The 72,089-nt window shown below is 36.0% G+C and overlaps 1 protein-coding gene across 1 annotated transcript; it reads left to right on the top strand.

Moving 5' to 3' along the window:
- Window positions 1–41,005: 41,005 nt before the first annotated feature.
- On the top strand, window positions 41,006–66,523 carry LOC109436822 (UDP-glucuronosyltransferase 2B31-like). Its single transcript, XM_019715657.3, has 6 exons — window positions 41,006–41,763; window positions 43,377–43,525; window positions 54,533–54,664; window positions 56,605–56,692; window positions 57,569–57,788; window positions 66,016–66,523. Exons 1-6 carry the CDS (start codon window positions 41,040–41,042, stop codon window positions 66,293–66,295), a joined length of 1,593 nt encoding a protein of 530 aa, XP_019571216.3. The 5' UTR covers window positions 41,006–41,039; the 3' UTR covers window positions 66,296–66,523.
- The last annotated feature ends 5,566 nt before the right edge of the window (window positions 66,524–72,089 follow it).

Below are 72,089 nucleotides of genomic sequence, written 5' to 3'. Positions count from 1 at the left end.
CATTCTGTTTCCACATTCACCAGGCCCTATTTGGTTAATCTTATCTAGCCCAACCATGTTATCTATTGGCCAGAAGATAAATGAGATTATTTAATGTTTCTTTCTCAGAAACAGCTTTCTGTGATAAAGTAGAAGTAAGGAGCCTATATTATGAATGTCTTGCTCCCTACTTCCCTTTCATATTCCATTGTAGGTTTTTTATCCATCTCTAACAATCTTATTCATAAGTGGCCAACTTCTCTTTAAAATCTATTTCAGTTTCCAAATTTCTGCTTTCTGCAAAATAATATTGCTGTTTCAACTTTATTGTTTCTTTTTCTATTTTATTATCAACAAACATGCTACTAACACTATGTTAGCGATTTAATAATTTCTATCATTCTTGTACCCAATGCAATTTAACAGCAACCATGTTACATGATTTTCACACACTAAGTTGTAATTCTTAGTGATTCCATGTGGTTGATATTATCATTGCACTTTATAGATGACATTAACAGCCTTACATGTCCTTAGCAACATGCTATTCTGGGCCTTCAATCAGCATATTAGCATATTAATCATGAAAGGTATTACACAGGAAGGACTTAGGTCATATACCTGGACATCAAAGGCAGGTCTTCTACATTGCTTTACTTTGGCATCAATTCCAAATATAACCTTCTCTAAAAATAATTTAAGGTGTATTATTTAATGATTGTGTTTAAGCATTAATTTAAATCTGCAGCTACAGTCTTTTCCACAGTCAGTATTTACATGTTGAAATTTTGGTATCTTACCACTTAGTCAAATATTTATATGACAAGTTGTTTTCTATGAGAAAGAGAGAGTCTAAATTCCCGATTACTAAGTAAACCTTTAGACCATATCCACATTGCACCACTAGCTAAAAAACAGAAAATGGCAAGTGTTGACAAATAAGAGGATATAAATGAATCCTAGTGCAATATTGGTGGAATGTAAATGGTGTACCCTCTACAGAAAACTGAATGGAGGTTCCCCCAAAATATAAAAATGGAATTGACATATGATCTGGCAATCCCACTTATGAGTGTGTGCGTGTGTGTGTGTGTGTGTGTTTGTGTGTGTATACATATATGTATATAAGAAATTTACAATAGCCAGGAAGATAAAGTAAGCCAAATGGCCTTGAAAACATGAATAAAGAAATGGGTATGTACATACAAAAGAATGTCACTCTGCCTTAAGAAAGAAGGAAATTCTGTCACTTGCCATAACATAGAAGAAATGTCAGGACATTATACTAAATGAAATAAACCAGGGACAAAAAAATCGGTAGTAAATTAGAGTATGACTCCTCAAAGTACACACCTAACATCACCCCAATATTAAGAAAATACCACAGTGACAGAAAATATTCTGTTTGAATAAACATTCAAATGAATCTCAAGAAAGGAACCCAAGCAATCATATTTGAGCAGGCAAGGAACAATGGTGGACTTTTTTATAGACCCAATTAGATATTACTTTGATTTGTGTTTAATTCCAACCACTTAAATTCCTAGCCTCTAAATGTAGCTGTTAGGAAGCTTTTGGTAGTTTGAGCTATGTTTCTCAACTTGATTGACCTTTTAGATCAGAGTAGCCACACATTCAATTTCAAACACTGGTATTGGCAGGCTGTTCAAAGTTCAGCCCCAGTAACTAATCATCAGCTGAATGAGAGGTTGAAGCATGGAATACACTTATCATAACTCTGGATTATGACCTTCCTGTGCTTAAATTGAGCTCAGGTGTAGTTACAGCAAGATCTTTTCAAAAGAAAAAATTCAAGTGACTTTTGGAGCTTCCTCTAGGATGTAGTCTAGTTAGGGCATGCCATTGTTAGGGAACTACTGCTGGGTATTAATGAAAGGAATGCATGCACATACACACACACACACACACACACACACACACACACACTACATATATACGCTTTTATTCATAATGCCAGAATCTATACTTAAGTGTTTTAAAGTAATTATAGCAATATAAGTAGAATGGAACCTCGGTTTTCTAACATAATCCATTCTGGAAGACTGTTTGAGTTCTGAAATGTTGGAAAACAGCCGACAGTTAGGCCTCAGGATCTTGCACTCAGTGGAAGCCACGGGACATGATCGACTTCTGAGGCGTGTTCGAAAACCAAAGCATTAAAAGAATGAAACTGGACTGCTATTTGTCACCATGTACCAAAGTTAATTCAAAATGGATCAAAGACTTAAGCATAAGACCTGACACAATAAACTGCATAGAAGAAAACATAGGTACTAAACTTATGGACCTTGGGTTCAAAGAGCATTTTATGAACTTGACTCCAAAGGCAATGGAAGTAAAAGCTAAAATAAACAAATGGGACTATATGAAACTTAAAAGCTTCTGCACAGCAAAAGAAACCATTGACAAAATAAAGAGGCCACCAACTGAATGGGAGAAGATTTTTGCAAACAGTGCCTCTGATAAGGGGCTAGTATCCAGAATATACAAGGAACTCATGCAACTCAACAACAAAAAAACAAACAACCCAATTGAAAAATGGGCAGAGGACTTGAAGAGACATTTCTCCAAAGAGGACATACAAATGGCCAATAGACATATGAAAAAATGCTCAACATCACTAATCATCAGAGAAATGCAAATCAAAACCACAATGAAATATCACCTCACCCCAGTCAGAATGGCTATCATCAACAAGACAAATAGTAACAAGTGTTGGAGAGGCTGTGGAGAAAAAGGAACCCTCATACACTGTTGGTGGGAATGCAGACTGGTGCAGCCGTTAGGGAAGGCAGTGTGGAGGTTTCTCAAAGAATTACGAATAGAATTGCCATATGACCCAGCAATCCCTCTTCTGGGTATCTACCCAAAAAATCTGAAAACATTTAGAGATAAAGACACGTGTGCTCCAATGTTCATTGCAGCTTTGTTTACGGTGGCCAAGACATGGAAACAACCAAAATGTCCTTCGATAGATGAATGGATAAAGAAGTTGTGGTATATATACACAATGGAATACTATTCGGCTGTAAGAAAAGATGATATAGGAACATTTGTGACAACATGGATGGATCTTGAGAGAGTAATGCTGAGCAAAACAAGTCAGACAGAAAAAGCAGAGAACCATGCGATTTCACTGATATGTGGTATATAAACCAAAAACAACAAAAGAACAAGACAAACAAATGAGAAACAGAAACTCATAGACACAGACAATAGTTTAGTGGTTGCCAGAGGGTAAGGGGGGGCGGGGGGTGGGGGTGGGAGATGAGGGTAAGGGGGATCAAATATATGGTGATGGAAGGAGAACTGACTCTGGGTGGTGAACACACAATGGGATTTATAGATGATGTAATACAGAATTGTACACCTGAAATCTATGTAATTTTACTAACAATTGTCACCCCAATAAATTTAATTTAAAAAAAAAGAAAAAAAAAAAAAAAACCAAAGCATTTACTTCTGGGTTTACGGCATTCGTAAACCGAAATGTTTGCAAACGGAGACGTTCGAAAACAGGGGTACTACTGTATATTATATCACATTATATTAATATTAAACCACAGGAGGATCTGGAAACGTCAATTTGTGTAATTAGTTTTACATTGTTGGTCATTTCTGGATCCTAAATATTTCTCATTCATTAAAATGCAAAGAATGGATTTACTATATTGTGGTAATAATTTTGCTCTTCAAAAGTAAAAGAAAACAATAAAATTGCCCTGTCAGGTCTTAAAAAGAGATCTGTTTTCAACTCATTTTTTCCTACCCAGCAGCTAGTACTGCCATCATGTTCTTAAAGATTAATCTTCTTTGTTCAAACCACAAATAACTCAAAAATTGCTTGAGGAAAAAATATACAGCTGCACTGGTTGACAGCTTTTCTCTAAATGCATTCTATAACATAACTTCATGATAGATAAACTTCCTAACTCAATCACCAACACTCAATTTGCTTCATGATGAAGTCTCATACAGCTTCACCTGTATTTTTCACCTGAGATAAATTCTCACTGTAACTATTTTTTTGCTGTAATAAATTCTGCTCTGCAAAGAATTCTGTTTTTAAATATAATCCTTCATTATAGAATTTAGAATGTGAACATGATGCTTAAGATATAATTAGCTCACTACAGAATATAATGAACTATATTGTTTGCTATTAAGGAAAGATCTATTAGTATCTTATGAGACTCGGTTCAAATTCTATAGTTATCAAAATGCTCAGAGCTAGGCCAACGATGTTGACAAAATAGCGGAATAGGAGGTCCCTCACTCGTATCCACCCACAGCAATAATAATTTGGTAGCCATCTATGGACAAAAGTGTTTTTGTAGGAGATTTGGGATCCATGTATGAAGTGGTGAAACACCAATGGAGCCCAAGACTGAGGAGAGCCATTTTAAAAAGGCCAGCCTGCACCCAGACTGACCAACCAGCATACTAGCTTCAGACCCCATACCCCGGTGGATTTGACTAGAACTCTGACTTGCCTTGGTCCTGCTACTAGCATCATTGACCAAGAGCCACAACTGCCTGAACCTTGAGTAACAGGCCTGCAGAACTTGGTCCCTATTGCAGATCAAGAAGCACCTCTGTAGCTTAGCTTCGGCCCCTCTCAGCACTGGTCTAAGAGCACCCCTGCCAGCCCAGGGATCCAGTGGGAGACGTGCCCATCTGTATTCCTGGAGGCAGGTCTGATTATCTCAGTACAACTGCAGGTCCTGAAGCAACCGTTTCATTCTGATCTAACCCCTCCAAGTTATGGTCCAGGAGTTGTCCTGCTTGCCCAGGGACCCAACAGGAAGATGTCCAGCATGTCCTATAGTCCTTGGACCTGTCTGTGGACCTTTATGCAGCTGTGTGACTCAGTTCTAGCCCCACTTAACTGTAGTTCAGGGCTAATCCTGCCTGCTCAAGTGACCAGTGGGAATCTGCTCAGGGACCTGGGGGAAATCATGCCCACGTAAACACCTGGTAACCAGCCTGCCATATGAGGATCCAAATATGACATCTTAGAAAACTAATAATTAGGACAATATGGTATCAGAGCAGAGATAGGCAGATTGAGCAATAGAACCAAACACAGGACTCAGAAAAATATTTATGCTTATATAGATATTTGCTATATGACAGAGATGGTTAGAGACATCAGAAGGAGAAAGCTACACATTTCATTTTATTGCATTGGGACAACTGCTTATCTATATCTATATAGGAAAACAAAATGATTGCCCTCTTGCCTCACAACATATACAAAAATCAACTGCGAACTATTAAAGACCAAAATGTGAAATGCAAAACTATCAACTATTTTTAAAATACATTACAGAACATTTTCATCATCCCAACATAGAGAAGTGCTTTAAAAGCAAGACAGCAATAGCACTAATCATAAAAAAAAAGGAAAAAAGATAAATTTAAGCAAATTAAAATGAAGAACCTCTACTCATTAAAAACATAATGAAATGAGGGAAATAGACAAGGCACACAGTGTAAGCAGAGAAGTTTGCAATGGGTTTTATCACTCAGTACCTGCCTAACTGAAAGGTGGAATGGCTAACTGATGACTAAGTCACAACATTTTCGAGGCAAGACCCTGAAAGAATGGGATTCTGGTTTATACGTATGCTTTGATTCAGAGACCATTATATGGAACTGTCTCCCCCTGGCCAGAATACATGGGTGCAGGGATCAAGAAGTAGAAGTGAGATTACACTATTACAGGTGCAGAATTTGTGCTTCCCATTCCAGCATTTTATATTAATCCTCAGTGGGAAATGCTTCCCCCAGGGGACATTATAATGGTTCTATTGAATTAGAATGTGAGACTACCACCTAGCCATTTGGGGCTTTTTAAATCACTGAACCAAAAAAAGAAGTTAATCCACGTTAATCTACTGTATGGAGTGATTCATTCTGATTAACAGGGGAAGTGTAATTGTTGCTACACAATGGAGGTGAGCAGAACTATGTCTGGAACCAAGGGGATTCTCTGGAATGCCTCTTTTACTTTCATGCCATATTATAAATGTTAATGGAACACTAACAACAACCAGAATATGGGAGAATGATTAAAGACTCAGACCTTTCAGGAATGAAGATGTGGGTCATTGCACCAGGTGAAGAACCCAGAGAAGTTTCTGCCTGAAGAGAAACAAAGTATGAAAGTGGCACTAAGGAAGGAAGCCATAGATACCAACTGTGACATGGCTAATTTATGAAATGAGGACTATAGTAGCTTTGATGTTCTCTTTGCTTGACATATGAATGCATTATTTGTATATATAACCATTTTCTTCTTTCTCCTTCCCATTATATTTCACATATAAATTGTTAGATGTTATCTCACAATATAATCTTTGGCTAACAAAATATTTATTGGGATCATGATGGAATTTGAAGAGAGTTTTTTTAACATTGTTTTTGTGGAAATTATACATCCACAAAGACGATTATTTATACATATTTGAATGTAAAATTTAAGTGAACAGAAGCCAGTACACAGAATAAATAGAACAGGACTAAAATAAGAATATTACCATTTGCTGAATAAGTTTAATGTTATAAAACCATTACCTCTACTGATTAATAATCTTGGTTACATATCTCCATTTGGGAATCAGATGGCATGTTACTAGTTTTATGATTTTAAACAAGATACATTTTATTACTTGTAAAACATGAATGGCTTAGGGTTGTTATGAGGATAAAATAAGATAATGTACACAAAGAACTCAATTCAGTGAAATTTGTAGATATTCAATAAATGTTATTTTTGCAAGTCATCCATTAACTCATTTATTCATTCAACTAGTTTACCATGCATTTACAGTAGAATAGGCAGTGTGCTAGGTACCAATGCCTCTTTTCCTAGAAACTAAAGTCTTTTGCAGGAGGGGATGACAGATATTAAACTCCCATTTTAACAATTTTTATCTAAACTTGTCTCACTTCTCTACCTCTGTTTCCTTTATGGCATTTGTAATCATTTTTCCCTTGTTTGCTTTTTTACATCTCCTCTGTTAGACTGTAACCTCAAAGGAAGAAGGGGTCCTTCCCAACCTGTCTCTTTCTCTTGTTATCACAGTGTATATAATACTGCCAATAATTAAAATAATTAAAATCGAGATTTTAAAATAAACAAATTATCATTCTAATACAAAATTAAAGGTGTTGATAAGTACTCTAAAAGATAACAAGAGACTTGAAAAAATAATAACCAATAGAAGGAACAAGTGAGAAGAAAACAGAAACAAAATAAGATATCAAGGTTCCCAGCCCAAAGGGGAAGCCAGAAGAACCAGTTTTACAGTTCAGATCTCCCAGAGGCACTATTACTCAACCACTGGAAAAGCTAAATAGAAACGCTTTTTTTTAAAGTTCACAAATGTGCTGTGTGCAGCTTCACCACAATAAACCTCCTGCTGGTCTAAGAACACATCCTGAACACAAATCAGATGGCTCTTCTTACCAGTGCCCAAATGTGGCCTCTGCTATATGTCCTGTGTCTCTCTGTCTAGGCACCTCTTCCTTGTGTACAAGTTAAAGGAATCTCAGGCAGTGTGCAAACAGAATGGGTTTGAGAAATATAATGGACAGGAAAACAAACACAGGCACAAACATAAATCATCTGATGCTGTGATGTCAGATAGAAAATGTAAAGTGTGCACAAAAACTTCCGTCCATGAATCTGCCTTAAATAATCACGTGGACACACACTATGACCTTCATTAAATCAACGAATGAGTTCAACTGAGCCTGTCCATACTGGAAATTAAAAAAAATGTATTTTTGTTACAAAATGTTTGTAGTATAATAGAGTTAATAGTACTATCTAGACTGTTGCAATATATTCTCGTTCAGCATACTATCTTCATCTGATATAGGTCCTGGATGAGAATTAAAAGTATTTTGGTTTAAAAAAGTGCATATGTTGTACATATTTAAGTGAATAACATTTTATACCTTTCATTATATGTTTATATCAGTATTTAGTGGAAAATGTTTTGAGTTCTTTAGGGTTTTTTTTGTTTGTTTTTTTTTTACTGTTTACAACAGACTTCTTAATAACAAGGGCAGCTTCTAAATTCAAATAAACCATTTTGCATGTTACAAATATTAATGGGTTAACTAATTATAGGCTAAGATAACGCCATTTGTAGGGTTTTTAATTTTTAGGTCTGCTATATAAATTATAGTTTGTTGCAGGTCTCAAAAATGTTAGGAATTTTTAATTATCTTAGCACTGCTCTCAGTGTACCCGCTCAAAGTAAGAGTGTGTACATTTGAGACACAAATGCAGTGATAAGGTCACCAGTTTTTTTCAGGCCATTGCGGTTTTTAAAGCAGCTTTGCAAGAAGTTCCTTTCCCAATGGAAGATAAGAACTTAGGCTAAGAATCCAGTAATGAATGTGGATTTCCTTCACTTCGCCCCCAGGAATAGGGATGAATGACATTATAAAGAAAAAAATGGGGACTGGTTGTTTTCCAGGTAAATTTGCAAGGCTGGTTTAAATAGCACCAGGACAGAAAGTTACAAAAGGGCTGAACTGCTGTAAAAGCTACAAACATGTAGGTATAGCAATACTTTAATATAGTCAGGTTTCTGTAATGTATTTTATTTACTATTACGGAGAAGCAATAAGGAATATCAAGTAATTCTCTTACTCTTCACAGTAAATCACAACTGACTTAACCCAGTACTGTTGAAAGAATTGGCATTTCCCATTCTGGGTGCTATTGCAAACATTCTGGTACTTTGCGTTTGTGTGCACAACTACCAAACACTGACTTAACAATGCAGCAATCTGAGTTTTGCAACTGGCTGTTAGATTAAGCACTGAGCCACCTGGGTTTAGTTCACTAACTTCAATAAGTAAACTTCAATAAGTTTAGTTAACTAACTTCAATTTACTGCTGGTAGCTCAACTTAATTAAAGTGCTACAAAGGTACTCTTTTGTCTCTTCCATTTGTAATTATCTGGGAGAGTTATACTGTTTTTGTTAGTTTTTGTGGGTCAGTATGTGTGTTATATTTGAAATGTTATATGTGTATTTATCCCTAAAAATATTATGTATTTATGTAATAGATACCTATTATTACCTATTAATGTTATGTAATAGATACCTATTATCTATATGCATACAAATAAAAACCACAAATTTATTTGTATGCATATAGATAATAGGTATCTTTTAAAAGTGTTCCAACTCGATAAAATAGTATACCAGAGAAAAGTAGTGGTGTTTCCTTATATAATCTTAGAAAAAAGCACTATGACAGAGTGAGAAAGATAGTATAATATAAGAGAGAATCACGGTATGAACAATTGATATCATTCCACAAGATACTAAGGCACTGCTCATTTTTGAAATCTATTTTCTCTCTACTTTCAGTTTTGATATTTTCTATTGATCTATTTTCAAGGTCTTATACTTTTTATTCTGCAGTGTCCAATCTCTTCTTAAGCCACTGATGGAAATTGTCTTTTCTAGTATTTTTAATTGACACTTTATAGCTTGCATTTCTTTTCTCAGATTTCCCACCTATTCTTGCATTATGTGCATGTTTTCCTTTAAATTCTTGAACACTTCATAATCACCATTTTCAAAACTGTGTCCTAACTCCAAAATCGGAGTCATTATCAGGATCTATTTCGTGTGTGTTTTTCAATGGTTGAAGAATTTTTATTACAACAGCAGCGTTTTCTTTTTCTGTTTTTTAATTTATTGGGGTGACAATTGTTAGTGAAATTACATAGATTTCAGGTGTACAATTCTGTATTACATCATCTATAAATCCCATTGTGTGTTCACCACCCAGAGTCAGTTCTCCTTCCAGCACTATATATCTGATACCCCTTACCCTCATCTCCCAACCACCACCAACCTTACCTCTGGTAACCACTAAACTATTGTCTGTGTTGAAGAGTTTTTGTTTCTCATTTGTTTGTCTTGTTCTTTTGTTGTTTTTGGTTTATATACCACATATCAGTGAAATCATATGGTTCTCTGCTTTTTCTGTCTGACTTATTTCGCTTAACATTATACTCTCAAGTACCATCCACGTTGTAACAAATGTTCCTATATCATCTTTTCTTACCGCCGAATAGTATTCCATTGTGTATATATACCACAACTTCTTGATCCATTCATCTATCGAAGGACATTTTGGTTGTTTCCATGTCTTGGCCACCGTAAACAAAGCTGCAATGAACATTGGAGCACACGTGTCTTTACTGATAAATGTTTTCAGGTTTTTGGAGTAGATACCCTGCAGAAGGATTGCTGGGTCATGTGGTAATGCTGTTCTTAATTTTTTGAAGAACCTCCACACTGTCTTCCATAATGGCTGCACCAGTCTGCATTCCCACCAACAGTGTATCAGGGAACTTTTTTCTCCACAGCCTCTCCAACACTTGTTACTATTTGTCTTGTTGGTGATAGCCATTCTGACTGGGGTGAGGTGATCTCTCATTGTGGTTTTCATTTGCATTTCTCTGATGATTAGTGATGTTGAGAATGTTTTCAAATGTCTATTTGCCATTTGTATGTCCTCTTTGGAGAAATGTCTCTTCAGGTCATCTTCCCATTTTCAATTGGGTTGTTTGTTTTTTTGTTGTTGAGTTGCATGAGTTCCTTGTATATTTGGGATATTAGCCCCTTATCAGAGGCACTGTTTGCAAAAATCTTCTCCCATTCAGTTTGGTTGCCTCTTTATTTTATCAATGGTTTCTTTTGCTGTGCAGAAGCTTTTAAGTTTTATATAGTCCCATATGTTTATTTTAGCTTTTACTTCCATTGCCTTTGGAGTCAAATTCAAAAAATGCTCTTTGAACCCAAGGTCCATAAGTTTAGTACCTATGTTTTCTTCTATGTAGTTTATTGTGTCAGGTCTTATGCTTAAGTCTTTGATCCATTTTGAATTAATTTTGGTACATGGTGACAGATAGCAGTCCAGTTTCATTATTTTGCACATGGCTATCCAATTCTCCCAGCACCATTTATTGAAGAGGCTGTCTTTTCTCCATTGTATGTTTTTACCTTCTTTGTCAAAAATCATCTGTCCATATTTATGTGGTTTTATTTCTGGATTCTCAATTTTATTCCATTGGTCTATTTGTCTGTTTTTCTGCCAATACCATGCTGTTTTGATTACTGTAGCCCTGTAGTACAAGCTAAAGTCAGGGAGTGTGATACCTCCATTATAGTTCTTTTTTCTTAAGATTGCTTTGGCTATTCGGGGTCGTTTCTGATTCCAAACAAATCTGATGATTTTTTGTTCTATTACTTTAAAAAATGCCATTGGGATTTTGATGGGGATTGCATTAAATCTGTATATTGCTTTGGGTAATATGGCCATTTTAGCTATGTTGATTCTTCCAATCCATGAGAACAGAATGTCTTTCCATTTCTTTGTGTCTTCTTCAATTGCTTTCAAGAATGTCTTACATTTTTCATCATATAGGTCTTTCACATCCTTGGTTAAATTTATCCCTAGGTTTTTTACCCTTTTTGTTGCAATTACAAAAGGAATTTTTTTTTTTTTTTGTATTTCTTTATCTGAGATTTCATTGTTAGTATATAGGAATGCAATGGACCTTTGTACGTTGATTTTGTAGCCAGCAACTTTACTGTATTCGTTGATTGTTTCTAATAGATTTCTGGTGGAGTCTTTAGGGTTTTCTATATATAGCATCATGTCATCTGCAAAGAGTGACAATTTAACTTCTTCATTCCCAATTTGGATTCCTTTTATTTCTTTCTCTTGCCTGATTGCTCTGGCAAGGACTTCCAACGCTATGTTGAAAAGCAGAAGTGATAGGGGACAGCCCTGTCATGTTCCTGAACGTAGAGCAAAGGGCTTCAGTTTTTCACCATTAATTATGAGATTAGCTGAGGGTTTGTCATATATGGCCTTTATTATGGTAAGGTATTTTCCTTCTATACCTATTTTATTAAGTGTTTTAATCATAAATGGATGTTGTATCTTGTCAAATGCTTTTTCTTCATCAATTGATATAATCATATGATTTTTGTCCTTTATTTTGTTTATGTGATGTATCACATTGATGGATTTGCGGATGTTGAACCATCCTTGTGCTCCAGGGATGAACCCCACTTGGTAATGATGAATAATCTTTTTAATGCATTGTTGTATTCGATTTGCTAGAATTTTGTTTAGGATTTTTGCATCTGTATTTATCAGAGATATTCGTATGTAGTTTTCTTTTTTTGTGTTGTCCTTACCAGGTTTTGGTATCAGGTTAATGTTGGCCACATAAAATAAGTTAGGAAGTACTGTCCCTTCTTCAATTTTTTGGAAGAATTTGAGCAGGATTTGTATTAGATCCTCTTTGAAGGTTTGGTAGAATTCACTAGTGAAGCCATCTGGTCCCAGACTTTTGCTTTTGGGAAGGTTTTGGATGACTGATTCAATTTCATTACTGGTGATCAGTCTGTTTAGATTTTCCAGTTCTTCATGGTTAAGCCTTGGAAGGCTATATGTTTCTAAGAACTTGTCCATTTCTTCCAAGTTATTGAATTTGGTGGCATATAGTCCTTCATAGTATTCTTGGATGATCCTTTGTATTTCTGTGGTGTCCGTGATAACTTCCCCTTTTTCATTTCTGATTTTGTTAATTAGTGTCTTCTCTCTTTTTATCTTAGTGAGTCTAGCCAAGGGTTTGTCAATTTTGTTAATCTTTTCAAAGAACCGGCCTTTTGTCACATTAATTTTTTCTTTGTCATTTTATTCTCTATTTCATTTAGTTCTGCTCTGATTTTTGTTATTTCCTTTCTTCTGCTGACCTTGGGTGTCATCTATTCTTCTTTTTTCTAGTTCTCTAAGGTGTAACATGAGGTTATTTATTTGGGATTTTTCTTGTTTCTTGAGATAGGCCTGTAATGATATAAATTTCCCTCTTAAAACTGCTTTCACTGTATCCCCAAAATTTTGGTAGGATGTATTTTCATTTTCATTTGTTTCTATGTATCTTTTGATCTCTCCTCTAATTTCTTCCTTGACCCAGACGTTCTTTAAAAGTATGTTGTTTAATCTTCATGTATTTGTGGTTTTTCCTCCATGTATTTGTGATATCCAATTTCAAAGCATTGTGATCAGAGAATATGCCTGGTATGATTTCAATCTTCTTACATTTGCTGAGGCTGATTTTATGTCCCAAAATATGGTCTATCCTTGAGAATGTTCCATGTACACTAGAAAAGAATGTAGTCTGATGTTTTAGGATGAAGTGCTCGATATATGTCAATTATGTCCATTTCATCTAATGTGTCATTTAGGGCTCCTATTTCGTTATTTATTTTCTGATTGGATGATCTATCCATAGCTGTTAATGATGTATTTAAGTCCCCTAGTATAATTGTGTTTTGGTCAATTTCTCCCTTTAGTTCTTTTAGTAGTTGCTTGGTATATTTCAGTGCTCCCTGATTGGGGGAATAAATATTGATGACTATTATGTCTTCTTGTTGCATACTCCCCTTTACCATTATGAAATGTCCATCTTTGTCTCTTGTTACCTTTTTCACCCTGAAGTCTGTTTCATCTGATATCATTATGGCTACACCTGATTTTCTCTGGGTACCATTTGCTTGGAGTGTCAATTTCCACCCTTTCACTTTGAGTCTATGCTTGTCCTTGTAGCTGAGATGTGTCTCTTGGAGACAGCATATGGTTGGGTTTAGTTTTTTGATCCAATCTGCTTCTCTGTGCCTTTTTATTGGTGAGTTCAGTCCACTTACATTTAGGGAGATTATTGATATGTGAGGATTTCCTGCCATTCTATCTTTAGTTTTCTGGGAAGGCTGTGTCTCCATTGTTTCTTTGCCTTTTTGTTGTTGTCTATTATTTCTGTGTGGTGGTATTCTATGATGTTTCCCTCTGTTTCTTCTTTTAGTACAGTATATATTTCAGTTCTGGATTTTTTTTTGAATGGTTACCCTTAAGTTTATGTAAAAAAAAAGTTTGATATTTAGAGTATTCCATTTTCTTCAGCACACTTACTTTCTCCATTCCCATATTCTGGTTCAGGTCTTTACTCTCCCCCTTTTTATATTTTGGTTGCCACAAATTGTCCCTGTTGATGGTGGTCATATAGCCTCCTTTAGTATTTCTTGTAGTGCAGGTCGTGTATTAGAAAATTCCCTCAACTTCTGTATGTCTGGAAAGGTCTTTATTCCTCCTTCATATCTAAAGGATATCTTTGCTGGGTATATTATTCTTGGCTCATAATTTCTCTCTTTCAGTAGTTTGAATATTTGGTTCCACTCGCTCCTGGCTTGTAGAGTTTCTGCTGAAAAATCTGATGATAATCTAATGGGCTTTCCTTTGTAAGTTACCGTCTTCTTTTCCCTGGCTGCCTTGAGGATTCTTCCTTTGTCGTTGATTTTAGACAGCTTCAGTAAAATGTGCCTTGGAGAAGTCCTATTGGGATTGAGGTAATTAGGTGTTCTATTTGCTTCTTGGATTCGAGGATTCGGTTCTGTCCAACATTTTAGGAAATTCTCATCGACAATTTGTTTGTATATATTCTCTGTTCCCGTCTCTCTTTCTTCTCCTTCTGGTATGCCCATTATTCTTATATTGCTCTTTCTGATGGAGTCAAAGTTCTTGTAGATTTCTTTCATTTCTTTTAAGTCTCTGGTCTCTTTCTTCTTCCATCTGTGTCATCTCCAGGTTTCTATCTCTATGTCACTGATTCCTTCCTCCATCTGGTCAACTCTACTACCTAAGCTGGTTATTTCATTCTTAATTTCTTCTATTGAGTTCTTAATCTCCAGAAATTCTATTTGGTTCTTTTTTAAAATTTCAATCTCTTTCGTAAAATGCTCTTGTTGTTCTTTGATTGTGTTTCTGAGTTCATTAAACTGCCTTTCTGTGTTTTCTTGCATCTCGTTAAGTTTTTTTCAGAAATGCAATCTTGAATTCTCTGTCATTTAAGTCACATATTTCTGTATCTTTAAGTGCCTTCTCTGGAGATTTTTCACTTTCTTTCTGAGCTATCTTGTTTCCTTGGTTATTCATGGCAATTACTGATTTATTATTTCTCTTCCTAGACATCTACAGGAGTGGCTTCTGCAACAGGTTGATAGGAAGAGGTCTTTCTTTTGTTTTCCAGTACTTGTTGGTAGAAAGTTTTATTTTCTCTCCGACTGCAGCCTTTTTTTTCTCTCTAACACAGTAGTGCTATGTTTTCTCTGCACTATTCCAGCTTCTCATACAATTGGGGGATTCCCTGGGAGATGGGATTTTCCTCTGTTAATAGTTCGCCTATGTCACAGGGTACAGTGTCCCGATGGGTATGCGGAGAGCTTTTGAAGTTCCAAAGGTCTTCCTGCACCAGATTCAGAGCCGGTATGTTTCAGCAGTTCTGTTTACTCCTGCAGGGATCCACCCAGATAAGTGGGGCCTGGGGCGGGGTGAGTTGTGAGAGGTGGCCCAGAGCAATATCGGCGACCAACACCACAGCTGGTCCTGCTTCCACAGCTCCCTCCCCTTTGCTGGAATTAGTTGTGCTGCGAATCTGTGTCTGCGGTCCACAGTTCTCAGAACAGCAAGTATTCTGCTCTTTTGATTTGACACTGCTACTGTTCTGCTTCTAGCACTGTGCAAGTGGGGGTGGGGCCAGCTCTGGGAGGGTAGGGAGGGGGCGGCTAGTCTCAGTGCCTAAGGCTTCTGTTCTCTGCTCAGCTGTGAGGGCTTAAACCACCTTTTTTAGCCTTCTTCCTTCAGTCTTTTCTCTGAGGTCTCTGCCATGAGCATTGGTTTCAGCTGTGTTATATGCTGCCCCCTCAGCCCTGTGGGCCATAAGCAGAGTCCTAGCAGTCCAAGTTCTTCCCTCTCCCACAGCTGCGGTAGTTCCGGGATGCAGCGAGCTTGGAGCACTGAGCTAGGTCTGCATCCTGAGCCCTTGCGGCTCCATCTCCTCACTTCCCTCTTCCCTCCTCCCCGCTCACGCGATTTGCCCACCTGTAGGTGAATTCAGTAGTGAGCCTCTTCGTCTTGCCTGTCTGCTGTGCAGGGAGTCCTTTGTGGAGTTATTGTTGTTCGATTAGTTGTAAATTCCAGGGGAGCTTTACAGAGGCTCACCTCATGCCGCCATTTTGATGACGTCCCAAAAAGAATTTTTTTTTAAGTGGTACATGTGCAATAGATTATCACTAGGCCATAAATAAGAATGAAATCTTACCATTTGAGAAACATGGATGGACTCTCTGGAGGGAATTATACTAAGTTAAATAAATCAGAATGAGAAAGACAAATACCATATGATTTTTACATATAGGTGAAATTTTTAAAAAATAAATGAACAAAGAAAACAGAAACATCTCATAGATACAGAGAACATTTTGATGATTGCCAAATGGGAGGGGGATTGACAGGATAGTTAAAAAAGAGAAGGGATTAAATGTACAAATTGCCAGTTATAACAACACTGGGATATAAGGTACAGCATAGAGAATATAGTCAATTATATTGGAATAACTATGTATGGTATCAGATGGGTACTAGACATACCAGGGTGATCACTTCTAAGTTATATAGATGTCTAATCAGTATGCTTTACACCTGAAACTAATGTAATTTCATATGTGAAATGCAATTGAAAATTATGAACCAAAAGAATATCATTGTATGTGTAAATCTTTTTTTTTAATATCAACAAAATAATTTATTTGTAACACAGCCCAGTTCCCATCACTTCAATACATCACAGGAGTAGAAGAGTCACACTGCAAGCATCGTGTAGTCTAAGTTAGAGCTCCATGTCTCCCAATACAGCAAGCCCATCTTCCCCCCGAGAACCAAAAGAATATCATTGTATGTCTCCAGGGACTATTTGGAGACTGTAAATGGAGCAACAAGACCGAAGATGTCTGTTTCCCTAATAACAGCCATTTACTATCTACCTGTTTAATTTTTCCATGATGGAGAAATAAACTTTAACTTTGCTTAAGGCACTGAAAACAAACAAACAAAAAAAGGAAGCTATTAAAAATGTATGGGTCAGCACTTCATGGACGGTGTAGGTGCCTGACTGCTGCAGTGTACACCTAGAGCTGAAGCTGAATAGTGATGGGTATCGACTGTTGTATATATATACATATATATGTGAGATATATTATATATATTATATATATATATATATTACATTGTAGAAAACAATGTAATAATTGGATATTTACACCCCAATATATATCCATATATGGATATCCATATATGGATATCCATATATGGATATATATGTATATCATCACGGGATGTGGAGTGCAGCTTCGGGAATGGTGTCAGTGGAACTGTGGCTGCTGTGTGCGATGTCGGAGGGGTGGTAGATTGGGGGAGGGGGGTGTGAGGGGTGTAAATATCCAATTATTACATTGTTTTCTACACCTGAAATTAATTTTAAAAATTTATAGGTAAAGTATAATTAGCATCTGGCAAGTATGGTGATTTATTTATCAGTTATCAACAACAGATGGCAGTAAAGTGAAAGTCTTCATTGAAGAATCTGTTACATTGAAGCAACACAGGTTTAATTTCCTGAAGTACTAAAAACAGTATACATTCTATTCCATGTGTCAAACAATACCAGAACCAGGAAGTTTTCTACTAGTCCTGTGTTAGATAATACTGAGACCCAGCAAAAACAGTTTAGTAATGTATTCCAAGACGACAACTAAAATATTGTACTTACTAAAACACTGGCTTGCTCACTAAGACAAGATTCAAGACCTCACCTTACTGTGCCCAGCAATCCAAAATTATGTCATAAACTTTGTCCAGTTCCAACCAGTTCCCCACTTTACAAAGCCCTCCTCAATATCACCAACGCAGGCCCCAACACCTTAGAATTCTCTTCCAATAACTTCCCTCTTCTGATATAGTAATAAAGCCCTGTCAAGCCCCAATTCTCCTTTCCTGCAATAAGTCAAATCAACTTACCTTTGCTTGATCAAGAGGTTTGTATGGGGTGTTCTGTTTTATTTTGTTTTGTTTTTTGGGGGGTTGTGTGTGTGTGTTTGCGTGTATGAGTGTTCTTTTGAGGAATTAACAGGTGACTTAAGTATTCAAAAGGATCTGACAGAATTCCTTGAAGAAAGTGAAATACAGTCTGTTACTAGTTTTCTTAAATGTATGTCACCCTATGTCCAATATATTTGTTGCTGAATTGATACACTTGTATTCTTGGCAGTTTTCAGGAGGTCTGTTTTGGCATGTGGCTTTCCTGATTATGAAGGCTACATATGATAATATAACGTAATTATTAAATTACATATAATTGCTTTGGTAAAAGAAGTAAAGTGCTCTTGTTAAATCCTCTACATGTACATAAATAAAAACCCTCAATTTATTAACCGCAATTTTTACTGGTGTTTCAAATTCTCACTACCAGTACGCTCCCTAAATTAAGCCTCAGAGGAGACTCTGATCTATTAACCTAAATTGTAATGATGTATATTAATGTTATTTTATATAGAATGGCTAAATATTAGTACAAATTGATTCCATTTCTGATCCTGGCCCACATATTGTAAGAGAACTAAAGCCATTTTGTAATGAATGTGACTAATTTAGCCTGTTAACTATTTATTTTGGGGAATTTTTACTCTCAAAATCTACTCAAAATAAATGAGCTAATGAATAAATATATCAGTGAGTAAAATATTTGATCAATCTATCTATGAACTAACTGGGGTCCATGATAATCTTCAGTTATATTTCTAAATCTGTGGTCTGTTGTGCAAGCTAATATTATACCAGGTGCTTCCTCCTTGATTTCTTACTTACTATATTTGTTTTCAAGCTTAGCCAGTGAGATCAGGCAATTTAGAAGTTTGAAAAAGAATGATATCTTATCGAACTTATACACTACTGAATGATTTATAATATACCACTATTACTAATTCCTGAGAGAGGTTTATTTCCATGGAATCTATTACCAGACTACACTGATCTCTGCTCTGTTTTGTGCTGTAAAGTTCCAGATCAAATGCTGGACTGCATTCAGGAATGATAGATATAAGTAGAGGTAGAGAGGTACAGAGGTAGAGGTAGAAATATATCAGAAGGAATCCCTCCAATCTAGCTACTGGTGGAGACTGCTTACAGCTTCAAATTGATTTTAACATTTTCATCTGCTTAGTTTGGTTTCTGAAACAAATTCCTTTCATTAAAAGTGTCACTAGTAAACTGGAAACCACAATAGCTAATATGTATTCAGCACTATGTTCTTTACATTGTTGAAGTGTCACCAGAGGCTCTCAGGGATATCCAAGAGAGGACTCAACCCAGAGCAGCAGTGACTGGGTTCTTGTCTACACAGGAGAAAGAATTCAAGAGCAAGACAGATGCATGAAAGTACAGGAAGTTTACTGAAACAAAAGTACACACTTGAGAAGGAAGTGTGGGAGAACTCAGAAAATGAGTGGAAGTCCTGACCAGGGGTATTTATACCTCCATATGCCTGAAATTAATGACATCCCAACAAATTGACATAGTTCATCAGTTTCTTCCCAGTAGGTGGAATCCTCAACTTCCTGCTCTTTCTTCTTTATTTGGCTCCTCCAGAATTACCATGGTGCTAGGTGCATGATGGGAGTCAGTAACCACAATATAAATGAGATTATAATGACATTATAATTAGGTAAAGATAAAATCTCAGTCAAGGGGATTAGCCTTGCTGGATGAAACTGGTTCTCATTCTCCAGCTGCAGATGCCAGATACAGTCACTTGTTACTTGTGTAACCAGTAAGGCGACTCACGTTATATCCTGGAGGGGGTTGTCAATTTCCTAGGCTGCCTATGCTGCCTCATGAGGGCTTTACATATTTAGGCTTTAGATTTTCTTATTATTTGCAGTAGGTATGTTCTATAAAGTTGCCAAAAACATGTAATTAGCAAATGCTGATTCATTGCTCTTAGGGGAAATACAGGAGTAGGTTCCTGCAAGTCTGTCGTCATAACATTTTTGTCAACTGAACACATACCTTTTAAAAATGTGTTTCTGTTTTAAAATACCTATTTAATATATATTATTGATTTATGAACATTACGCTTATAGCCAACAGTACTCATACAACAGAATGAAGCTTAGCTAACACATTTTCTTCCTAAGGTATGTCACAGCCTTTTCATCCTTCTTAGGAACACTAGAAAGCACTGTAGACTATCTTCAGAGGCGATTTTAAACAGTAAAATTACAACAAAAGGCACACACACACACACACAAAAAAAAAAAAAAAGGTGGCCTTAAATAGATCACAGAAAGGACACTTGTTTACAGTATGAAAAGCAACAAGGCAGGCAGGCATCACAGCTGGGAGCATCCCTGTCCAGTGAGTCAAATTTTTTGCTGCTCTGAGCACAACCATGAATGACCATGGAAGTATCATGAACATTGAGTTTGGAGTTACTAATAAATTTTAGTGAGTAGGCAAATTTGAAAATATGGTCTGAGAATAATGAGGATTGACTGTATTAGAGCATTATATTCTCACACCAAGCCAATGAGATAGGAGCTTGGTTTACAGATAAAGACACTGAAGCATGAAGAAGTTAAGTAATTTGTCCAAGTTCACATAGCTGGTGAGTGGCAGAGCAGAGACCATAATTTGATTCCAATTAGTCTGATTATAGTATCCTCTTCTTTAAGCTGCTACCCACTTCATTTTAAAATAAGTCTGGAGTAATAGATATAATTTCAAAACATATATTTGTATTCAGATTGAAAATGACCTTTCACTACAATATAATGGGGAAGATATTGTCCCTCTTCCTCCCCCAAATTTATATACCTCCCCCCTCATTGGAAGTGTTCCTGAAAACAGAATACATAAGGATCTTGTACTTTCCCCTGCCTCGTACTTCTGTGGTGCCAAGCGTTAAAGGTAGCGATCCTGTTTTCCCCTTTGCACACATACATTCATCTCACAACCTGAATTTCTGATGGCAAACTCTTGTAAGGTTCACATTTAGAGACTAGACTTTGAGCGGTGGGCACACACTGCAGTATACAGATGATGCATTATAAAATTGTACACTTGAAACTTATGCAATATTATTAACCAATGTCACCCAATAAATTTAATTTAAAAAAGAAATTATTCAGATATAAAAAAATATTTAGACTTTCACACTTTGCTTCATTTTTCAAATGGAGGGGAAGTAGTGATTGTAGAATTCACAAAACAGACGTTGATAATTCTAATGTTAACATCCAAAATTTTAGGTTTACTTACTGGTGACTTTTCATCCATTGGGAAGGTAGGAGTAATATGAGATACTGTCCCAAGAAAACTCATCCAGAACTAAGCAATTAACCATCCTAATGGAAATATTAGATAGAGCAAAGAAATACTACACATAATATAACAGAAAAATCAAATCTAGATGAGAGATATCAGAGATTTTGATTCTGAAAACTGAAAGGAACCTTAGCTGTGAGTTCATGGAACTATTTAATTGTATAGGCAACTAACCATAAAGTTTACACAAAGTGTCATACTTTCTTATAAACAAAGTAGATATTTTTACTAGAACTAGGTTTGAAAAATATATGTCTGACCACATGATTGACCTTCACTTGATTTTATAAATATATTTAATGAAGTTTCTTTCTGTAGTATATTTAAAATGGCTACGTATTCTTTGCAACATCTCCTATCGAAAGACATGGAGGCTATTTCTCTACGCTTTGAATTTGGGCTTGCCTCATGACCTGTTTTACCTAGAAGTTGGCAGAAGTAATATTGTGTGACTTCTAAACCTAGGCCTATAACTTTCAGGCAAGCTCTTCTAGAATTCTGCTATCATATGATAAAGCCCACCCTTGCCTATTGGAGATCTCATATGAAGTGAGAATCAAAATGTCCTGCTAATCTGCCAAACCCCAGACATGTGAGTAAGGCTTACTTGGACAATTCCATCCCAGCCAAGCTGAGAGCGAACTGTAGCCTAATGAACGATCCCAGGCAAGTCTCAAAGAAGCAACATTTCACTGAGCCCAGTCCAAATTACTGATCCACAGAACCATGAGAAGATAACATGTTTGCTGGTTTAAACCCTAAGTTTTAGGATGGTGGGTTATATAACAATAAATAATAGAGACATTAAATAAAAAACACCATAGAGACATTATTATTTATGAAAACCACAGTGCGTATATATGTAGCTGTTTAAGTAAATAAGCCATAAGAACATAAATATAGTAAATCAATGTCCAACTGGAGGGAGGTGTAGAGTATCACAGACTTCCAGGTTACTTTGTACAAGCTATCTGTAAAGGTATGGAAGTAGTGGCAAACAGCCATTGCCCCAACTCTCGTGGATCAACATGCTATGTTGCTGAGATGACCTAGCCTCATCGTGCCTGGAAAAGGAATTATCTATTGGAATTTGCAATGGAACATCCAGCTGGGATGGGTGAATTACTAGAGCTGCCAACCTCCCTCTCCTCGGGGCCAGGTTGGCATGTTCTATTTCCCACTAACACAATCATTTGTCTAGCATCTTTGGTCCTTCCATTTTCCTGGAGAACATTACAACACACATAGAAGTGCTTACTAAACTCACCCAGCAATCCTTCAATGATAACCAACAAAGCCTGTCCTTACTGAACACTGAGATGTCTCTAATGAGAAATAGGATGGCCATGGACATTACTACTGCCTTGCAAAGAGGCACTTGTGCCATTATCCAAACAAAGTGTTGCATGTTCACACCGGATGAGTCTGCCAATGTATTATCTTTATTAAATCACATGGACATCAGTGAGTGCCCTGAGTGCTTTGACCCACAGCCTAGAGGACTTAGTAAATCAATGGTTAAAATCATGGGACTTTTGATGGAAAAAGATGTCACTAATTTGGAGAACTATTATCTTAACCTGTGTTTCCTCTTGCACGTGCCTGTAATTATTGCTGTGGCATCTGCTTCCAGTGCAGCCAGATAGCCAACAAATGAGTCACCTCCATGCTAGTGAAACCCCTTGCTGAATGCTCAGGACACAGTGCGGAAGACAGGGGTGTGTGAGATTCTAAGAACTGGTCATGAGGGGTGGAGTGTTGGGGAAGATCATCAAGGAGATGTGACCATTTGTTTGACCCATGGGCTGGACCCAGTCAATCGGAAGCTACTCATCCCCTCCCTTATGCTATGCTCCACTGGCCTTCCCATGCGATGAGCTTCCCAAGGACACAGCCTTGCTATAGAAATGTGAGAGACTATCTGGATGGCTATGTGACTAGGCCATGTGAAAGCCTCCTGTGTATGTGACTAACCCAAGTTAGGGCCTCTAATCATTTAAGATTTTGCAGGCAGGGGTTGGAAAACTACTCATCTAGTGGCCACCCAAGACAAGCCTCATAAATTCCCTTGCTTATTAAACCTGCCTCCTACCAATCTGGAGTAGTTTGCCGGTTTTTCTTTGGCATTTCACCCACATATGTCCATTTCTGAAGCAGCTCATTCTTGGATCCTGTTTTTCTGAAATTTGATTAAACAGATCTCACTACCATATGAACCAATGAAAGCTCCCTTACTTCTCAATCTTCTCAGGAGAGTTTTTTCATTATCCAAGTGAATCATTAACTGAGGGGATTTTAGAAACTCAGGCGATATTTTAAGGCAAAAGAGTTGTCTCTTAAGTTCCACCCCTTAGTATATGCTAGGAAAAGAACGGAAATGGGAATGGAATTTATTGAGTACCTGTTTTCTCCTAGGCACTTAAAATATATTTTGCTAATTAAGACAACTTTATAAGGAAGGTGACATCATTGCAATTTTACTCAAGAGAAATCCGACGCTTGGGAGTGATTAAATAACTTGCAAGCTTCTAAATACTAAGTAATTGGTAAAGTTAGAATCTAAACTTAGATCTTCCTAGTAGCATGACTCAGGCTCTTTCCACAATAGAGTCAGTAACCTTCTAGGATCCTTCTAGAAAAAAATCTTAAATTCTTGAAGTGCAAGAGTGAAGGGAGAGGAATTTCAGCTCCCTTCCCCCATTATCTCCCACTATTTCACTTCTTCCTCCTCTGTCACCTTCTTGTGTGGAGCCTGAAGCCCGGATTGTACTATTTCTGATCTATTCACCACTCAGTGAAAAGGGCAGTGGTTTCTCCGTCAGGATGGTAAATGAGATCTCAACACCATTATCACCTTCCGTTCCGCTAAGCCTAATTGAGTCCAGTTTCCAGTGGCAGCCCTGTCTTGGCTTCCAGCAGAGGGAAGGCATAACCATCTCTTTTGAAGAATCAAGGAGGCCTACCGACCTGGGTCCCCAACTGAGTTACCCTGTTGACTTTTCTAAGTGATCCTGGACATTCTTTGCATTGATACATAGATAATCGTAGTTTCAGTCATGAACTGTTGCTGATCATTGGGTCCAATTTCAATTCCTATGCAGCACCATAGCAATTATACATGTCGTTAAATATTGTCTTGAGTTATTTATTCATATTCAATATTCATAATAAATGCTTTTAATTTCTTATGCCAAATTCTATGTTTTTTTAAGATTCAATTTTTTTAATTAAAGTTTATTGGAGTGACAATTATTAATAAAGTTACATACATTTCAGGTATACAATTCTGTAATACATCATCTATATCTCACATTGTGTGTTCACCACCCAGAGTCAGTTCTTCCATCACCATATATTAAACCCCGTTTACCTTCTTCTACAATCTCCTTCCCCCCTTACCCTCTGGTAACTACAAAACTATTGTCTATGTCTATGAATTTTTGTTTCTTCATTTGTTTGTCTTGTTCTTTTTTTGTTTTCAGTTCTACATACCACATATCAGTGAAATCATATGGTTCTCTACTTTTTCTGTCTGACTTATTTCACTTAGCATTATAATCTCAAGATCCACCCATGTTGTTGCAAATGGTCTTATCTCATCTTTTCTTAACGCTGAATAGTATTCCATTGTGTATACATACCACAACTTCTTTATCCATTCAACTATTGAAGGACATTTTGGTTGTTTCCATGTCTTGGCCACCATAAATAAAGCTGCAATGAACACCGGAGCACACTTGTATTGATGGATAAATGTTTTCAGATTTTTGGGGTAGATATCCTGGAGAGGGATTGCTGGGTCATGTGGTAATTCTTTTCATAATTTTTTGAGGAACCTCCGCACTGCCTTCCATAGAGGCTACACCAACCTGCGTTCCCACCAACATTGTATGAAGGTTCCTTTTTCTCCATAGCCTCTCCAACACTTGTTACTATTTGTCTTGTTGATGATAGCCATTCTAACTGGGGTGAGGTGATATCTCATTGTGGTTTTTATTTGCATTTCCCTGAGTACTAGTGATGTTGAGCATTTTTTCATATGTCTATTTGCCATTTGTATGTCCTCTTTGGAGAAATGTCTCTTCAGGTCCTCTGCCCATTTTTCAATTGAGTTGTTTGTTTTTTTGTTGTTGAGTTGTGTGAGTTCCTTTTATATTTTGGATATTATCCCCTTATCAGAGGTACTGTTTGCAAAAATCTTCTCCCATTCAGTTGGTTTCCTTTCAATTTTGTCGATCCTTTCTTTTGCTTTGCAGAAGCTTTTAAGTTTGATATAGTCCCATTCATTTATTTTAGCTTTTACTTCCCTTGCCTTTGGAGTCAAATTCATAAAATGTTCTTTGAACCCAAGGTCCATAACTTTAGTACCTATGTTTTCTTCTATGTAGTTTATTGTGTCAGGTCTTATGCTTAAGTCTTTGATCCATTTTGAATTAATTTTGGTACATGGTGACAGATAGCAGTCCAGTTTCATTCTTTTGCACGTGGTTATCCAATTCTCCCAGCATCATTTATTGAAGAGGCTGTCTTTTCTCCACTGTATGTTTTTTGCTTCTTTGTCAAAAATTATCTGTCCATATTTATGTGGGCTTATTTCTGGGTTCTCAGTTCCATTCCATTGGTCTATGTGTCTGTTTTTCTGCTAATGCCATGCTGTTTTGATTATTTTTGCCCTGTAGTACAAGCTAAAGTCAGGGAATGTGAGACCTCCAGCATTGTTCTTTTTTCTTAGGATTGCTTTGGCTCTTCGGGGACTTTTCTGGTTCCATACAAATCTGATGATTGTTTTGTTCTATTTCTTTAAAAAATGCCATTGGGATTTTGATGGGATTGCACTAAATCTTTATATTGCTCATTTTTAAATTTCTTTTAAAAATGACTTATAGTTTTCAGCATATAGGTCTTTCACATCCTCAGTTAAGTTTATTCCTAGGTATTTTATTCTTTTTGCTGCAATTGCAAAAGGAATTGTTATTTTTTGTTTTGTTTTGTTTTGTTTTTCTGAGATTTCATTGTTAGTATATAGGAATGCAATGGACTTTTGTACATTGATTTTGTAGCAGGCAAATTTACTGCATTAGTTTATTGTTTCTAACAGCTTTTTGGTGGTCTTTATGGTTTTCTATATATAGCATCATGTCATCTGCAAAAAGTGACAATTTAACATCTTCATTCCCAATGTGGATGCCTTTTATGTCTTTATCATGACTGATTGCTCTGACAAGGATTTCCAACACTATGTTGAAAAGCAGAGGTGACAGGGGAAAGCCCTACCGTGTTCCCAAACATAGAGCAAAGGGCTTCAGTTTTTCACCGTTAATTATGAGATTAGCTGAGGGTTTGTCATATATGGTCTTTATTATGCTAAGGTATTTTCCTTCTATACCTATTTTATCAAGTGTTTTAATCATAAATGGATGTTGTATCTTGTCAAATGCTTTTTCTTCATTAATTGATATAATCATATGATTTTTATCCTTTATTTTGTTTATATTATGTATCACATTGATGGATTTGCGGATGTTGAACCATTCTTGTGCTTTGGGGATGAACCCCACTTGGTCGTGATGAATAATCTTTTTAATGTATTGTGCATTCGATTTGCTAGAATTTTGTTTAGGATTTTTGCATCTGTATTCATCAGAGATACTAGTCTGTAGTTTTCTTTTTTGTGTGTTATCCTTAGTTTGGGTCCAGCCAAAATGAAAAGACTAATGGAACCCTGGCAATTCAGTTGAGACCCCAGGAAGATCTCACCCTAGGAATAAAGACAATGTTCTAGGAGTAAGAACAAAGCTGCAAAATCTAACACCAAATCTCAAGAGGATCAGCTTTGAGATTATAGAACAACATTATAGAACAACAGCAACACCACTTAGGAAAAAATAACATAATGAAAACCTCTACAATATGTCACTTATAATTTTCAGCATCAATTAAAAATTATGAGACATTTAAAGAAGCAGGAGAAAGTGACTAATAATTAAGAAATAAAACATAAAACATTCACTAGACGCAGACCCAAAGATCCAAATATTGGAATTACTACATGAGGGCTAAAAATAACTGATTAATATGTTTTGAAAAGATGGGGGTAAATGGATGAAAAGATGAACTACAACTGAAACAAAATCTAAAAATAAGAAATAAATGTTTATTCCATGAGAGCAAATTAAAAACTTATTGGATGGCATCACAAGCTGAAGACAGAATTAGGAAACTGAAAAACAGGGCAACAGAAAAATATCCAAAATGAAGCAAAAAGGAAAACAACAGGTCAGTGTAACAGAATTATGTTGGGCATGATCAAAAGATCTAATATGAAACAGGAGTTAACAGAGGAGAAAAGAGTACGTGGAAAAGTAGATGCTTTTCTTTTTGGGGAGAGGAGCAGGCTTAGAATTGTCCCAATCTAATTGAAAGATATTAACCTACAGATTTAAAAAGTTTGGAAAACCTACAACAGAATAAATACAAAGAAACCCACACTTCAGCACATCATGGTCAAATTTCTAAAGAAGACAAAGACAAAATTATAAAAACAGGCAGGGTACAAAGAAACATTACTTTCAGGGGGATAACAATAAGACAAATGGCTGATTTATTAACAGAAACCACAGAAGCCAAAAGACAATGGAATCAACTCTCTAAAGTATTGAAAGCAAAAAACTGCCAACCTAGAATGAACATATACCCAGTGTCTATACTCTTTAAAAAAATGAAAGCAAAATAAAGACATTCGCAGGCAGACAAAGACTGAGAGAATCCATTGTCATCAGACCCACTTTACAAGAAACACTTTAAAAGAAGTTTATAAGCAAACAAGGAATAAAAGGGAATTTCCTAAATCTGATAAAAACTATGCATAAAAAAACTTAGCTAACATATTCAGTGGTGAATACTGAATACTTTCCCCTCTGCTTGGAACCAGGATGGAAATGTCTAATATCATCATTTCTATTCAACATTGTACTGTAGGTTCTAATCAGTGCCATGATGCAAAAACAAAAAAAGTAAAAGAATGGTATACATATACAGGAAGTAAACTATTCACAGATAAAATGACTATAATGTAGGAAATTCAAAACCATTATCATCTTCTTGAAAACCAGCCTTATACTACACAAGAGAGGGTGTATGGGACCCAGTCCAGATTTTTATGGACAGTAAATTAAAAAAGAAGTACAGAGATATTATCTAATCTTAAGATGATGAATTCAACAAACACCCAATGGAAAAAAAATGCATACTGGAGTGACATAAGAAACATGGCAGCATGAGGAGTGTTTCTTGAAATCTTCCCTGGAATTTACAATAAATTAAACAGCTATAACTCAACAAAAGATTCCCTGCGCAATACAAAACTTCGTCTGAGAGATCCACACATCGAATCACCCAAAAGTGGGTATATCAGGGAGGAAGGAAAGGGGAAGGGTAGAGATGTGGGATGAGGGCTGCAGGACACAGCCCAGAGCTCTCTGCAGTCTCAGGAGAGGGAAGGATTCAGGCTACAGATGCACTTTCTATGGCCCAGAATCCTGCCTGAGGGATCAGCATATAATACAGTGATCAGAGAAGAGACCTCGGGGTAAAGACCACATACAGAATGGTGAGAACTGCAGTTTAGGCCCTCACTGCCAAGCAGAAAACAAAAACACAGAGCCTGGCCACCTCCCCACACCCTCCCAGTGCTAGAAGCAGGCTCCAAAAGCAACTGTAGCAGTGTTGGATTAAAGAGCAGACTATCTATAGCCCTGAGAACTGGAGAGACAGTCCCTCAGAGGCAGATGCACATTGCTGCTAATTCAGTGACAGGGAAGGTGTAAGGGCAAAAAAGCTGTGGGCTGGAATTCCCCATTGCTCAGAGCCACAAACACCAGCTGCGTCTCCCAGCCCACACCACCTCCACCTTTCTAGGTGGATTCCTGCAGGAGCATCTAGGGCTGCAGAGACACACAAGCTCTGCATCAGGCTGCAGGGGAAGTATCGGGGGTTTCAGAGGCTCAGAACCCCATCACCCACCACATTCTCTCACAGAGGCAATATCCTGAGACCCAGGTGACCTGATGATGGAAGAGAAGCCCACCTCTCAAGAAATCTCTCATTGTGTGAGAAGCCGGAACAGTGTAACAGAAAATAAAATGCTGCAGCGACGCCTACTGCAAAGCCAAACAAAGACCTCTTCATATCAACCTGCTGCAGAATCCACTCCTGTAGATGCCCAAGAAGGGAAATAATAACTCATTAATTACCAAGAATAACCAAGGTAAGAAGATAGATAAGAAAGAAAATGAAAAACTCCAGAAAATGAAATTAAAAACATGGAAATATGTGACTTAAATGACAGAAAATTTAAGATTGCAATTCTGAAAAAAACTCAATGAGATGCAAGAAAACACAGACAGGCAGTTTAATGAACTCAGAAAAAAAATAAAAGGACAAAATAAATATTTTAACAAATAGGTTGAAGTTTTTAAAAAGAGACAAACAGAAATTCTAGAGATGAAGAACTCTGTAAAACAAATGAAGAATGAAATAGCCAGCTTAGGAAATAGAGCTGACTAGATGGGGGAAAGAATTAGTGATATGGAAGATAGAAACTGGAAATGACACGGATGGAAGAAGAGAGTGACCTGAGAGTTAAAAGAAATGAAACAATTATACAAGAACTTTCTGATTCCATCAGAAAGATCAACATAAGAATAATGAGTACACCAGAACGAGAAAACAGGGAAAAGGGAACAGAGAATCTATTTAAACAAATAGTTGATGAGAACTTCTCAACGCTATGGAAAGAACTAGGCTCTCAAATCCAAGAAGCAAACAGAACACCTAATTACATCAATCCCAACAGGTCTTCTCTAAGGCATATTATATTGAAGCTGTCAAAAATTAATGACAAAGAAAGAATTCTCAAGGCAGCCAGAGAAAAGAAGGCAGTAATCTATAAAGGAAAGCCACTTAGATTATCATTGAATTTTTCAGCAGAAACTCTATAGGCCAGGAGGAAGTGGAATCAAATATTCAAACTATTGAAAGACAGATTACCAGCCAAGAATAATATATCCAGCAAAGTTAACCTTTGAATACGGAAGTGGAATAAAGACATGTCTAGACATACAGAAGCTGAGGGAATTTTCTAACACATGACCTGCATTACAAGAAATATTGAAGGAGGCTATTCAACCTGAAACAAAAAAGCAAAAGAGTACAAAGCCATGAGTAGTATTACGAACAGACAGACAGAAGCAGGAAATGGCAATCCCTACACCAAATAGGACACTATACACTTAAACATAAAATACAGGGTAAAGAATAAAAGAAAAAAAATTACAAAAAAAGAGAGTAAAAAGACAACTTGCTACTGCAACACAGAAATCAACTCACAGCATAAGTAGGGATAATTTGTGAGAACAAAAACATAAAAGGACAGAGAGTAAAGGTCTGAACCAGAAAAGGGGAATGGAGAAGTAAGCATACTGAAGAAAAAGGACTACTGTATATATGAAAACTTCTTTTACATAAACTCAATGGTAAACAGTAAAAAAAATAAATGAATAACAGAACTGAAACATATAACGTAAAAAAGAGAAGAAATAGAGGGAAAAATCAAAGCATACCACCACCCTGAAACAATACACAGCAACAAAAAGTCTAAGAATCAGTGGAGACATCATCCACCAGAAAAGATAGAATGATAGGAAATCCTCATATATCAATAATCACCTTAAATGTAAATGGACTGAACTCACCAATAAAAAGGTACAGAGTAACAGATTGGATCAAAAAACTAAACCCAAATATATGCTGCCTCCAAGAGACACATCTCAGCTACAAGGACAAATATAGACTCAAAGTGAAAGGGTGGAAATTGACACTCCAAGTAAATGGTATCCAGAGAAAATCAGGTGTATCTCTACTGATATCAGATGAAACAGACTTCAGGATAAAAAAAGTAACAAGGGACAAAAATGGACATTTCATAATGATAAAGGGGAGTATACAGCAAGAAAACATAACAGTCATCAATATTTATGCCCCCAATCAGGGAGCACCGAAATATTTCAAGCAACTACTAACAAAACTAAAGGGAGAAATTGACAAAAACATCATTATACTAGGGGACCAAAATACATCATTGAAGCTATGGATAGACCATCCAATCAGAAAGTAAATTAAGAAATATCAGTCCTGACACATTGCATGAAATGGACATACTGACATTTATAAAGCACCTCATCCTAGAACATCAGACTATACAATCTTTCCTAGTGTACATGGAACATTCTCAAGGATAGACCATATATTGGGACAGAAAACTAGCCTCAACAAGTTTGAGAAGATTGAAATCATACCAAGCATATTCTCTCATCATAAGACTTTGAAATTGGATAGCAACTGCATAAAGAAAGCAGGATAAAACACAAATATGTGGGGATTAAACAACATACTTTTATGGAGTGACTGGGTCAAAGAAGGAATAAAAGGAGAGATCAAAAGATACATGAAAACAAATGAGAATGAAAATACACCCTGTCAAAATTATTGGGATGCAGCGAAAGCAGTAATAAGAGGGAGGGAAAATTATATCATTAGAGGCTTAACTCAAAAAAGAAGAAAAATCCCAGATAAACAACCTCATATTATACCTTAAAGAACTAGAAAAAGAAGGACGAATGCAATCCTAAGTTAGCAGAAGGAACAAAATAAAACTCAGAGCAGAACTAAATGAAATAGAGAACGAAAAAACAACAGAAAAAATTAATGTAACAAAGAGCTGGTTCTTTGAAAAGATTAATCCAATTGACAAACCCTTGGCTAGACTCACTAAGATAAAAAGAAAAAAGACATACAAAAAAATCAGAAACAAAAAAGGAAAGTTATCACACATGCTACAACAATACAAAGGAGAATCCAAGAATAATATAAAAGACTATATGCCATCAAATTCAATTACCTAGAAGAAATAGACAAGTTCTTGGAAACATATAGCCTTCCTATGCTGAATCATGAAGAACTGGAAAATCTAAATAGACTGACCAAGAGTAAAAAAATTGAATCAGTCATCCAAAACCATCCCCGAAACAAAAGTCCAGGACCATATGGCTTCACTAGTGAATTCTTCCAAACATTCAAAGAGGTCTAATACCTGTCCTGCTCAAATTCTTCCAAAAAATTGAAGAGACAATACTCCCAAACTCATTTTATGAGGCCAACATTAACCTGATACCAAAACCTGCTAAGAATAACGCAGAAAAAGAAAATTAGAGACCAATATCTCTGATGAATACAGATGCAAAAATCCTAAACAAACTTCTAGCAAATCAAATACAACAATGCATTAAAAAGATTATACATCACGATCAAGTGGGGTTCATCCCAGGGGCACACGATGGTTCCACATACGTAAATCGATCAAAGTGATACACCACATAAACAAAATAAAGGACAAAAATCATATGGTTATATCAATAAATGCAGAAAAAGCATTTGAAAAGATACAACATCCATCTATGATTAAAACAGTAAAATGGGAATAGAGAGAAAACTCCTTAACATAATAAAAGCCATATATGACAAACTCTTAGCTAATATCATAATTAATGGTGAAAAACTTAAGCCCTTCACTCTACTTTCAGAAACAAGAAATGGCTGTACCCTATCACCACTGCTTTTCAACATAGTACTGGATGTCCTAGCCAGAGTAATCAGGCAAGACAAAGAAATAAAAGGCATCCAAATTGGGAATGAAGATATCACTTTTTGCAGATGACATGATACTATGTAGAGAAGACGCTAAGAAAATTTGCCTTTGTTGGCTGGTGTTAACGTCTGTCTATTAGCTTTTGTCTGTTACTGCATGTGAAGTGATGGCTAGCTTAGGGTTAAGAGAATTCTTGGTTTGAGGTTGAGAGACTTCCCCTTCTGTCTCATTCCCGGCAGGGGAAATAGGAGATGGTGTTGCTTTCTGTCTATTTCACCTGCATCAGCAGATGAAGTGAAGAAGTAGCTAAGTTATATCAGGATGACATGACAGGCATGTTGCCAAGCTTTGGAAGGCTTAGGGCTGATGGTCCCAGGCGAGAACAGTAGGTATTATTTTCATCAGCCGGAGGTGCAATGTTCTTATCATTAACTGCCGAACCCTCCAGAACTGGCTATTCCTTGAGAGGGGAGGCAGGAACACACACTAGGCTCTGGGTTGCATCTAAAGATATATAAGACAGATCTCAGGTGGCATAATTGATTTGATTGATTGCTGTTTCAAGAAATAGCTAGGAGACGATTCACTGTTTCAGGACTGCTTTTCAGGATTGGATTGTTTCAGACTTGCAGTTTGCAGCATCAGAAGACGCCCTAAGTTCTAGCAACAACAGCAGCAACAGCAATGGCAACAGCAGCAGCATTCTTGGGAATTAACATGCAGCAGTGGGAGATGGCTGATTTTCTCTCAGCTGCAGACCTGACAAGGTTTTTCATTCCTGACCTTTCTAGTGTTGTTTTTCCTGTGGTTTGGTGAGCTTTTGGCATCTACTGTAATACTTACTGTCCTATAAAACTTATTACTGCTTTTGGATACTCCTTACTGATGTTATGTGTGTATTTAGCCAAGTGATTTTTGATCAACAGTAAACATATGTTGGGATCTCTTAAACCTGTGTGTATGTATATTCCTTTGACATGACATTGTTATGAACGTATAACTAGTCTTAACTGTCTTTACCTTCTGTGATTGCCTTGATTGCCTTTGACTTTTACTACCATATTTCCACGAAAATAAGACCTAGAGGAACAATCAGCTCTAATGCGACTTTCAGAGCAAAAATTAATATAAGACCCAGTCTAATAAAATATAATATAATACCGGGTCTTTTATTAATTTTTGCTCCAAAAGACGCATTAGAACTTCTTGTCTGGCTAGGTCTTATTTTCGGGGAAACACAGTATTGTGTACTGCTAATTAAGTTGATTAGATATTGCTAAATAAATTGATTAGCCTCACTCTATCGGGTGCTCCTCCTCCTTGTGCCCACTCGTCATTACATGCTATACATAGGAATCCCGAAAGACGCCACCAGAAAGCCATTAGAAACAAGAAATGAATACAGTAAAGTTGCCGGCTACAAAATCAATGTACAAGTATCCACTGTATTCCTAAATACTAACACTGAAATCTCAAAAAAGAAACTCATAGACACAGACAATAGTTTAGTGGTTAGCAGAGGGTAAGGGGGGTGGGAGTTGAGGGTAAAGAGGATCAAATATATGGTGATGGAAGGAGAACTGACTCTGGGTGGTGAATACACAATGGGATTTATAGATGATGTATTACAGAATTGTACACCTGAAATCTATGTAACTTTACTAACAATTGTCACCCCAATAAATTTTAAAAAAAGAAAGAAATTAATGAAAATAATTCTTTTCACAAGGGAATCAAAAAGAATAAAATACCTAGGAATAAACTTAACCAAGGATGTGAAACACCTATACACTGAAAACTATAAGGCATTTTTAAAGAAATTGAGGAAGACACAAAGAAATGGAAAGACATTCCATGTTAATAGATTGGAAGAATCAACATAGTAAAAATGGCCATATTACCCAAATCAATATACAGATTTAATGCAATCCCCATCAAAATCCCAATGGCATTTTTTAAGAAATAGATCAAAAAAATCATCAGATTTGTATGGAACCACAAAAGAACCCAAATAGCCAAAGCAATCCTAAGAAAAAAGAACAATGCTGGAGGTATCACACTCCCTGACTTCAGCTTGCACTACAGGGCAACAATAATCAAAACAGCATGATATGGGCAGAAAAACACACACACAGACCAACAGATAGAATTGAAAACCCAGAAATCAACCCACGCAAATATGGACAGATAATTTTTGACAAAGGAGCCAAAAATATACAATGGGGAAAAGACAGCCTCTTCAATAAATGGTGCTGGGAGAATTGGAAAGTCGCGTGTAAAAGAATAAAATTAGACTGTTATCTGTCACTGTGTACCAAAATTAACTCAAAATGGATCAAAGACCTAAACATAAGCCCTGAAATAATAAACTGCATAGAAAAAAACATAGGTACTAAACTTATGGAACTTAAAGTCAAAGAGGATTTTAAGAATTAGACCTCAAATGCAAGGAAAGTAAAAGCTAAAATAAATGACTGGAACTATATCAAACTAAAAAGCTTCTGCACAGCAAAAGAAACTGTCAACAAAATAAAGAGGCAACTGAATGGGAGAAGATATTTCCAAACAACTCCTCCAATAAGGGGCCAATATCCAAAATATATAAGGAACTCATACAACTCAACAACAAAAAAGTAAGCAATCCCATTAAAAAATGGTCAGAGGACTTGAAGAGGCATTTCTCCAAAGAGGACATACAAATGGCCAATAGACATATGAAAAAATGCTCAACATCACTAAGAATGCAAATAAAAACTACAATGAGATATCACCTCACCCCAGTTAGAATGGCTATCATCAACAAGACAAATAGTAACAAGTGTTGGAGAGGCTGTGAAGAAAAAGGAATCCTCACACACTGTTGGTGGGAATGCAGATTGGTACAGCTGCTATGGAAGGCTTTTCCTCAAAAAATTACAAATAGAATTACCACATAGCCCAGCAATCGCTCTCCTGGGTATCTACCCAAAATATCTGAAAACATTTCTCCGTAAAGATATATATGCTCCGATATTCACTGCAGCTTTATTTACAGTGGACAAGACATGGAAACGACCAAAGTGCCCTTCAATAGATGATTGGATAAAGAAGTTGTGGTATATATACACATTGGGATGCTATTCTGTTATAAGAAAAGATGAAATAGTGCCATTTGCAACAACATGGATGGATCTTGAGATTATAATGCTAAGTGAAATAAGTCAGACAGTAAAAGTCAAGAACCATATAATTTCATTGATATATGCTATATAAAACTGAAAACAATAAAGGAACAAGACAAACAAATGAAGAAGCAAAAACTCATAGACATAGACATAGTTTAGTGGTTACCAGAGGGTAGGGGGGGATGGGGGTATTAAATGAGGGTAAAGGGTTTCAAATATATGGTGATGGAAGGAGAACTGATTCTGGGTGGTAAACACACAATGTGATATATTGATGATGTATTACAGAATTCTGCACCTGAAATCTATGTTACTTTACTAACAATTGTCACCACAATAAACTGTAATTTTAAAAAAAGAAAAGAAAGAGGAGAGGAGGGGAGGGGAGGGGAGGGGAGGGGAGGGGAGGGGAGGGGAGGGGAGGAGAGGAGAGGAGAGGAGAGGAGAGGAGAGGAGAGGAGAGGAGAGGAGAGGAGAGGAGAGGAGAGGAGAGGAGAGGAGAGGAGAGGAGAGGAGAGGAAAGGAAAGGAAAGAAAAGAAAAGAAAAAGTTGTTTGGGCTGTTTAGGTTCTCTTCCAACTCCACATGAATTCCAGGATCAATTTTCCACTTAACAATAAAGGCCATTGGGATTTTGATAGGGAATTGCACTGAATATGTACATTTCATTGGGGGTGATTGCCGACTTTACAATATTGTTTTCCAGTGTGAACATGGGAAGTCTTTTCATTTAAGGAAGTCCTCTTAATTGCTTTCAGTAGTATTTTGTAGTTTCACCATACAAGATTTTAACCTCCATGGCTAAATTCATTGCTAAGTATTTGATTCTTTTTGATGCTATTATGAATGGAATTTTTTTCTTTTCAGACTTTTCTTGGCCAGTGTAGAGAAATATGCCTAATTTTGTGTGTTCACCTTGTAAGCCTAAACTCTTCTAAATTTATTTATTAGCTCTAATAGTTTTTTGTGAATTCCTTAGGATTTTCTATAGATGAGATCATATCATCTGCAAATAGAGGTAGATTTACTTTTTCCTTTCCAATCTGGATGATTGTTATTCTCTCTCCTGTCTAATTTCTTTGGCTAGAACTCCCAGTACAGTGTGGAGCAGAAATTATAAAAACAGCAATCTGTTTTGTTCCTAGACTTAGGGGTGAAGCTTTCAGTCTTTCATCAATAGATATGATGTTAGCTGTGGGCTTTCATAGATGCCCTTTGTGTGAGAAAACTACCTCTGATACTATATTTATTGATTGTTTTCACAATGACAAGGTGTTGGATTTTCTTAAAGTTTTTATGTATTTACTGAGATGACCATATAATTTCTGCCTTCATTCTATTATGTAGTATACACTATTGATTATTGTATATAAAACCACTCTTGCATATCTGGGACAAATCCTATTTGGAAACGCAGTACAATTTTTTTATATGCTAGTGGAGCTAGTTGACTAGTATTTTTGTTGAAACTTTGTATATGTAAATTCATAAGGGACATTAAATGAACATCACAAGTTCATTTCTTGTGATGTTTCTTTGGATTTGTTGCTAGGCTAATGTTGGCCTTATTAAATTAGTGTACACTTCAGACAGCATTAAAATGTCTCTCAGCACTCAAAAAAAAGAGGCACCTAAGTCTGCTGGAGGTAGATAGGCTATATAAAAGATTGGTGTGTTTCTTGTGGCTTGAAAAATGAATATCAGTTGCCAGTGGTCAAACTGAAAGAGAAGATTGTGGATTAAAAAAAAAGAGTATGCAAAAAATAGTGGTGAGGCATGTTAGAATATATTCTTGTAATGAAATAGTAAAGTCACTGAGTATGATAAGTAGTCTTTCAATGCAGCAGAAAGTATGATGTACAGACTCATCTACAACCAGTGGGTCAAAAAAGAAATCAAAAGAATAATTAAAGAATATCTTGAGAAAAATGAAAATGAAAACACACATACCAAGATTATGGGATGCAGCAAAAGCAGTATTAACAGGAAAGTTTATAATGAAAAATGCCTATGTGAAAACTTAAGAAACAGCTCAAAAAGTCACTTAACTTTATACCTCAAAGACCTCAAAAAAGAACATCTAAGCCTAAAGTTAGCAGAAGGATATAATGAAGATAACACCAGAAATAAATGAAATAGAAAATAGAATAACAATAGAAAAAATCATCATAATTAAAAGTTGGGCTTTTTAAAGATCAAAAAAATTTTGGCAAGCCAAAAGATAGACTAATTATAAAAGAGGGCAGATCAAAAATAAAATCAGAAATGAAAGAGGAGATTACAACTAATGCTAGAGTAATAAAAGGATCATAAAAGACTATCATGGACCATCATACGCTAGAAATTGAATAACCTGTAAGAAATTGATATATTCCTAGAAATATAAAACTTACCAAGACTGAATCATGAAGAATGGGATATCTGAGGGGACCTATAACTGGTAAGGTCATTGAATCAGTAATCAAAAACTTCCCAACAATGCAAAGCACAAGACCAGGTAACCTTACGGGAATTTTCTACCAAACATCTAAATTCTAAATGCTAATTCTTCATAATCTCTTCAAAAATCTGAAGAGGAAAGAACACTTTCAAACTCATTTTATGAGGCCAGCATTACCCTGACACCAATGTCAGATAAACACATACAAGAAAAATATAGATTGATATCTCAAATGAGCAAAAATGCAAAAATCATCATTGAGGTACTATCAAAGTTCAATAGCATATTAAAAAGCTTATATACCATAACCAAGTGGGGTATATCTCTGGGATGCAAGAAATGAAAATCATTTAATGTCATACACCACAATAACAGAATAGAAAAAAAAACTATTGATCATCTCAACAGATACAGAAAAACCATATGTGAAAATTCAACACCCTTTCGTGATAAAAAAAAATCTCAACAAACTAAGAACAGAAGAAAATAATCTGACCATAATGATGGTCACATAGGACAAGCCTACAGCTAACATCATACTCAAAGGTGAAAAACTAAGCATTTCCTCTAAGATCAAGAACAAGCAAAGATACTTATTCTAACCACTTCTACTCAACATTTTGTTGATGTTCTACCCAGATGATTAAAAAATAAAATAAAAGTAAAAATAAAATAAACCCAAATCAAAAAGAATGAAAGAAAATTATCTGTTTGCAGATGACTTGGTCTTAAAGGTAGAGAAACTTAAAGACTCCACCAAAAAATACAAGAACACTCTAACACAGTCAATTTGCAAGATACAAATCAATATACAAAAATCAGCTGTGTTTGTATACAATACATATAAAGGATTTATATCCAGAATTTACACATTATTTAAAATACTCTTACAGTCAATATCAGACAACAAACACCCAATTAAAAAGTAACAAAGTTTGTGAAAAGACATTTCTCAAAGGAAAATATACAAGTCATCAACAAGTACATGTAAAGGTACTTAACATCATTAGGCATCAGAAATGATAAGTCAAAGCCAAAGTGAAATATGACTTCATCCCAATTAGCTTGGCTATAATTATAGGGACAAATAATAATGTGTTGGTATGGATATGGAGAAACTCAAACCATCATATATTGTTAGTAAAAATGGAAAATGGTGTAGCCATTTTGGAAAAGACTACCAATTTCTCAGTGATTAAACAGAGAGACCATATGATGCAGCAGTTCTACTTCTAGGTGTATACCCATGAGAAAGGAAAATACATTCACTCATAATTTACCCATGAATGTTAAAAAGAACATTATTCATAATAGCCAAAAATTAGGGAGGGGAACTGTCTGTCAAATGACACATGAATAAACAAAATGTGGTATATCCATATATCCATATAATACCATATGTAATACCATATATGGTATTATATCCATATAATGGAATATTATCTTGCAATGAAAACAGGTAAGTCCTGAACATGCTACAATACAGATGACACTTTAAAATATTATGTTAAGTGAAAGAAGGCAGTTACTAAAGACTACATCTTCCATGATTCCATTTACAGGAAATACTCTATTTCTGTAGAGACACAAACTCGTTTAATGGTTGGATAGGGCTGGGGAGTCAGAAGTTAGAGATTACCATGTAAAAGGTAAAGGTTTCTATTGGGGTATGAACATATTCTTCATATAATCATCACGGTGGTAGCACAAATCTGTGAATATACTATGAACTATGATTGTACCTTTTAAGTTCATCAACTGAATGGTGTGTGGATTAAATGTCAACAAAGTTTTATTCAAAAAGAAAAATCTCTTGAACCATCATCCAGGAAATTTTGAGTGAGCTGTAAATAGCTTTATCTCTAGTTCTTCAGAAAAAGAGACTACAGACACAATCACCTCTCGCTTTTTATGGTTCTGTACTCATATACACAGATTTCCAAAAAAAGTATACATTTTAAAAGGGAAAAAAACTGTATTAAAATTGTAAACTCAATATATACTGATAACAAAGATGAATACAAGTCATGTTTAACTTCTGCAGTTACAAGAGGTGCTCAAAGTCTTTACCATGAGTGTGATTTTAATATAGTTTTTTCCTTTCTTAAAATGTGTATACATATTTTTGTCACCCTCTGTATATTACATAATTCAGGGGTATGCACAGAAAGGTTAACTCTTAGCTGGGTAATAGCACTTGTAGACATTAAAAACATTGATATAAGAAAGAGATTATCAACTTTATGTGTTTGTCTACTTGCCATAAAAATATTCCGTTTTATATTTACTTTGAGGTGTAGGAAGTTATATTTTAACTTTCTGATTGATTTCTCCTTGGATATAAGCATGAGCAATGACAGCAGGAGAACAGTGATTTGAAAAGAATCATTATATTCCACCAGGATGTCTATGAAGTGGATTTCGGTTCTGCTGCTGCTACAGCTGAGTTCTTACTTTAGCCCAGGGAGTTGTGGAAAGGTGCTGGTGTGGCCCACGGAATACAGCCATTGGCTCAATATGAAGATAATCCTGGATGAACTTGTCCAAAGAGGCCATGAAGTGATTGTTCTGGCATCTTCATCTTCCATCCTTATTGATCCCAACAAACCATCTGCTATTAAATTTGAGGTTTACCCTACATCTTTAACAAAAGATGATTTTTCGACTTTTGTCAAGCGAATGATCAACAAATGGACATATGATCGGAAAAAAGATACACTTTGGACTTATTTTTCACTAACGCAAGAAATATTTGCAGAATTTTCTGAATTTACTGAAAAGCTCTGTAAAGATGCCATTTTTAACAAGAAACTTATGGCAAAATTACAAAAATCAAAGTTTGACATCGTTTTCGCAGATGCTGTGCTACCCTGTGGTGAGCTGCTGGCTGAGATACTTAAAATACCTTTAGTATACAGTCTCCGCTTCTTTCCAGGCAACACAATTGAAAAGTATAGTGGAGGACTTCCAACCCCTCCATCCTATGTACCTATTATTTTGTCAGGATTAAGTGATCAAATGACATTCATGGAGAGGGTACAAAATATGATATATGTGCTCTACTTTGACTTCTGGTTCCAAACATTTAATGAGAAGAAATGGGATCAATTTTACAGCGAAGTACTAGGTAAGTCATGTTTTTAGTTGGTAGCATGAAGTTCTTACTTTTCCAGTGCCTTGAAAGTGTTTGTATAAATATTAAGTCAGGGGAATTTGTCTTTTATAAGGAAAATGATAAAATTATAAAATGATCTTTCAGTGTCACAAGTATTATGGAAATGCTCAAATTATAGGGTCATTGAGGAACTGTTTCCTCTTGTATAGTTTAGTTTAAGAACTAAGCAATTTTGCCCTATTACCTGAAGGATTCCTTCACAATAGAGAGAGATATAGTGGCTCTATCCCAGATCAGGAATCTATAATTTGAGGTTTCTAATGATTTCACCTTCCTTCACTAAGTACGTACAAATCATGAGTTCAAAGACCTAAAATTTTATCAAAAAATGGACATATAAATTACTAAACTATGTTTTTTTGTAAACTGTCCCTTCATTAAAGACAAAATGAGCCAAAATTAAGAGTGTGCAAATCTATTACTGTACTTTATGAAAATTTTCCAGCTGTTATTTAAAAATACTTTTATCAATGAAAAATTACTATTAAGCTAACATGAACTAAATGCAGTTACAGGCCAAGAAATTGAGCCACATTCTTAAAACCTCACACTTTACAAGAAAAATCTGGGATCTAAAAATAGTAGAAACTAGACTAAATTGTAGAAACTAGACTAAGTACTCTAGGGAAAAGTGTTTCCATGGCTATGGTAGGGTTAATTCATTGAGGAATTGAAATCATTATTTACATTTGCATCTGTTAGTTCTGTAGCTTACAGAGTAAACAAATGCATGTTTAATTCTATAGTGTCTTAGGTTAAATCATTTTTTCATGATTGTGAATGTACTGATGTGATTTAGAGATGAAAGATTATACACTTATATATACAAGGTCTCACAACTAATTTTGCGAACTTGTTGCAACGATGTTGCTAAACTTATTTGATATCAGAGGCATTATTCATTATGAATCTGTACCAACTGGACAAACATTAACCAGGGTCTCTATTTGAAAGTGCTGAAAAGGCTGCATGAAAAAGTTAGACTACCTGAACTTTACTCCAACAATTCATGGCTCTTGCATCACTACAATGCACCAGCTCACACACCACTGTCTGTGAGGGAGTTTTTAGCCAGTAAACAAATAACTGTATTGAAACACCTTCCGTATTCACCTGATCTGGCCCCCAAGACGCCTTTCTTTGCCTGAAGATAAGGAAATATTAAAAGGAAGTCATTTTGATGACATTCAGGACATCAAAGGTAATAGAAGACAGCTCTGATGGCCATTCCAGAAGAAGAGTTCCAAAATTGCTTTAAAGGGTGGACTAGGCACTGGCATCAATGCCCAGCTTCCCAAGGGGAGTACTTCGAAGGTGACCATAATAATATTCAGCAATGAGGTATGTAGCACTTTTTCTAGGTTGAGTTCGCAAACTTAATTGTCAGGCCACATATGTTGTTCATATACATATGTATATATGCATGTATATTTCTATTATAAAACAACAGACAATTTAAACATCTTTGACTACATAATTCTAAGCTACTTTTACAAAATTACGTGGTATGTTCACATCACAATGTTCTCATTTCCTCAACCTTTTGTCTGCTTTATTCCCTTCAGGAAGACCCACAACATTATATGAGTTAATAGGGAAAGCTGAAATGTGGCTCATTCGAACCTATTGGGATTTGGAATTTCCCCGCCCACACTTGCCACATTTTGAATTTGTTGGAGGACTGCACTGCAAACCTGCTAAACCCCTTCCTAAGGTAAACCATTCGTGTATGTTTTGCTGTTTACTTTGCATTTTCAGTAAGAAAGCATCTGTGTTCTTTATTTAGAATATCTGGTCACAATGAGAAAGAGAGATAAGAATCTGGGTAGAGTGACCTGCCAATTAGAAGCTCATATATTTCTATCTAGAACAAGAATCTGAATTTCATTATCATTACAGAATAAACTGTTGCACTCGGGAGACTTTGGAAATAGTGTCAGTTAAATTAAGGCCTTCGTTATTCAACACATAAGAAAGTACCAGCCATTAATTCAAAGAGTATTTTTTAAAGTAACTAGCGTAATGCAGGAGTGCAGTTTAAAGAACTGGATATGCAGAGAAGCAGTGTAGACACATTTTTTACCCCCACACACCAGATATTCTACTTGGAAAGATATGCATAGAATATAAGCAAGTGACTCAAAGCTGTGTGAAAAGTATTACAATAAGAACAATGCTACTATAATGCTAGAGAACATCCCATGGGAATGGATCCTAGTACCTCAGGACTGACGATGCAATCTGCCATAAGTGACCATAAACATCCCACGTCTTTGTCCCCTTGCAACACAAAAATTTGCCATCTATCCATGAATAAAAGTGGGAGTTGGAGGATCCAGCATCAGATAGATGCCAAGAGACCTGGGAAAAGTCTTGCCAACCTATGCATAGGTAATAGGCAGAAAGATTCCAGTACCAGCTGTGATACCTACAGGAGATGGTGAATTGGTTCCAGCCCCTCATGGCTGTAGTCCACGAGCAGCTACAGAACCCTACCTTGGGCAGTGGCCTATGGATTAGAGTGCTTTTGTGGAAGTCCAGAATTCCAGAAGAGAAGTTCCAGCACTCTGTCGGACCACAAAATATATAAGTTTGAATGCGTTCTTGTTTGTAAGAAGAAAGTTTGACTGCGAGCATCACGTAAGCCACCATAATTTAAGGCTAGAAAGAGCCTCATGGTTTCTCCTGTAGGGAAAAGAGACAGCTACTGAGTGGATGCCCCCAGCTTTTCCAGCTATGCAGGATGCTTCCGAAAGGCTTACTTCTCTCTCACAGCATCCACAGTATTAAATTTGGAGCTCAGCGACTGATGAGAAGATGCAGATCAGGAGAGTGACATACAAGATTTCCAGAGGGCACTACAGAGACATGGTTCCTCCTGACTACATTCTGGACTCCTACAGGAAGGCTGACCACAAACCACAAAGAAAACCTCTCCTGCAGATCCCCTCCATGAGCCTGTGGACACTGACAGCACACTGCATTCCAAACCCGCACCTCCTCCCCTCTGTGGCCAGCTCCCTGTACATGCTGCCAAGGACAGCCACAAGAAGAGCAAGATTTGATAGGAGGCTAGGCAGCATGACCAGAAAGCAGGCCAAGGTTTTCTGGCAAAAGACAAACTACAAACCTGAGCTGCAGCGCCACCTTCAGGAAAACAAAAGGCAGGCAGTCAGCATCTGGCCTGGTGCTTTACAGGATAGAGAGTAAACATACAGGCTTACTAATTCTTCCACACGAAGGAAGGAGCAAGAAGCACAGAGCAGGTATGTTCCTACAAGGTCTGAGAAAGCCTTATGTACAGCAGGACTGACAAAAGGCGTTTCTACCCTGAAAGCAGTTAGTAGAGATTGAAGTAGGTGACTGCTAATTCAAAGGCAAAAGCAGCAACACAAAACTCCAAAGAACATGAAAATGCAAGGAAACACGAAATCACCAGATTTTGCGATAATTATCTAGTAACCAAATAAAGACATGGAGATATGCGATTTCACTGATAAAAAATTCAAAATAGCTCTTTTAAGTTAACTCAGTGATCTACAAGAAAACACTGAACCCTTGTGCGATGTTGGTAGAAAAGTAGATTTGGTGCAACCACTATGTAGGAAGATTCTTCTTCAAGAAATAAAAATAGAGCTACCATATGGTGCAGCAATCACACTTCTGGGTATATATCCAAGAAAAACAATATATCAAAAATACATCCATAATGCCATGTTTATTGCATTATTCACATTGGACAATAAACAGAAACAACTTACTGTCAACAGATGAGTAAGTAAAGATGTGAAACACACACACATACACACTCACACACAATGAAATATTATTGAGCCATGAGAAAGAAGGAAATCTTGCCATTTGGGACAACTTAGAGGGACCTGAAGGGCATTGTGCTGAGTGAGATAAGTCACACAGCAAAATATAAATAATGTATGATATCACTTATATGTGCAGTCTAAAAAGGGCAAACTCGTAGAAACAGAGAGTGGAATGTTGGTTACCATGGCCTGGTGAAAGGGGGAAAAGGGGAGCTGAGGAAATATTGGTCAAAGGCTAAAACATGCAACTCAAAGATTATAAAATTCTAAACATATAATGCACAGCATAGTGATTACATGTCAACAATACTATTACATACATGCCTTAGAGACTACATCTTAAATGTTCTCACAACAAATACAAAAAGGGATAATCAGGTGACATGATAGAGGTGTTGCATAACACAAGAGTGGAAATCTTATTGCAATATACAAATGAGTCAACACCACACTAACACCTTAAACTCACAGAATGTCATATGTCAATTTCAACTCAATTAAAACAAAAACACTAAACAATGATTAGGGTGAGAGGTAACCATTTTTTAGAAGGGTTAAATCATTATTTCCCAAAGAGAAAGAGAAATAAACAATAGAAAACAGCAGGACTGTACTGAAAAAGTAAAAAAAAGATTAGTATAAAGTTGGAACCAGAAACCCATGAAATTTTTGGCACTTGCATATTTCTTTGGGGACAGGGCAGAGTTTAGAAGTACATTGAGCAACGAGGAACTTTTCAAGTACAGAACGTAATAAAATTTGAAAACAGACAAGTATCGGGAGCCACAAGTCAGAATAATTCTGAAACGATTCCAGGTGACCCTGACTTCACCAGGAACTTTCTACAGTTTGAACTAAGCTACTCAAGGGGGTAACCACAGCTGTAACTCCCCCACTGAGACGCAGGTGCTCCCTGGGGTCTCAGTGAGGGGACGATGAGGACCCCTCACAGCCAGTGACACTCAGAACATTCTACTAGCAAGTCTATTTTGCAATCTGATTTCAGGGCAAAAGCTGTCATATGTAAACTAATCAGAAAAGCAGTCACTCAAATAAGTAACTGTACAAATACATTTCTGGATTATAAATAGGCATCTTGGGGCTATTTCATGGAGATTCCAGACAGTAATACCAGACTCATGAATTACAGTGATTCTTTAGCTTATAAAAGGGATTTAAGGAGAGGGTCCTAAGATGTTGGCATAGGATGACCCTGAACTCACATCCTCCCATGAACACACCAAATATACATCCACATATAGAGCAATTCCTCCTGAAGAATGACTGAGGGTTGATGGAACAGCTTGTGCACAGCACATGAGAGAGAGAGAGACTGCATAGAAAAGGTTGGGGAATCATGAGAACTTTCCAGGCTCTGTGGGAACTCTGTGGGATTGGAGGTGCCAGTGAGTACCAATGCTTATGTTCCCTCTCCACACAGACAGCATGGGCAGTAATGCAGTTCAAATGCTCTAGTCGAGCTGCAAGGCCACCACAGTGTGCCTTAGGCTGCTCACCCCACACCCACGCCAGGCTTACACAGCCGGACTGCCATGGCATCATTATCGCCACGTCCCCTGGGCTGCTCCAAACCAGGCCAGCCCGCCTAACAAGGTGCCCCCAGAGCCATGCACCCTGGTAAACCAAGCCCATGTTCTGCCCCAAGTCTGACTAGCCTTCTGGGTAGAGCACACCGGTGCCTCAAGCAACACTTTGGCTCCAGCCAGCCTTCCAATGCCACCCAGCACACACAGCCTACACAGAGATTGTTCCTACACAAGGCCTATCCATCAAGTTCGAGAGAGGCAGCTGTTCCATCTAATTTATACAAATAAACATAGAAAATAAAACAAATTAGGAGAAAAAAGAAATATGACCAAAATGAAAGTACAAATAAAGAAAACCAGAAAAGAAACAAAATCCTAAAAAACAAAGATAAGTAATTTTTCTGATAAAGTATTCAATGGAATGGTCATAAGGATGCTTACCAAATATAGTAGAGGAATAGAAGAAAACAGTGAAAACTTTAACAGAGTTAGAAAAAACAAAAACAAGCCAATCAGAGCTGAAGAATACAATAACTGAAGTGAAAAATGTACTAATCAACAGCAGATTAAATAACAGGGAAGAATGGACTAGCAGGTGGGAAGACAGAATAATAGAAATTATACAATCAAAAGAGCAAAAAAAAGAATTTTAAAAAACAAGGATAGGTTAAGCATCCTCAGGTACAACATAGCGTATTAACATTTGAATTGAAGGTGTCTCAGAATGAAAAGAAAAATGAGAGAGAGAGAGAGAGAGAGAGAGAGAGAGAGAGAGAGAGAGAGAGAGAGAGAGAGAGAGACCGAGACCATTTAATGAAATAATGGCTAAAACTTTTCTTAACCTGGGGAAGGAAACAGACCTGGATCCAGGAAGACCAGAGAGTCCCAAACAGATGAACCAAAAGAGATCCACACCAAGACACACTATAATTAAAGTGGCAAAAAATAAAGAATCTTTTTCAAAATTTTTATTGCATTTATTGGGGTGGTATTGGTTAGTAAAACAATATGTTTCAAGTATACATTTCTATAATACATCATCTATATATTGCAATGTGTATTCACCACCCAGAGTGAGTTCACATTCCATCACCATATATTTAACACCCTCTTCCCTCTTCTACTACCCTGTTACCCTCCTTACCTCTGGAAACCACTAAACTGTTGTCCGTATCTACGAGTTTTTGTTTCGTTGTTTGTCTTATGCCTTTGCTGCTTTCAGTTTTATATCCGACATATCAGTGAAATCATATGCTTCTTGAATTTTTTTTCTGACTTACTTCACTTAGCCTGATAATCTCAATATCCATCCATGTTATTGCAAATGGCAGTATTTCATCTTTGCTTATGGCCCAGTACTTTTCCATTGTATATATGTAACACATCTTCTTCATTCCATCATCTATTGAAGGACACTTTGGTTGTTTCCATGTCTTGGCCACCATGAATAATGCTACAATGAACACAAGGGTACCTATATCTTTATGGTTAAATGTTACCTGATTTTGGGGGTAGATACCCAGGAGAGGGATTGCTGGGTTGTATGGTAATTCTATACTTGAGTTTTTGAGGAAACTCCATACTGTTTTCCATAGTGCATGTACCAATTTGCATTCCCACCAGCAGTGTATGACGATTCCTTTTTTCCCACAACCTCTCCAACACATGTTATTACTTGTCTTAATGACAGCCATCCTAACAGGTGTTAGGTGATAGCTCATTGTGCTTTGATTTGCATTTCCTTAATAGCTAGTAATGTTGAGGATTTTTTCATATATCTGTATGTTTGTATGTAAGCCGTTTGCACGTCTTCTTAGGAGAAGTTTCTGTTTAGCTCTTCTGCCCATTTTTAAATGAATTGTTTATTCTTTTGGTGTTGAGTTGTATGAGTTCTTTATATATTTGGATATTAGCCCCTTATCAGAGGTGTTGTTTGCAAATATCTTCTCTCATTCGGTTGGTTGCCTCTTTGTTTTGTTGATGGTTTAAAGAGAGAATCTTGAAAGCAGCAAGAGAAAAACAACTACTCACATAAAAAGGAAACTTCATGAAGCTATCTGCAGATTTCTCAGGAGAAATGTTACAGAAGGTAGTGCAGAATATATTCAAAGTGCTAAACAAATAGAACCTACAACCTAGAATATTCTACCAGGCAAGGTTCATCCAGAATGGAAGGTGAGATAAAGATTCCCTGACAAGTAAAAGTAAAAGAAGTTCATCACCAATAAAACAGCTTTACAGAAAATGTTAAAGGGCCTTCTTTAAGCTGAACAGAAAGGCCATAACCAGAAATAATATGTAAAATAAAAAAATCTTACTGGATATCAAATATATAATGAACACAGTGGATCAGCCACTTAAAAAGCAAGTATGAAGATTCAAAAGACAAAAGTACCAAATTAACTATAAATACAATAAGTATTTAGGGTACTACAACAATAAAAAAGATAAAATATGTCAGAAACATAAAACATGGAGGGACAAGTATAAATGTAGCTCTTTGTGAGTGCTTCTGAGCTTCAATGCGTAATAGCAAAATACCAATTATAGATAATAATTGGTATATATGAACCGTGGTAACCACCACCCATAAATCTACAAATACCTCAAAAATAAAGAGAATCAAAGAAATACTAAACAAAACCAGCATACCAAGAGGAGAGATCAAGAAGACAAGACAGAGAACTACAAAAAAAAAGAAAAAATGTAAAAATGGCAATAAGTACATTCTTATCAATAATTAATTATTTTGAATAAAACTGGACTAAATGATGCAATGAAGAGTCAAAAGATAGCTGAATGGATTTTTAAAAACTGTCTCATCTATATGGTAACTACAAGAGACTCACATACACAGATTGAGAGTGAAAGCGTGAAAAAAGAAATACCATGCAAACAAAAGTGAAAGAAAACCAGGGTAGTAATACTCATACCAGACAAAATAGACTTTAAAACAAAGACTATAAAAAAGACTAAGAAGGGCATTATGTAATGATAAAGAGGACAATGTAAGAAGAGTATATAACAATTGTAAATATCTATGCACCCAAAATAGGAACACCTAAGTATACAAAACAAATATTAACAGACATAAAAGGAGAAACTGACAGTATTGCAATAATAATAGTAAGGGACTTTAACAACCAACTTACATCAATGAATAGATCATCCAGATAGAAAAATTAATAAGGAAACAATGGCCTTACATGACATTAGACCAAATGGATTAGAACATTTCATATAAAAACTGCAGCATATATATCCTTTATAGGGGCACATAGCACATTCTTCAGAACAGATCACATGTTAGGTCACAAAACAAGTCTGAATAAACTCAAAAAGATTTTCTAATAGCAACAGTATAAAACTAGAAGTCAATTACAAAAAGAAAACTGTAATAAACCCAAACACATAGAGACTAAAAAAGCTTCTATTAAACAACCAATGAGTCAAAGATGAAACCAAATGGGACATCAAAATCTACCTGAGACCTAAATGAAAATTAAACCACAACCTTCCAGGATCTATGGGATGCATAAACAGCAGTTCCAAGAGGGAAATTCATAGTGATACAGGCCTAAGTAGAAAAAATAAAAGGAAGAAGAAAAATCCCAATTCAATAAATTAACATTACATGTAAAAGTCATGAAAAAAATGAAACAAACAAAAGCCTGAAACAGTGAAAAGAAGGAAATAAATATCAGAGTGAAAATAAACAGACTGAAAATCAAATAGAAATGACCAATGTAAGTAAGAGTTGTTTTTTGAAAAGATAAACAAAATCCATAAAACTTCAGCCAGACCTATCTAGAAAAAAGAGAGAGCCCAAATAAATAAAATCATAACTGACAAAGGAGAAGTTACATCCAACTCCACAGAAAAATAAAGCATCATAACAGAATACTATGCCCAATTTTATGTCAACATACTGGACAACCTAGAACAAATAAATTTCAAGAAACATACAACTTTCCAAGACTGAACCAGGAATAAGCAAAAAATCTCAGCAGGTTGATTACTAGCAAGAAAATTGAAGTAGTAATGAAAAAAACTCCCAACAAACAAAAGTCCAAGATGATTTCACAGCCGAATTCAACAAACATTTAATTCTACCAAACAATTCATACCTATCCCTCTCAAAACATTTCCAAAAAATTGAAGAGGAAATAACACTCCCAAACTCATTGTATGAAGCCAGCCAGCATTATCCTGACAGCAAAACCAGACAAAGACACTATAAAAGAACAAAATTACAGTCCAATATCACTAATGAACATAGATGCAAATATCCTCAACAAAACATTAGCAAATCAAATACAACAATATATTAAAAGGATTATACATCATGCTCAAGTGGAATACTGTGCTCCAGTGATGCAAGAATGGTTCAAATTCCACAAAATAATGTAATACACAACATCAACAAAACCAATGTTAAAAATTACATGATCATACCAATAGACACACAAAAAAAAGCATTGGACAATAATGAAAACGCTCAACCAAGTGGCTATAGAGAGAACATACCTCAACATAATAAAGACCATATATGATAAACTCACAACTAATATCATAGTCAATGGAAGAAAGCTGAAATCTTTTCCTCTAAAATCAGAACAAAAGAAGGATACCCACTATCACCACTTTTTTTCAACAAAGTATTAGAGTTCCTAGCCGTAGCAATCAGGCAAGAAAAAGAAAAAAAAAATAATAATAAAACAGCATTCATATTGGAAAAGAATAAAACTGTCATTATTTGCAGATGACATACTATATATAGAAAACCATAAGAACTCCACCAAAGAAACTATTAGAACTAATAAGAGTATTCAATAAACCTGTCAGATATAAAAGTAATGTACTTAAATATGCTGTGTTTCTATACACAAATAATGAACTATCAGAAGAATATAGACCATAATCCATTTTAAAAATGGCTCAAAAAGAACAGACTTAGAAATTAATTTAACCAAGGAGGTGAAAGACTTGCACTTTCAAAACCATGAACAAAACTGAAGACATATAAAGAAATGGAAGGATATACCGTGCTCATAGATTGGAAGGATTAATATTGTTAAAATGTCCATACTGCCCAAAGCAATCTACAGATACATGGCAATCCCCATCAAATTCCAATGGCATTTTTTCTCAGATCCAGGAAAATAACCATAAAATTCATATGACACCTAAAAAGATCCCAAATAGCCAAAGATACCTTGAGAAAGAACAAACCTAGAGGCAATTATGCTAAGGGAAATAAATCAGACAGAGAAAGACAAATATCACATGATACATATGTGTAATCTAAAAAGAACAAAACAAACCAAAACCAGAAACACACTTGTAGATATAAAAAACAAACTGATGGTTGCCAGAGGGGAGAGGGAAGGGGGATGGGGGGGAAAAGAGAAGAGGAATAGGAGATACAAACTTCTAGGTGTAAAACAAATAAGTCCTTGGAATGTAATGGACAGCATAGGGAATACAGTCAGTAATATAATAACTTTGTACAGTGATAGATGATTTACTCAATTTATCACAGATATCTCATGGTACGGTATATAAATGTCAAATCAATATGCTGTATACCTGAAACTAATATAATATATCAACTATACTTTAATAACCTTTGGTAAGTGATGCAGGGGGAGAGCTTGGAAAAATCTGACAAAGGTTTTAAGGTGAGCTTTAAATTATCATAGCTAAGGGAAGAAAGATATAAAACCATCCTAATGATGACAAACTTTTCCTTAGTACTCATAGTCAAAGAAATAAAATACTAATGAGTAAACAAAAACAATTCTCCAGAAAACATGTCAGGAATAAGCACATTTAGTACAACTATAACAGTAAGAATTAAAGGTAACTTAAGATCCTGCGGTGTAGCCTCATTCCAAGAATCTACATTAGGAATTGATAAATCATTAATGAGGAGTCTGGATATAATCTTATCTAAGATCATTTCCTCTTCAATAATGTGTACTGACTCTATTTCATTTCTTCTTATACACACAAGAACATACACATGTTTGCACAAATATACGTAATAGAGGAATTCAAACTAATATCTACTGTATACACCACAGGAACTGAGGGATTGGGTCTATTAAAAACAGCCACTGATAAAAACAGAATGGAGGTTCCTCAAAAAATTAAAAACAGAATTGCCATTTGGTCCAGCAATTCTACTTCTGGGTTTATATCCAAAACAATGACATTAGGATCCTGATGAGATAATTCCACACCTATCTTCATAGCAACACTATTTACAAGAGCCAAAAGATGGAAGCAACCCAAGGGTCCACTGATGGATGAATCAATAAACAAAATATGGTATTTACACACAATGCAATACTGTGTGTTATGTGCTGTTGAGTCAGCTCCAACCCCAGACAACCTTATGAATGATGTCCAGAGAATCCTAGCCTCAACAGCCCTGCTCAGCAACTTTAGACTCAAGCCAATGGTTTCTTTGATGGAGTCAATCCATCTTGTATCTGATATCCCCTCTTTCCTGTAGCCTTCTTTTTTTCCTAGCATCACTGTCTTTTCAAAGAATCCTGCCTTCTCATGAAGTGCCTGAACAGCGACAGTCTCAGTTTTGTCATTTATATCCCCAGCAATATTTCTGGCTTCCTTTGCTCCATAACACACTTGTCTTTCTTGTGGGTCAGGGAGTCTGTAGAGGAATAACACTCATCCTTAAAACTGAGGAAATTCTAATACATCCCTAAAACTAAGGAAACTCCGCTACAACATAGTGGAATCTTAAGGACATTATGCTAAGTTAATAAGCCACTCACAAAAAGACAAATACTGTATGATTCCACTTATGTAAGGTATGTAGACTACTAAGTTTCATTAAACAAAAAGTAAAATGATAGTTGTAAGAGACAAGTGAATGTGGGAAATGGAGGATTACACTTAAGAATGGTTATATTATTATTGTTTTGCAATCTGTATCTACAACTTTTATTTTACTAATTGGAACTGTATTCATTATTCTGTAATCCTCCATTTCCCACATTCACTAGTCCCTTACAACTGTCATTCTACTTTTTGTTTTATGAAATTTAGTAGTCTACATACCTTACATAAGTATATATATATATATATATATATATATATATATATATATTACTGAAATGTACACTTAAGAATGGTTAAGATAGTGAACTTTATATTATGCGTATTTTACCACAGTTTTTTTAAAAAAGAAAAATAAACCAGGTAGTATACTAACGATTCCTGATAATTCTTGATTTTCTTTCTTTAGCTGTTTGTAGCACTCCTTTCAATAGTATTCACTGTGCTGATACTCTTTTTGTGATGGACCAAATTCTTTCTCCACAGGAAATGGAAGAGTTTGCCCAGAGCTCCAAGGAAAACGGTATTGTGGTGTTTACTCTGGGGTCAATGGTCAGTAACATGACAGAAGAAAGGGCCAATGTGATTGCATCAGCCCTTGCCCAGATTCCACAAAAGGTTAGATAAAGTACAAAACTCTTTAGTGAGTGTGTTAAACTCTGTAGAGTCGGATTACAGAAATTTTCTTCATGAAAGGTAAACTACTATGATAGCCCCAATTCATCTCAGAGAGCAATTTAAAAACCAAAATATACATGACAGATGCTACAGTAAGAAAGAGGATGTTTTTGATTGACAATAACTTTGGCATTAAAATTGTGATGACAAAGAAGTGCATTTATGAAATACAGCATAAAGTTTGGTATCATAATGGTATTCTAGCTAGGCACACATATCACCAAATTCTGTCCTGTCATTTGTCCCTTTTCCTGGAAGGATTCCTGAATGTACTATAAGTACTACAGAAGTTCTCAGAAAGGAGTTAAATTTTCACAGTAATATTAAACAGGACTTGATAACAGTCAGAAAGCCAACATGCCCTTTAGGCCAGGTCATCTAGGCCTCTCTTACTTCCCCTGAATTTTGGAATAGGCCTATGCCCTGTGTTTTTCAGGGTGCTATTCAGAGAAAGGATGTCTAAGGCTTAGGAAGCTGCATCCAGGTACCCAAAACAGCCATGATGATTTTGATAAAGAAAAAAACTGGCCTGTAAAAAAGAAAGAGAAAACCTCCCTGGTGGGCTGGGCCCTGCTAAAGTCTGAAGCAGGAAGACATAAAACAAAAGATGGAGGTGGGTCCAGCCCTTAAAGTGACCATATGCTTTATAAAATGTGGGCCCACCACAACTCTGCTTCTAACCAATCGGAGTAACTCCCCCGACTGAAGAAGGAGAAATAAATATAAAATGGAGTCAACCAGAAGCAAGTCTGGTATGGGGCAGTTTCAGATGATCCCTTCTACACAAAATATGGTAGGAAATTATTTCTAACGTATAAAATTGCAGTCTCTGGGTATTTGTGAACTACTCTTTAACTTCCTAACAGATGTAGCTTCCTCCGTATCACCCATGCTAGTTTGCTGAGAACCTGAAGTTACATGAACACTCAAAAGCAACAGATGTTAACTATATTTAAACTAGAATCCAGCTTATGAGGATTGCTTGGGAATTCCAAAATCAATACCTAATTTTGTTATCGAGCCTGGAAATGGCTTGGCCAGTTATGATTAATTAACCATATTAATCAATGCTGTCAATGTAGCACATCATGAAGTGTTAACAGTATGGCGAATAAAATTTGGCATCATCATATTTGATCTTTTTCTACTGCTAAACTGTCCTTTATGAAGTGCCAATGTGCTCTTCTATATTTTAAGAATTTTCAATCCTATCTACAGTGATAACTCTATATTGATATAAAAATTACCACTTGAAATTTTTCTTACAAACAGTAAGTTTGTAATGAGTATACTAAAAGAAGCTCAGCATATTTATGAAGCAGAAATTATTTATCATTACAAATTGTTAAAATTCAGAATTACTTCTCACACAGAGCTGATTGCATTGATTTTGTAAATCAAAAGATGTAAAACTCTAATAAAATAACTTATGGAACTAGTGGATATAAGTAAAGCACTTCTCTCATCATTCAAAAAGAAAGAAACAGTTTAATATTAAATCCGGAAGAAAAGAGCTAGTAAAACAATAGTTAAAACAAAATATAAGTTCAAATTATTAATTTGCTACTGTTTTTGCACTAAAATTACATGACTACCTAAAATGTTTTATATGCTTGACATGGTCATTGATAATCGCATTTGTCCTGAATGTAAAACACTGCATTCATACCAACTCAATACAAAAATAAGTACATGTAATGTGAGTATTCCTCCTACATCAGTGTTGTATTCATTTTCATTATCTAACATCTCTTGTCCTTATTTCCTTAGCTGTAATATGTAAGGGAGTTAACTAGATGTCTCTTAATCTATTTAGAATCTAACACGCTATAAATTTGTAGTTTGACTATGGGAATAAGTTATTTTCTTTACCCTAACAGGTTATATGGAAATTTGATGGCAAAAAACCAGATACCTTAGGGGCAAATACTCGGCTCTATAAATGGATCCCCCAGAATGACCTTCTTGGTAAGACTCTGGAAAACACTGAAATGAGAGCCAATCTAACCAGAGTGATAAACAATTCATCAGGAAATAACCATTTATTAAACATTTCTCATTGAAAACCTCAAAAATATAAATTATCTTCCTTATGTATTTCCCAGCCCTAGAGGGAAATCATCAGCTAAAACAGTTGGCATCTTATTATACACATTCAAATTCCTTATGACCAGAAACAAATTGTCTTTATTACATGCATAATTACCTCTCACTGAGGCTATTTCAACACTTTCTGGATTGTCACCCTATCTCTTAGTTCTCTCCTTACACTAATCCTTGAACCCACTGTAAGGGTGACGGGTGTCCCTGAAAAATGACCACTTGTCTTTTATTTCCATTGAGTTTCCCTTTTCCAGAGAAAAATTCAAAACCTCTTTCCAAAGTAATAGCATATTTCATTGTAATGTGTAGCTTTTCCTTCCTCTGACTCCTATACATCATCACTACATTTCCTGCTGTTTGACACCCTACATATCAGACTCAGTGACTTCACTATTTCATTAAGAGGATACATTTTAACATACTCCCCTCCCTCTTTTTTCCCCATGCATTTTTTTATTTTTTTATAATCCACCACAGTCTTTTCAAATTGTTCACCAGGCTATCTTATATTCATTTTTAAGTCTCAAGTCACACACGTATCTTCTATGTATCTTTCATTTACTTTGCCAGCTAACTTATGTGCTTCTTCCTTTGAGTACTGGAAGAAATTTTAGTGCAGTTTTATGTGTATAATAATGTGTTATCTAGAATACACTGCTTCTTTCAGTACTTTATATCGCTCTATTCTCATTTTAGTCTAATACTATAATTAATAATTTGCTGAAATTCACCCAATCCTAGGTCATCCAAAAACCAAAGCCTTTATAACTCATGGTGGAACCAACGGCGTCTATGAGGCGATCTACCACGGGATCCCCATGGTGGGCATTCCTTTGTTTGCAGATCAACCTGATAACATCGCTCGCGTAGAAGCCAAAGGAGCAGCTGTCAGTTTGTACTTCAACACAATGTCAAGTACAGATTTGCTCAATGCACTGAAGACAGTCATTAATGACCCCTTGTGAGTATCACAAATTATTTTAAAAGATGTATTTATAGATAGGTGCTTTTGTGAATATGAGTTTGTCATATGCATTTCGTCCCATTTTTAAGAGGTTAATTTTGACAGTAACGTAACTTAACATCTTAAATCTACTTTTATTTTCAACCACACATTGATTTCAAAGTTGCATTTTTAACCCCATATATTTAATGGGTAGCCAACTGGTGCAACAATTTTCTCCTCAAATAATGTCAAGTTCTATATGTGATTGTAAAAGAACACATTTTAAAAAATACGATAGAACCCACAAAAGGAAAGAATGAACTACAAGAAAAATCATAAATTATTTCCGTTCAGTTCCTAAATTTCTGAAACTATAATCTCTTTACACTCAAAAACTTGATTTTATTATAAACATTTTAACAGATTTTATGAGATATTATTTACATATCATAAAATTTCATAGCTAAAATTATAAAATTCTAATATATGTAATGTTTGCACAGCTATGAAACCATCACCATAAAGTTGTTATCTGGGAAATGTTAACCCTAATTTCTTCCTTGAATTAAAATTGATTGAGGGTATGAAAAAAAAAAAAAAAAACAGAATATTTTCATCATTCCAAAAAGAAATGTCATATGCCTTAGAAGTCACTTCCCATCTCCCCATGCCCAAACAATCATTAATAAACTTTCTGTCCCTATTAGTCCTTTTGGACATTTCATAATGACAGAATCATATAATATGTGGTCATTTACAACTGGCTTCTTTCACATAGCATAATGTTTCTGAGTTTCTTATCTGTTGTACCTTTGCACTGCTGAATAACATTCTATGATATGGATAAAGCACATTTTATGTATCCATTTATCAGTCCATGGACACTTTGGTTATTTCCATGTTTGCCTGTTATGAATATTGCTACCTCTGATTTTGTGTGAATATAAGTAAAGATGCCAGTACTTACAACAAATGAAAATAGACTAAATTACTTTTAAAAAATACTGTCAGACAAGATTTTAAAAATTAACAATATATACTATTTTCAAGCCATGCTTAAATAGATGTGACAAGAAGATTATAAGTACAAAGGTAGAAAAAAAGATCTATTTTAACGGTAACCATAAAAAGATGTAGCTATACTAGTATCAGGCACAGTAGATCAGAAACACTAGTAATAATAAAGATGATGATAAATAGGTTAACCTTTCAAAACACTACAAATTCTTAACTGGACACACCTACTTATAAATTCACAAGTAAAAAAGTAAAAGTAGTTTTGAGTATATATGTCTTTCACATTCTTGGTTAAGTTTATTCCTAGGTATTTTATTCTTTTTGTTACAATTGCAAAAGAAATTGTTATTTTTTTTATTTCTTTTTCTGAGATTTCATTGTTAGTATATAGGAAGGCAATGGACTATTGTAAGTTGATTTTTGTAGCCAGCACTTTACTGTGTTCATTTATTGTTTCTAATAGCTTTTTGGTGGAGTCTTTAGGATTTTCTATATATAGCATCATGCCATCTGCAGAAAGTGACAATTTAACTTCTTCATTCCCAATTTGGATGCCTTTTCTTTCTTTTTCTTGCCTGATTGCTCTGGCTAGGATTTCCAATACTATGTTGAACAGCAGAGGTGATAGGGGACAGCCCAGTCGTGTTCCTGAATGTAGAGCAAAGGGTTTCATTTTTTCACCATTAATTATGATCTTAGCTGAGGGTTTGACATATATGGCCTTTATTATGTTGAAGTATTTTCCTTCTATACCTATTTTATTAAGTGTTGACATTTTAAAACGAAATTGAAGAAGATGCAAAGAAATGGGAAGACAGTCCATGTTCATGGATTGGAAGAATCAACATAGTTAAAATGGCCATATTACCCAAAGCAATATATAGATTTAATGCAATCCCCATCAAAATCCCAATGACATTTTTAAAAGAAATAAAACAACAAAAAATCAGATTTGTATGGAACCACAGAAAACCCTGAATAGCTAAAGCAATCCTAAAAAAAAAACAAACAAAAAAAAAAACGAGAACACTGCTAGAGGTATCACACTCCCTGACTTTAGCTTGTACTACAGGGCAACAATAATCAAAACAGCATAGTATTGGCAGATAAACAGACACACAAACCAATAGAATAGAATAGAGCTGAGAACCCAGAAATAAACCCACATAAATATGGACAGACTATTTTTGACAAAGAAGCCAAAAACATGCAATGGAGAAAACACAGCCTCTTCAATAAATGGTACTGGGAGAACTGGAAAGCCATGTGCAAAAGAATGAAACTACACTGCTATCTGTCACAGTGTACCAAATTTAACTCAAAGTGTACCAAAGACCTAAACATAAGACCTAAAACAATAAACTGCATAGAAGAAAACATAGGTACTAAACTTATGGACCTTGGGTTCAAAGAGCATTTTATGAATTTGACCCCAAACGCAAGGGAAGTAAAACCTAAAATAAATGAATGGGACTATATCAAACTAAAAAGCTTCTGCACAGCACAAGAAACCATCGACAAATTAAAGAAGAAACCAACTGAATGGGAAAAGATTTTTGCAAACAACGCCTCCAATAAGGGGCTAATATCCAAAACATAAAAGGAACTCATGCAACTCAACAACAAAAAAACAACCCAATTGGAAAATGGGCAAAGGACCTGAAGAGACATTTCTCCAAAGAGGACATACAAATGAAAAATAGACATATGAAAAAATACACAACATCACTAATAATCAGGGAAATGCAAATAAAAACCACAATGAGATATCACCTCACACAAGTTGGAATGGCTATCATCAACAAGACAAATAGTAACACGTGTTGGAGAGGCTGTGGAGAGAAAGGAACCCTCATGCAATGCTGGTGGGAATGCAGATTGGAGCAGCCACTATGGAAGGCAGTGTGGAGGTTCCTCAAAAAATTACAAATAGAATTGCCATATAATCCAGCAATCCCTCTCCTGTGTATCTACCCAAAAAATCTGAAACCATTTATCCATAAAGACACATGTGCTCCAGTGTTCACTGCAGCTTTATTTACAGTGGCCAAGACATGGAAACAACCAGTGTCCATCGATAGATGAATGGACAAAGAAGTTGTGGTATATATACACAGTGGAATATTATTCAGTAGTAAGAAAAGATGAAATAGGACAATTTGTGACAACATGTGTGGATCTTGAGGTTACAATGTTAAGTGAAATAAGTCAGACAGAAAAAGTAGAGAATTATATGATTTCACTGATATGTGGTATATAAAACTGAAAACAACAAACGAACAAGAAAAACAAATGAAGAAAGAAAAATTCATAGACATAGACAATAGTTTAGTGGTTACCAGAGGGTAAGGGAAGAGGGGGGTGGTAGATGAGTGTAAAGGGGATGAAATAATGTGATGGAAAGAGAACTGAATCTGGCTGGTAAACACACAATTTGATATATAGATGATGTATTACAGAACTGTACACCTAAAATCTATGTAACTTTACAAATATCCCCAATACCTTTAATTAAAAAAAAAAAAAAGTAAAGGTAGACAAACAGAAAAACCAAAATAAATCTGTAGCCATAATAGTATGTTTTTAAAGAATTTTTTCTATAACATTGAAAAAATGGCAAAATAAATAAGTACATAAAAGATCTGAAACACAATTTTAAAGTGCAACCTATTTGAGATATATACAAGAGTGGAGAACATGTATTTTTTAACAGCATAAGGAATAGTTAATTGAAGTGAACATACCTACTGGGGCAAAACCAAGACTCAGTATTGGAAATTTTATAAATCATAAAGATATTATTTAAAAAAAAATAGATATTATTGTCAGACCAGAATCGATTAAGTCAGGAATTAAGAAAAAAAAAATTAAACAAACCCTAAACTAACTAACTAAATAAATAAATATCTCTAAATTTGGAAAATTAAGCAATATATTTCTAAATAGTTCAGAGTCAATAGAAATCATAATCATACATGAACCTTCTCCTAAGCAATTTCCCTTCTAGGTATATACACAACAGAAATGTGTAAATATGTAAACCAAAAGACACATACAAGAATATTTACAACAGAATTAGTAAAAATGGCCAAAAAAATTTAACAATCCAAATGTCCATTGAACATTATGAAATAATAATCTGTGGTACTGACAGATGATACAGCATTGGATACCATACAGCATTGGAATTAACCAACAACTACTTCAGAAAAGAAAAAAACAAGGACTTATTACTACTTGATTACAATATATAAATGAGAAAAATTAATCTGTGATGCTAATAGTAATTAGAGTAGTTAGTTTGTAGAAGGGATTAGTGACTAAAAGGTCCAAGAAAACGGGGAGCCTCTATTAGTTTGTGGTATCCTGTATCAGTATCTAAGAGTAGGTGCATTATTATATTTACTTCATGACAACGTTCTAGGTAATTATAAAATTTTGAGCTGTTTACATAGGATATGTACATTTTTCTTAGATTTTTATACTTAAAGTCATATTTTAGAAATGTTTTCTTTCCTTTTGTTTTGTTTTCCTTTGTTTTGTTTTGGAGAAGCAGCAAACTAGACTGATTTCTGTCTTTGCCAGGAATTTATATAGCACTGGTTCCCCCTGGGAAATATAATAATTTCACAAGCCAATACAGGAAAACGTTTTCATAAACCAAATAAAGAAATAATACATACCAAATAAATGACCAATTAATCATACTGTTGTTCCAGGCAAGGGGAGATGGAGGAATAAAGCCCAAATTTAATAAGAGTTGTACTTTTTCAGCTGAGTGTGGACCCTTAAAAAGAAGATACTTACTAAGAAGGGCTTCAGGTAGCTAACTGGGCTGAAATTAAAAACAAACAAACAAACGAACAAAAAAAACAACAACAAAAAAAAAACAGAGTCTGGCAGCCATTTCTACAGAAAGGTCTCTTGCATGGGCTGCACATTGGGTAGAGTCTTGTACTAGGCAGCCTCCCTCCTGCACTAAACCGCCTGCCTACACTGTGTTCCTGCCATCTAAGCCAGCCCTTATAAAGCAGTTCCTGGAATAATATTTCAAACAATAGGACTGAGGCTTTCCCAGTCCAATTAGAGCTGGGCAGCTATATCCTATCAGGCATCTTCACTGACCACAGTGACTCCATTCTGACCAATCAAGACAGTGTCTTTTGAACCAATCAAACTGTGAGGATCTGAAGTCTCCATTTGCATTTGGATGGACCAATCAGGGACCATGGGTAGGAACTTCTAACTATTTAAGTCAGCTCCCCTCTAGCTCTGCGAACACACTCTCTCTTTCCAAGGAAGTCAGAAGACTGTTTCCCAGCTAGAGCTGAAACGAAAATACCTCTCCAGAGCAGAGTAGAGGGGAGCAGTTCGGCTCATGGCAGAGTGGAGTTAACAGGAGCAGAGCACAGCTATCTAGCCAGAGAGGGGCCTGGCCTCCGGCCCACTTCATAGCTATGCTGTTTCATAATTGAGCTATAACACTATTGAGCTATTTGCATTGAATACAGTTTTCCTCTTCACTGCACCCCAAATTAGGGATTCCTGTTGGTGTTGAATTGGCACCAATGACCATCAGTTGACAGGAGGCACTGCTGACAGTCAGCAACCAAGACCTGATTTCCATCATCCAGCACTAAAGTAAACGTCCCGTGCTGCTTGAGCAGGCTGCTAGGGCACAAAGATGCCAGTGTTGGCAGGCTGGCTGAGCTCTTTCACAGGGTGGTTCTGAGGTTTAGCACCACTAAGAGGAGCTTTTCAAGACAGGAAGGAATGTCCCAAGGGTCCTGTAGAGTTTAGGTTAGTAGTGAAGAGTCACCTCCCCAAACTGGAACTCTCAAATAGTGCTCACACACTTAGTGGTTATGGTCTAATTGTCCCCTTGTCACAGTTGCTTCTCCACAGGTCCTTACTGATAAGCCCCCAGGGGGGGGGCCCTCTGCTTACCAAAGAACACCAGGTATAGAAGGATGACATCAGGAATGATTTACTTCATTCTTATAGCAAAGCAACTTTGTTTTTGTCTTTGTCATAAACAAGTGCATTAAAACTTCACTTATATCACAAACAAGTGGATTTGAAATCATACTAAAGCAATATATCCCATGTATTGCAACATCTGGTTAAAAAAAAAAGAAAAATAGAAGAAATGCCTAAGGGGTGCTCTTAGTGTGTCCAGGTAAAGCCTGTCTGAGATGTGACACTGACACCAATGCCTCCATCAGAATTTAGAAGTAGCCTTGGAGTGTTGTAGGAAGACTATTCCAAGTAAGACAAAGTGAGGAGAAAGTGCAAAGGTGCTGAGGTAGGAACACATTTGGCAGCTTCAGTGAACCGCCTAAAGGCCAATGTGCCTACAATAGAGTGTGCATGGGACATAATGGTAGGAAAGAGTTTGCCAGGGGTCTGTTAACTTTCAAAATGCAAAATTCAACACAGTAAATTTTAAGATATAATTAGATTTATTAAACAATTCATGAAGCAGGCTGCATCTGATAAAAAAAATATAAGGACTTTCTGAGGGGTTGTACAAAAAGGAAAGGCTATAAGAAGAACAGTGTGGCAGTGGATTTATTAAAAAAAGAAAAAAAAAAAACAGGATTGTTTTCAGACAAAAATATATTTTTTCCAGGAAAGGAATGGCATAGGTTTCATCACGTAGACTGTCTCTTCTCTACAAGATAAAATCCTTGCCATTGAAAGGGCCCGAGTAAGAGTAGCTCATTATGTTGACCACAAAATTCCAGACTGACTGATTAAGATATTTCTGGAAGAGGTTGGAATTTTGATTAAATCAGGTATTAAAATTTATATGGGTGTCATGGGCTTTTAGCAGGAGTAATAATTTAGGGCCTGTGGTTTTCTCTTTAATACCACGTAGGGTCCTGTAAGACAAACAACAGATTTGGAATTTATTCTAAATGGGATGAGAAGCCACATGGAAATTTTGAGCAGGGGAGTGTCATAATCTGATGTGTTTCAAAAAGATATCATTCTGGCTACTGGGTGGAAAATGACAACACAGTTATGGGACTAGTGAGGAGGTGTTCCTCCCACCATGACACAATTCCTCTTTAAAACTCAAAAGCATCATCATAAACTGCATTTTATCATATGACTTGAGATGCCAGATGGAAATTAGAAACAGGGTAGGGTTATAATCTGATCTGTTTTAAAAAAAAGTATCATTCTGGCTACTGAGTGGAAAGTGATAATACAGTTATGAAGAGAACACTAGAAGCACAGGGACTAGTGAGAGGCGTTCCTCGCACCCTGACACAATTGCTCTTTAAAACTCAAAAGCATCATCCTAAAACTGCATTTGATCATGCAACTTATGATGACGAAAGAAATTTCGAACCTACAGAAAAAAAATTTTTAAGAGTTTATTTGAGCTAATAACTGAGAACCGACTTGAAGAAAAATCTCAACGAATGAGAAAATGTTCCAGAGAATGGCAGTTTGTCAGTCCGTTTTATATATTCGGAATTAAAGGAGAAAACATAAGGAAGGTCACATGAAATCTATTAGTGGTAGATTAGGAGGAGGGAGAAAGCAAAGTGGAGGTAGGAGAGATCACTAGGATTGGATGCAAAGTAAAATGCAGAGATACAAACTTCTTTTGTGCTGGTAGATACAGGATAGCTAACGTGTAACATTTATAGTAAGTAGTCATGGTATGCGGGCAACAAGACAACAATGAGAAATTTGTGGTCATTGGTCTCTGGTGCCTATGGTTGTGCTTCCAAGGCATCTGGAAAAGAAATCACTCTGATAACCAAAAGGTAAGGCATCCTAGGTTTATAAAAACAATAGACAGGCTCCATTAAGGTAAAGATTAACCTTTCACTAGGTCTGGGATGTGACTCCTCACCAGGACTTGCCCAGTCTGATCAGATCATTCCGCATGGTTATTTTTGGTCACTGAGCTAGTCAGGCCTGCTATATAGACCCTTTTTCGTTCACACTTATAGCCATTAGAAAGGTTATTTAATTTGCTCTGCTAAAAAGATTTAAGTTTCCCACCTTATCTTCCTTCTTTACTTTGTAAAATACTTGTCATCACAAAATTCCAATGTAAAAACCAAACCATCTATGAAGACCCAAATAAAAATAACTTCTGCAATTCTGTGACATTATTTTGAAACAAAACCTTTCATTGGAATGATACTATTAAGCAAATTAACCACATTTCAATGTTGGTGTCTTTCTGTTTGTCTTTTAGCTACAAAGAGAATGCTATGAAATTATCAAGAATTCACCATGATCAACCAATGAAACCTTTAGATAAAGCAATCTTCTGGATTGAATTTGTCATGCGCCACAAAGGAGCCAAACACCTGCGGCCAGCCTCCTATGACCTCAACTGGTTCCAGTACCACTCTTTGGATGTGATTGGGTTTCTACTGGCTTGTGTGGCAACTGCTATATTTGTCATCACAAAATGTTGTCTGTTCTGTTGCCAGAAGTTTGCTAAAACAGGAAAGAGAGAGAAGAGAGAGTAATTGTATCTGAGGATTTAGGCTAGTATGCCACACAGATGGGATCCACCAGTATATTCCAGCAAGAAGTTGTGATGTTAGGATCCCTTCCTCCTGTGACAGAACAATGTTTCACAATTTAGCTTGTCAAATTAAAATTTATTTTCAAGTAAGTTACTACCGATTTAAGAGTTGGAAATATGTCATGCCAGAGATACAAACTGGCAAAGAAATTAAGTAAAAATAAAACTATATGGATATATACTAAAATTTATTATTTTAATACAAAAGTCATACCAAAAAAAAAGAAAGAAAAAATAACTAAGCTTAACTGTGTTCAAACATTACACATGGAACATGAACACTAAGAGATCTATACACATATCAATATTATTTTGCAAATATTCAGAATATTTTAATTTCATTTTGGTGCAGAATTCTGTAGTTTCTTCTTTTGCTAAAGAAATTATTCAATGGTTAGAATTATGTAAAAAGATTAACTGTTCCATTTCATTTTGGGAGACCAGTAATGCTCCTTGGTTTTACTGAGCATCCAGACTCAGCATCACTCTTACCTGAAAACATGTCAAGCCATTTACCTTCATCCAGTTTAAGTCAATTCTCATCAAAATGAATGTGGATTTAAAAATATAACTACAACTATAGCTGATTCCTACTATAAAACTGAGTTATTTATGAAAGACTTGGGTTTCAGTACCTAATTATCTTTATCTCACAGCCCTTAAAAATATTCACTTGATTGCTTTCACTATCATCAGCCTTTCATAGTGGATGTAAGGTACCCCCACTTCTAGGTTTGATAATGTAGAATCCATACTCTAAAGAAACTTCTTGAATTTTAATTCTCTTCAATGTGTGTGTACACACATTAGGTTGGTGCACAAGTAATTACATTTGTCCACTTCTTTCAAAATAGGTACAGCATCATTTAGCTACTTACAGATATGGTGAGCAACTCAGTGTCTTTTTAGAACGGAGTCTGAAATAATGATTATTATTCTGTATAACCATACCAGATCGGCATGTCTCATTCCTTCTCCCTTTCCTCAGAAACCTGCTGTCTCCTCCCAACCATTAACCTAATGTGGACACATTAAATCCTTTGGCATGACAAAAATATTGCAATCATCATTTTCTTTTACACCTGGGCACACTATAAATGACCATAATCAATAACAATGCAAAGAATACAAATATTGTGTAAATATTATGAAAATAGGAAAATCAGGTCACAATAATTCTCAAGGCCCTCCTAAAACCTACAAACTAGGATCCAAGGGGTCCAAGTGAGAAAAACATCCCTTCTTTTATTGGTCAAAAGACCATCATCAAAGTCTCACAACAAACATTCTCAAGCATGAGGCATGAATTCATTTTTTTTTTAAAGTTGAAATTTTATGCTGGCGGAATTATAGGAAATTCTGTGGCCAAATTATACCACAGAATTTTCCAAAGAACTCCTCTAGATAATTCAAACAATCTGAGACATGCCCAAGATGGCATGTTAGGTAAATGCTATGCCTACTGCATCCCAGGATCATATCAAAATTACAAATAAATTATAGAACAATCAACCTCAAGATCAAGAATCATCTCAAGACTAGCCAAACAGTAACTCTATAACTAAGGACATAAAAATGAAGTTACATCAGAACTGGTAGGAGGAGTGGAGATGAAAGTGGAACTGAATCTGCATGAACTTTGTAAAAACCACCAGCCACATCTCATGATGCCCAGGGAATCCAACTCACCCACAAGTGCTGCATCGCCATGGGCACTCTCAACACCAGGTCAACCAGCCCAGCCTGTACAACTAAGGAGGCTCTTTCAACTGCTGAGCCTTATGGGCAGCCAGCAGGTGGCAATGAGCTGAGGGCCCTGAGCCTTTTTCTAAGCAGCTTCAGGCACACTACTGGTGGCAGCCAGCCTCAGTTCACAGTAAGGCCACTCCCACATGCTTCCAGCAAAGGCAGCAGCCAAACACATATAGCTCTGGGGCTTCTACTAGATAGACATGGGTTGGTAACAGGCAAGGTTGAAATTGGCCTTCATGGGAGCCCCTCCCAAGAGACACCAGAAAGAATACACCCAGAGGCCAGCTTCAGACCTTTCCAGAGCACTACCTAGATAGCCCCACAGGCATCACACCCAAAGAGGAGTTCTCTACAGGAACAAGCACCAACAGGGGACAAATCCTCCTCTAAGGGGTCAGCCCCCATACAGCAGCTCATACACTTTGTGCATAGCCACTCCTCACAGTCAGTCTGGGAGTCAATCCCACCCACTGATGCACCAAAAGCAATTGAGACTCAACTACAACAGGAGAACATATACAACACATACAAGGGAAACTCCTGGAACCCACACACAGTAGATCAGGAAGAATGCACCATTCAACCACACAGGAAACATACTACATAAGGCCACCATGCAAAGACTGAGAGACATAAGATATCTACCTAATTCATAGAAGCAAATACAGATCAGCAGCCAGAATGAGAAAACAAGGAAATATGCCCCAACCAAAAGAATAGGAGAAACCTCCAGAAATAAAACTAAATGAAATGGAGGCAACCAACCTACCAGAGACAGATTAAAACACTGATTATAAGAATGCTTCAGGAACTTAGTGAAAATTTCAACAGAGATAGAAAGTATATAGAAGGACATAGAAACCATAAAAAAGAACCAGTCAGAAATAAAGAATAATGGAAATGAAGAATACACTAGAAGGAATCAACATCAGGTTAAATGAAGCAGAGGATCAAATTAGCAATTTAGAAGACAAAGTAGCAGAAAACACTCAATCAGAAAAACAATAAAAAATAAAACAAAAATGAAAATAATTAAGATCCTTTTAAGGGACCTGTAGGATGACATCAAGCGTAACAACATTTGTACCTTAGGGTTACCAGAAGGAAAAGAGAGTGAGCAAAGTATTGAGAACCTATTTAAAGAAATAGTGACTGAAAAATTCCTCAATGTGGCAAAGGAAATAGACACACAAGCCCAGGAATCTGGGGTAGCAATACTTATATCAGACAAAATACACTTTAAAATGAAGACTATAATAAACACAAAAAAGGGCATTATGTAATAATAAAGGGATCAATCCAACAAGAGGACATCACCCTAGTAAAAATTTATATACCTAACACAGGAGCACCTAAATATGTAAAGCACATATTGATGAACATAAAGTAAAACAATCATAGTAGGGGACTTTCACACCCCACTGACACCAATAGAAAGATCTTCCAGACAAAAAATCAACAGAGAAACAGCAACCTTAAATGACACACTAAACCAGATGGATTTAATTGATAGTTTTAGAGCACCTCACACAAAGCAGCTGAATATACATTCTTTTCAGATGCAAATGGAACATTTTCCAAAATAGACCATATCTTAGGCCACAAACCAAGTCTCAACAAGTTTAAGAACACTGAAATCATATCAAGCATCTTCTCTAACCACAGTGGTATGAAATTAGAAATTACAAAAAATGAAACAAAACAAACAAACAAACAAAAACTGAAGAACACACAACAATATGGAGACTAAATAACATGTTACTAAATAATGAATGGATCAACAATGAGATCAAGGAAGAAATCAAAAAACATCTTGAGACAAATGGAAATGAATACACACAACCCCAAATCTATGGGACACAGCAAAAACAGTCCTAACAGGAAAATTCATAGCACTGCAGGCCTATCTAAAGAAACAAGAAAAATCTCAAATCAACAGTCTATCTTTACACATAAGGGAACTGGGAAAAGAACAGCAAACAAAGCCCAAAGTGAGTACAAGGCTGGAAATAATAAAGATCAGAGTGGATATAAATGCAATAGAGGCTAAAAAAAAAAAAAAAAAAAAAATCAGTGAAAAAGACCAATGAAACCAAGACCTAGTTTTTTTGAAAATATAAAAAAATTGACAAACCTGGGGCCAGCCTGGTGGCTCAGGTGGTTGGAGCTCCGTGCTCCTAACTCCGAAGGCTGCCGGTTCGATTCCCACATGGGCCAGTGAGCTCTCAACCACAAGGTTGCCAGTACCCCCTACAATTAGCAACGGCAACTGGATGTGAAGCTGAGCTGTGCCCTCCACAACTAAGACTGAAAGGATAACAACTTGAAGCTGAATGGCACCCTCCACAACTAAGATTGAAAGGACAACAACTTGGAAAAAATCATGGAAAAATACACACTGTTCCCCTTCCCCAATAAAATTAAAAAAAAAAAAAAACCTCTTAAAAAAAAGATACAAAGTATATGTTAAAAAAAAATTTGACAAACCTTTAACCAGACTCATCAAGAAAAAAAGAGAACCCAAATAAATAAAATCTGAAATGAAAGAGAAGTGACAATTGACAACACAGAAATACAAAAAAAATTTAAGAAAATACTATGAGTAACTATACAGCAACAAATTGGACAATCTGGAAGAAACAGATAAATGTCCCGAAGCATACAATCTTCCAAGTCTCAATGAAGAAGAAACAGAAAATCTGAACAGACTGATTACTACCAACAAAATGGAGTTAAATCAGTAATCAACAAGCTCCCAACAAACTAAAGTTTGGACAAGATGGCTTCCCATGTGAATTTTACCAATAATTCAAAAAAGAATTAATACCTATTCTCCTCAAACTATTCCAAAAAATCACAGAGGAGGGAAGACTCCCAAACTCATTTTAAGAGGCCACCATTACCCTGATTCCAAAACCAAACACATTACAAAAAAAGAAAACTATAGGCCGAAATCCCTAATGACATAGATGTAAAAAGCCTAGCAAACCGAATTCAGCAGTACATTAACAAGATAATACACCACGACCAAGTGGGATTCATCCCTGGAATGCAATCTTGGTTCAATATCCGCAAATCAATTAATGTGATACACCACATAAACAAAATAAAAATGAAAATCATATTGTCATATCAATAGATGTGGAAAAGGCATTTGACAAAATCCAGCATCCATTTATAATAATAATAATAAAACAAAACTCTCAGCAAAGTGGGAATAAAAGGACCGTATCTCAACATAATAGAAGCCATATTTGACACACAGCTAATATACTCAATGAGGAAAAGCTAAAGGCATTCCCCTTAAGATCAGGAACAAGACAAGTATGTCCATTGTCACCACTTTTATTCAATATAGTACTGGAAGTTCTAGTCACAGCAATCAGACAAGAAAAAGAAATAAAAGGCATCCAAATGGAAAAGAAAGAACAAAAAATTATCATTATTTGCAGATGACATGACACTATATAGAGAGAACCCCGAAGATTCACCAAAAAACTATTAGAACTGATAAATGAATTTAGTAAAGTAGCAGGATACAAAAATAATAATTCAGAAATTGCTTGCATTTTTATACCCCAATAATGAACTATTAGAAAGAGAAATTAAGAAAACAATCCCATTTACAATTTCATCAAAAAAATAATAAAATACTTAAGAATAAATTGAACCAAGGAAGTAAAAGACCTGTACTCAGAAAATTATAAGACAATGAAGACAGAAATTAAATACAAATTTATTAAATACAAATAAATGGAAACATACCATGTTCATGGACAAGAAAAATTAATATAGTTAAAATGTCCATACTACCCAAAGCAATATATAGATTCAACACGATCCCTATCAAAATACAGATGGCAAATTTCACAGAACTAGAATAATCCTAAAATTTATATGGAACCATAGGAGACCCCAAATACCGTTTTTCCCCGAAAATAAGACCTAGCCAGACAATCAGTTCTAATGCATCTTTTGGAGCA

This window comes from Rhinolophus sinicus, chromosome 1 (assembly GCF_057876585.1).
Source record: "Rhinolophus sinicus isolate RSI-liver-muscle chromosome 1, RSI-T2T, whole genome shotgun sequence".
Lineage (NCBI taxonomy): Eukaryota > Metazoa > Chordata > Mammalia > Chiroptera > Rhinolophidae > Rhinolophus > Rhinolophus sinicus.
Note: the sequence above shows the minus strand (reverse complement) of the source record. Positions and strands in the feature narration are given on the sequence as shown.

Bases quoted from the DNA above. Each gene is read 5' to 3' on its own strand.
- LOC109436822 (XM_019715657.3), top strand. From the start codon at position 41,040: ATGTCTATGAAGTGGATTTCGGTTCTGCTGCTGCTACAGCTGAGTTCT. The intron at 43,526-54,532 runs GTAAACCATTCG...CTTTCTCCACAG, and splicing joins CTGCTAAACCCCTTCCTAAG to GAAATGGAAGAGTTTGCCCA. The intron at 57,789-66,015 runs GTGAGTATCACA...TTTGTCTTTTAG, and splicing joins ACAGTCATTAATGACCCCTT to CTACAAAGAGAATGCTATGA.